The following is a 71408-nucleotide window of genomic DNA, read 5'->3' on the forward strand; positions in this document are numbered from 1 at the left end:
CTGCCACGTGTTCCAATACCATATTGCCACTTGACGAATTATATTTTGCCATGTATACAAGAACAATAAGGTAACTACCACAAAATCATATGGTAATCGAAGTATAAGAAACAACAGAAATCAAGGTAAAGTAAGCATAAAAATTTAAGCTCCAACCGACTTTTTATTCTCTCATCTCCGGTCCCTCTGAGGCACACCTTCTGGACAATGTTTCTAACTGCATTGTCTGCATTCTGAACCTTCTTTTGGAATATTCTTTTGTTTCTCTCCATCCACTCCTGATATAAATTGCAGGTTAATAACATTCTGAGGACTTCTGTTCTTGCAGTCCTTCCTCTCATATTGACACTAGCTCATTGCAGCTTTTGCTTCCATTCCAGATTGCTCCTCTGAATCCCTTGCCATGATAAAATCTTTATCCACACCACACTAGACCAGTCACACTTGAAGGAGAGGTTATTGACATCCTTATTCTCCCTGCTAAACAAAGGACAAGTTTGGTTATCAATGAGCCCTCAACTAACTAACTTATCCATAGTATGCAGCCTCTGATGTGCAGCTAAAGTGAAAATGAAAGTTCATTTTGGGCATCCTCTATTAATGCAACTCAATTGTCTCCATTCCACCTTGGGTAAATCACATCTTAGCTTATAGTACACTGCCTTTATAGAATACACATTTAGGTTCAAAGAACTCATCTATAGTCATACTTGCTTCATTTGCACATTGTCTAGCTTTCAAGATCTTCTTTATCATCCATGAATCTTGTTTTGGCTCAGCTTCCCACATATTCCTGCCCTTTCCATAGTATTCATGAACCCAAAGAACCCACAACTTGTCCTTCTTTTCACAGAGGTTCTAGAAGAGTTTAGTTATGGCTGCCCTATTCCTGGAAAACAACTCAATAACATTGAATCCTCTTGTTGTGCTTGAGTAGCAAACTCTTTCCCAAGCCAGAAGTGCCCTATGCTTTCCCCTTTAGTCCAAAGGAATGATCTACAAATTGCTTCAATCTTGCCAACGAGTTCCTTTGACATTAGAAAGATTTGTGACCAAAGAATTTAAATGCCAAAGAGCACACTTTTTATCACTTGAAGCCTTCTACATAGGAGAGCATCTTAGTTGTTCAAGAAGTGACCCTCCTAACCATTTTGTCCGGTAAGCAATGGCTCTGGAGTCTTTTATTTTGTTATATACTTATATATATGAAAAATGTAAAGAGTTTTTAATGTTAGAAAATTAGAGCTAATTTTATTACGATACTCCCTTTGAGTCAATGTATATAGCGAAGTTTGACTAGATCTAGTTTAAAGAATAAAATAAAAATAAAAATTTGTGGTTTTAAACATGTCATAAATTTGTTGTAAGACTTTGAAACTTGTGATTTGACATTTGCATGATTATAAAAGCTAGTTATTAAGGATAAAATAAGAAATTTAAATTAATTTTTTTTTAAATTTTAAAATAGATTAACATAAGAATATAAATGCACATAAAAAATTTAAAACGGAGGATGTATTAAATTGAAACGGATTTAAATGGAGTGCCGTGTGCAATAAATATTTACTATATAACATATCACAATTTGCTTGAATTAAGGCTTTGTAGTTATTGTTGCTGTCGTACTTTTGTTGCAATCATACTTTTGTAAGTATTGAAGAATTTAATTCCTATTTTCAACCCTCTAACATGCAATTATATCTTTCATTTGAACTGATTAAGACAACTAACCACCATAACCTCTTTTTCCCTCACAACAAGGCAAAAGTGAAATTTCATAAATATTTTTGGTTAAATAAATCAAAAATATTTTCTAAAGTGAGGCTATTTTTGTAATTATGCATAAGTGGAAGAGCATCCATCGGAATTCTGATAACGTACCCTTCAAGTGAAGAAAACATCAGCGAGTTGTGTTGGTTGCATTAAACATGCCCCACACTCATGACTTTAGTATTTTTGGTCCCTCAACTATTAGTAAATTATAATTTTGATCCTCATGATATTTGCAAGCAAATTTAATTTTCAATAAATTGAAATGTGCATATTTAATCCTTTTCCTTGTGAATATTCACAACAACAACATACCCCGAATAATCCCATCAAGTGATCTGGGGAGGATTAGAATGTATGCAGACCTTATCCCTATCTTGTGAATATTCACAAACTTATCATAATTATTAGTCGTTCCACCTTTTAATTGTCAGGTGGTGATGATTAACGGTGATATAGTTCTAAAAGTAGTTCAAGTACAACATGCATCTTGCATAGAAGGACTAAAAACACATATTTTGACTAATTAAAGGTTAAATATGTCTATCAGATATCACAAGGACCGAAATTAAAATATATCTATAATTTCAAGATAAAATAATGCTATTATCCCTTTTCTTATTTAACTTTTCACTCGTTCGGTGTCTTTATTAATTTTGGTTAATTTAAATTCATGTTGCATAAGATATATTTTTTTAAAATACTCATTAAAACAAACTTTTTTCATATAGCCTTTTTATTGGCGCCCCATCGGCCATCCCGGGTGACTTGCCCTCTCAATTACCCAATTCTTAAAAAATAAAATGAACAACCTAACCCCAAAAGTCATTGTAATATTCCATTTCATCCCCCATTCTTCCCATAAGTAACATTTTTAGCTTCCCAATTTCCTCTCTCTGTTGATCTTCACATCACATCCCTTTAATTCCTCTCTCTAATTTTTTCTCTCCAATTTTGTAAACCTCTCTGAATAACCCACAACAAATTTTGTTTGAAATTTACTGAAAAAAACTGGGGTTTTATTGAGTGAATTTTGGTGATTTTCCACTTGATGGAATAAGGTTTACTGAAAAACCCAAATGTCTTTCTAATATGCACTTTCATCCCCCATTCTTACCATAAGTAACATATTTAGCTTCCCAATTTCTTCTTTCTGGTGATCTTCATATCATACCACTTTAATTTCTCTCTCTAATTTTTAGCTCCATTTTTCTCTACATCTGTATAAGCCACAACAAATTTTGTGAATATTTCAAGTGATTTTTTATATCTGGGTTCTAGCACTATTTTGCTCCTTGTAGTTCTTGAAGTTGAGTTATGATGAAATAAGGGGTTTAGATTTGCAATGAATAGAAGTTTTAGGGGAGAAGAAAAGGCGTTAAGGAAATTACAACAACAAATGGGGAGTTTTAGGAATTCAGTAATGAAGGAGAAGGAAGAAGAGTTAGCTTTATTTTTCGAAATGCGAAGAAAAGAAAAGGAAAGAGATGATCTTCTTCTTTTTCAAAATAACGATGAATTTGATGGTGAGAAATTCTGTTTTTGCCTTTTAAATTGATGTTTTTATGTTTCATATTTGTGTTTATTATTGGTTTTTGGTTTAGATTATGGTGTGATTTTGCGTTTTGTATCGAGTTAATGGTGAAAAACACACCTGAATTGTGACTTTGTTTGCGAGTTTCACACTGCAACTACTCCCTCTGATTCAATTTATGTGACTATTTCCTTATTAGTCCGTGCCAAAAAGAATTCACCAATTTATCTTTATGCAATAATTTGTAACTACGCAAAATACATGTGACTCATTCTAACACCATAACTTTAAAAGTCTTCTCTTCTTTTTTAAATTCCGTGTCCAGTCAAATAGGTTCACATAAATTGAAATGGAGGGAGTATTAGTTATTCCCTTTTCCTACCTGAACTATCACATTAAAATACATCTAGGTGATATTTAGGAAAATGGAACAACTGATAGTTCAATTGATGTTTTACTGTTTACATATATTGTCTTTATCATTGGTTTTTCGTTGAGATTATGGTGTGATTTTGCCTTTTCAATAGAGTTAATGGTTACTTGTTCGCCAGTTTTACACCCCAACTCTGAGTCGTTTCCTTTTGCTACCTGAACCTATCACCTAGGTATATTTTGATATAATAATTAGTGATAGTCGTATAGAAGGGGAACCTTGGCTGGTAAAGTTGCTACCATATGACCAGGAGGTCACAGGTTAGCCGTCTTAGCCGTGGAAACAACCTCTTGCATAAATGCAGGGTAAGGCTGCGTACACTAGACCCTTGTGGTCCGGCCCTTTTCCCGACCCCACGCATAGCGGGAGCTTAGTGCACCGGGCTGTCCTTTTTTAAAAAAAAAAAAATGGTGATAGTTCAGGTAGGAAAAGAGAACAACTGATAGTTTGGATGTGAAACTCGCGAAAAAGTGATAGTTCAGTGTGTTTTTGACCATTATCTCTTTTTTATGCTATAATAAGATGATTTGTGGTCATTAAAAGATGTTTATATATTTGGGTACTGTAGAGCCACAATAGTACTACAGTATGTTCAACTTGTGCTGAATTTGGCTTTCGGTGAACTCTACTTCATAACCTAAGCTAATTAAGTGTTACTTCGCAGGATCAAAAGCAGGCGACTCACTATTCAATATTGGATCAGCCACTACTACTGTAAGGAAAAATGGGGCTGATGATTTCCTCAATGCTGACAATGATAAAAATGATTATGAATGGTAATTTCTTAATTTTTCCTTTCTTCTTGAGCATGTGGTGATAGTGACCCTTCTTCTTGGTCAGTTAATTATGTTTTTACCTGGTTAGGTTTAATTGTCATATATTGCTCAATCAAGTGAAATGTCTGTGTCATGTCACCTGCATTATGTCTTCATGTTCACTCTTTCTCTTTTTAGGTAATGCAATGATAGCTTTTGCAATACTATCATACATGTTTGCTAAAATTATCTTCCACAGACATGGTTACTATTTTTTGAACGGGACACAACGTCTCAATATCAGGCGCGCCCTAAGTAGTAGAGTAGTAACACAAAATCTTGAAACTGAAGGGGCAAAAAAGATAAGTGGATAAGCAATTATAGTTTTATTTGTATTGATAAGTGAGGGTGCTAGTGTCAGAGCCATTCCATCTCAAAACATTAAGTTGGTGATCCGCGTCCCTAAGGGGAGGAAGAAGTGGAAAAATCATTGTTTCCCTCAGGGAGAGGTGGAGACGTTTTTTTTTTTTTTTTTTGTGGGGTGGGGGGGGGGGGGGGATTAATTCATTATTTTGTATGTAGAATTTCTTTATATTAGCCTTAATCTGCAAAGAAAGCTAAAATTAATAACTTACTCATCAAATATATGGAGCATACTTCCTTAATGTGACAGCAATAGATTCCAGTCATTAAATATTCATGATCAAGATTAAAAAACAACTACAATTGTTCGTGAGGCTAAGAAATGTAAAGCACCGTGCTAAATGTTTAAATCCTTTACGGTGTTTCCCCCTCTTTGTCTCTGAGTTAGGACATTCTCAAAGGAAAGTGGTTTGAACTTTATCTTCTCGCAGGTCTCTTTCGCAGAAGAACCAAATTATTTATTTTACTCATTGTTCTTTACGTTGAAAGAAAAGCAGAAAATTGGGTAAATGTTGTATTGGTGTCCCAACAAATTGACACTCGAGTCCAAACTTGAAGTTATTAGAAATAGAACTGTGTTGGAGAATGTGTCTTTCAAAACTTGACTACAGTTCGTAAATTTGGTCTCCATGCTTCCAGGAAATACTCATGATATAGAGGTAAACTTAAGATGAACTCTCAAAGTAAGAAGTGGAGGATAAACAAAACTTTTGGTGATGGACATTTAAATTAAATTTGGTGTCAATAACTAGTAGTCCCTCCGTGCCAAAAAAAAATTGGCTTGGTTCGGAGTATGAACATGAGTCTCGTATAATTTTGTGTGAATTCAGACATCGAATTTTTAATTGTTTAGAGATTAAAATTACATATTTGGAAACTACATTAAGGTACTACAAATCACAAGTTTTTGGAGTTAAAAGTAATTAGAACTTATTTTCTTGAGATGGAATAATTATAACTTATTTAATGAATCATAGTCAAAGGAAAAGCAGTTTGACTCCCAAAATGGTAATGACAAATTCCAGAAATTGGTGACAATTACTGAGACTCTGTTGGAGCACAGCTAAGCTGGAGTAAGGAAAACCCAGCGAGTGGGAGAAAAATGTAACTGCTTCAGATCAGCAATCTTACTGCTTTTACAAAGTGTACTAATAACAAACATCTGCAAATTAAAACCTAAATAACAAGCTAACTGACAATTAAACAAACTTGTTATCTTACTTCAACCAAAAAAAAAAAAAAAAACTTGTTATCTTAACTCTTCAGCACCTAGGCGCACTATTTACATCACAGCCTCTCGTCATGCTAAGTCACAGCTCTGCAGTTTATTCCTCTGTACTTGCAGTCTTCAAATGTAAAAGTGCCAAACTATTTGGGACAGAAGGAGCGTTTAATAATCAATGTTCATTCACATCATGAATAGCAAGAGAACATGTTCAGTATATACAGCTCGTTGTTACTTATATTTTGAAGTTCAACTGAATAACTAGTGAATTCCATATATCAAAATGTTGATACAAACAAGTAAAGGAGTAAGTGTTGTAACCCCATGCCAAAAGGCCCAAAATACAAGAGAAAAGACTTCTCTAGAACTCTGATATCGGGATAATCTTAGTGCCACACTTATACGCTCATTCAGTATCAAAAAAATATTTGCTTAGTCTTTTATCTAATGCTTAGGTCTCTATTCTGAGAGGATTTTTTTTGTGTTTCAGGCTTCTAACACCTCCCAGTACTCCTCTGTTTCCGTCACTTGAAATGGAGTCACAAAAAACAATGATGAGTCAGATGGGAACAGCTAAAGCTCGTCCAACTGCATTGAAATCTAGAGTAAGAACATGCCACTTAAACTTTCCTTACTCCAATAATGCATTTTCTGTAATTGAGATGAGTAATATATATGATGATACACTTAATACATGAAATGTTATTTTAACGATTTCAAGTTATTTCGCTTCACCTCCAGCCAGTAGAAGGGATGTAGAGATGTGCAAGAAGCATAATAAAAGGAAGATTTCGATAATCAGGTGGAAAGGACCTTGCAGGTCTTTTAGTTCAAAACACACATGCCCAGTTGCACACGTGGTGGCTCCATTGTTTAGTCAAATGCTATCAGCAATGGAGTCATCTTTGTTGATATATCATACTTATGTTAATGAGTTTCTGAAAGCGAATACTATGATGTACTAATTTGCATTTCCTTTTTGAAGTTTCTCATGAGCATTTGGAATTACCATTGCTCAATCTCTCAAAGATTTTACCACCTTTTGCAGACATAATAAATTTCTAGTAGTGCATAGTTGTTGGGTAGTAAGGCTTGTTCGCCCTTTTATCACAAATTACGCATTCTCCTAAGACGTGAACAGATACAGAATTTTGCGTACCACCTACCCCAGATAAAATTTAGGAATTTCAAATGGAATATTGGAGCCTCCCCTAGGTAGTCTTAACTTGAATTTGTTGGGAACCATGGACTGATTTTACCGTGAAACTTGTTATTGTGGATGCAGTTAGCACATCCCCAGCCTGAGCCCTCTGGTAGAAGCAATTTAGCATCTAGACAACCTGCTTCCACTGCTGGATTAAATACTTCAAGTTCAGGTCTTCGAAGACCATCTTCATCAGGTGGATCAAGACCTTCAACACCAACTGGACGGCCCACATTAAGTGCAACATCCTCCTTGACATCAGCATCTAGACGCACATCTACTGCAACATCCAAAGCAATGACATCCACTGCAACTTCTAAAACAATGTCGACCACAACCACGTCTCGGCCATCAAGGTCTTCAACACCAACTTCTCGTGCCACCTTGCCTTCTGCTAAAACCACGGTTCCTCAAAGACCTTCAACACCTACATCCAGGTCTAGTGCGAGGTCCTCAACACCAACCAGAACCTCCTCGACACCCGCAACCAGGGCATCTATTCCTGGATCAAAATCCACATCAAGGGCAGCAACTCCAACTCGCCGGCCTACTTCAGTGTCCAGTACAGCTAATGCTACTGCTCCTTCCGATAAATCTCCGTCTTCAGTTACCACAGCAACCACTACGGCAAGAAATCCTGGAGCCTCACGTGCTAGTTCTCCAGCTGTAAAACCCAGACCATGGAAGCCTTCAGATATCCCAGGTGTCTCCTATGATGCTCCGCCCAATTTACGGACATCACTCTCTGACAGGCCAACTTCAGCTACAAGGGGTAGACCTGGAGCACCAAGTATTAGATCTTCATCCATTGAACCAGTTACAAATGGAAGGATTAGACGACAATCTTGCTCTCCAGCGAGAGGTCGTCCTCCTAATGGTGTTGCGCGTAGCAGTGGGAGCTCTGTTCCGATTCCAGCTATGAGTCGATTACATGCTAAAGCTAATGATAATGTAAGCCCTGGTATGGTTGGAACTAAGATGGTTGAAAGGGTAGTAAATATGCGGAAGCTGGCTCCTCCTGCAAAGCAGGACAACAAACATTCTCCCCGTAATAACTTATATGCACACTCTTCATCACTGGACAGCTCGGGCTTTGGAAGGACAATGTCAAAGAAATCCTTGGATATGGCAATGAGGCATATGGTATGTATATTGTTTTCCTCTCATGCTGATATTTACGCAAAGATAATACTCTAAATTCACTCGGGTAGGCTTTTGAGAATATGGTCATGAATGTTGTCCATGCAACATCTCCAGAAATTGTCATTTTTGTGTTAATGCAGCATTGTGCTCTTCAGATTGAAGACTTGCTTTTGGGATAAGTTTCTGTAGTCTGAAGGCAGATATAGTCTTTTTAAAACTTTCAAAAGTATCAAATATGTTCTCTTGGTTTTTCCAGAGGTCTAGGAAGCTCCCAGTCTTGTCAGCCTTCTTGTTCTTTTTATACTTCAATGTTTTGCTTAATTGGCAACATTCCTCTCTAACAGGATATACGGCGAAGCATCCCAGGTAATTTGCGTCCATCGATGACAAATATTCCAGCATCCTCCATGTACAGTGTGAGATCAGGACCTAACAGAAGCAGAACAGTGAGTGTATCCGACTCCCCACTTGCTACGAGCAGCAATGGTAGTTCAGAAGTGAGTGTCAATAACAATGCAGTGTGTGTTGATGGGAGTGAAGTTGATGACGCTATTAGCGGTGATAAAGGTGCTAGATCTCCTGCCAGTAGGCAGGGAAGGTAATGATTGCCCTTCGCCGATGCAAGATTAAGAATTATAGTTTTGATTCAGTGCCGGAATGAGAGTCTTTGGCGTTTGAATTATCATTGTTTCCTGGGAAGAACCGAGCCGTTATGGTTATCTCATTATGTAAAGATTGATGCACAGTTAGCTATATTATTTGAAGCCAGCCTTATCTCATTATTGTGTCGTGTGCTTAAACAAATTTTCTGCAAGCAGTAATGCTAGTTCTGAAGTGAGTAACGTGCCTCGTTCTAGTTCCTACTTGCAGAATAATCACAAGTCTAGAAGGTACTAAATGAGGATATAAATTTTGCAGAGAGAGGGTATTAGTAAAAAAGAACTTTCCACATTGGAGGAAATGATTGGGGTCCAGTATCTCGTTATGCTATACTGAGTTGTACTTGCTGCTTTTGGTTTTGTAAATGCAACTGCAAGTTCATTTTTTTGGTCTGCAATAACTTAATATTATAGCATTTTAACGGGTACAAGATTCGAGCATTTGCAAAACAAGAAGTAATAGTACTAGTAGCATTAGAAAACGTAAAATTTCTATCTTGGATTATTACAAGAAGATGTTATCTGCTGCCTTGTAACCTTGCGCATGGATGGTGTTCTATGCCCATTACCCTTGTTGGTGGTTGATAAGAACCGTGCAAATGTGTATCTACAAGTTTCTGTTGACTTTAATCCATACTGTGCTAAATTATCAGCCAAAAAGTACTGCTGACTTGTTGGGTCATTCAGCTTGTTGATTAAGTAGTTCATCAAGTGAAAAGAGTCCTATGAAACATGTCGAAATGGAAAAGGCCCTGAGCTCTCGACAGCTTGTCTAATACGAGGAAACCGATCAGCCCACGATGAATATGCTGAGGCAATTATCTGAAAAAGATCTACTTCAGCTTTGGCATCATCTGACATCAAGTCCTGACCACACATCGCAAAGCTTCGTCCAATGAGATTTGACAGAGTAACAATAGTGCCACTACTGAAGTCTGGATGAGTTAGAAGAGCTTCCTCTGATGTCAAATTAAGTATAAGTGAATAGATGCTTGATGCCATCATGATAATAGATGCATCATCTGTACCCTCTGCCCAATGTGACAATGCTACTAGAAGTCTGATAAAACTGGGATCATCTGAGGGAAATTTAATTTGCTCCCGCTTTAGAAGAAGATTCAAAATTGTATCGCAAGCCAAGAATATAGAACCATAATTTTTTTGGTCAATCAAAGCAATGAGGCAACCAACAACTTCTCTATATGCACCTGAGGAAGCTAAAATTGTACATCCTCCGGTCTTGAGAGTTATTTGACACAGCACGGGAAGCAAAAAACAGATGGAATAAAAAGGACTCAATTCATCTTCCCCTTCAATTGAAAGCATATAACCTAGGAGTTGTGTGACCTTATCTTTACATGCATCTGGTGCTTGAGCAAGATAGCTTCCGATTACTCGTACTGCCCCTAGAAGATCATCCCCTTTCATCTGTCTATGCTCCTTAGTATCTTGTAGATAGTCCAAAACAACACCAATTGTCTCATTGAACCCAGAAATAACTTTTGCGAAGGTGCTCCCACTGATAACATCATTGGCAGTTGAGTACTCTTCTTCACCAAAGCTAGAGATAAGTTTAATTATCTTTTCAACCAAAGAGAAGGCTACAGCAAGATTCCTCTGCTTCACAAGAATGTTTTCTCTGTTTGAGGACGACGTGTCGGAGGCTTCATATTTTAAGTATGCCAGGTCATTTAGAAGAACAGCAATTTCGACCCTTGATGACTCCAAAACAAGCAGTAAACACAAGGAATCCTGAGAATCAGTTATGTTCATCTCCCCAATAAGCCACCTTTCACCGACGATTCCCATGACACAGTCAGCCAGAACAAGAGCTTGAAGCTTATGTGAAGGCGCAACTCAATTTTGCAATATAGCCATAATACCAATCATTATGTTCGTTGACCAAACGCCGTTTCCCATTAAGCGAAGAGCATCATATACACGTGCACAATTATATCCGTTGGACAGGATAGCGAATAGGAGAGAAAGCGCTTCAAACTTGAGTGCATTATGCAGCAAAGCAAACTGTTTTGCCAATGCAGCCACCACCATTGCCAGTTCAGTTGAATGCTCGGAATAAACTTCTAGCTTAGTAACAATTATCTGCACTAGTCTCATAGCATGTTCAATCATAGAACCATTCATTATTTGGGAAGCTAGTACGTTCGAGCCGCCAGATTTATACAAGGTTTTAACCCTTCTTGATTGGCAGTTGAGACAAAAAACAAGAATTCATAGCATTCTTGAATGATAGGTGATCCTGATGCTTCTCTTGACATTGTCTCAACAATGAGAGGAATCTTACTTACCATATCTTTAGAACTTGCAATCTCGGGAACTCTACATAATGCTGCTAGAACTGTGATTGACAACTGCAAATAGGCGTCACGACTATCATCACTTTCTTTTCTGGTTCCAGTTTGAAGAAGCCGGTGGATGAATTGAGGTCCAATGGCGTTGTACACCTTGCGAATGGCGGTGTGATCATCTTTATTGCAAAACTTTGTTACTAGAAGTAGTCCTGCTAATCGTTGTTCGTCTCTTTCTCCTCTGAGTAGCTTCAAACAATCATCTAATGAAGCATGTTCTTCTTCAGGCAATGGAGAGAAGCCAAAGTTGCTGCTCATGATGGAAATTGGAGAGAACTTACAAAAACAGAATAAGATTTTAAGACAAGGGATTGGGAATTGACGGGCTCTGGCTTTTATAATTTTTACCGGAAGTCCAAACGTACAAGGAAACAAATTTCATCATCCAACAGAAAAAATTAAATATTTTCCTGTTCAAGACCGGCTTAACATATTTAACATTATCCCATTAGAATTGGGTTTTATTAGTTTATTAAATCTATTTAATGTAATTTTTGTTATAATATTTTCTTATTAAAAGTGTAACAATTGTTTTAATATTTTGCTGTATATGATATCCTTGCCATTTAGACAATGTTTGAACTGAAAGTTGAAAAAAGTTATTGTTAGTAAAAGAAAGTTTATTGTCGAAATTAATTTTTTTCTTGAAATACACCTTTTAACTACTCCATTTTTCTCAATTTACATGGCACCAATTAACATAACATGACATTTAAGATGAAAAAAATAAACACTTTTGAAATTTATAATCTAAAACAAATTTTGATTTGTATTGTTATAGTTTATTGCATCACCTCATTAAGGTAAAATAAAAATTTTAAAGCTAAATTTTAGATATACAAAGGTAACAGTCTTTTTGAGCAAAATTAAAAGGAAAAAGTCTCGTAAATTAAAACCGAAAGAGTATTATTTAGTACTTACTTAATTGAACATATCGTAATTCAATATTTTTAAAGCCTTTTTTTTTTTTTGTAAAAAGGGAACCTTCAACTCGAAATCGCTAACTAGTTTCATTGCCACATGTCTTTAGTACTCCCTGCATTTCAAAATAAGTACTACAGTCAAAGCTCTCTATAATTGTCATTCGTTAGAACGACATTTTTATATCGGCTGAGCTAATATTTTAGATATGTATTTTACAATAACAAAGTTCATTATAGCTTGTAAAATTACCTCTCTATAACGGTTGATATTGTGTAAAATTATTCAAAAAAAGAGTGTCCAGCAACCTTTATTTTTGGAAAAAGTTTCCACTTACCTAATCAAGAAAGAATCAACATTATATTTTTAGATTTGCCCTTATTAGTTATTAAGTGATCAAAGTATTGATTCGCCACTTAGGGTCGTAGTAGTCTTATCTTATAATCCCGGACTAATTTATCCATTATTGATTATTTTATACATCTAAAAGATGGTATAAAATAATCCCAGTATAAGGATAAGAAGGGACTCTTATAAAAAAACGGAAAAAACCGTTGACAAAACCGACGTCTAGCGTCGGTTTTTTTTAACTTGACGGGAAACTCGACATTTAAACGTCCGTCGGTTTTAATAGCCTCGCTTTCAGAAAAAGCGACGGACAACGTCGGTTTTTACCGACGGACAGCATCGGTTACGTTGTCCGTCGGGTTTTATTCAAATATTTTAAAAATTAAAAAAAATTAAAAAAAAAATGACAGGGTCGGTTTTATTAAATTCGATTTTTTTATCTTATATATAAATAATATATATTTTATGAAAAAAAAGCACCTGCGTCGGTTTTTTTATATAATTTTTTTATTTTTAATTATATAAAACACACAGAGTCGGTTTTTTTTGTAAAATATAAGCATTAATTCCAGAAAACCGGATGTCTAAAAATTAATTTCGAAAAACCGGACATGTCGGTTTTCCGGTGGAAAATTTTCAGAAATCATGATTTTCTAAACACGCACAAAAACCAAGTGCAAAATACGCTTTTTAAACCAATAACAAAAGTGCTCAAAACTAGCATTAAAATGCTCCAAATCAATTCTAAAAGAGCTACAACACATAAAATCATCCTAAGTAATAATAAAACACATCAAATACGATCTAAATAAACCTTCAAAGTTCCGAAATATTTAAATGACCAACCAAAAGTACCATTAACTAGTTTTAACATAAGTCCATTATTAAATTCAAACTACTACAAGCTGATCATCCCGGGCTACGAAATCACCGTCATCATCATCTTCTCGGAGGGAGGGGAGAAGGGGCACGCGAAAACGTCCACATGCGACGTGGCTTTTAACTTGTGCCATTAGCAATTCAATATTCGCTTTCATGGTGTTACTTTCACTCTTCTTGCCTCGGTTCCATAATTTCCTATTAAGTTCAGCAATTTGCTGCGCCATAGCTGCGACCTGAACATCATCAACTCCCTCGGCTTGTCGAGAAGACCCTTCACCTCGCAATGAGAACAAGGACACCTAATTACCCCTTCATTTTGAAAAGGGTAAAGTGTCATTGCATGTTTGATAAACCCATCAACACCTTGACAAATTCATCATGTACACCCACACGATTACTATTATTCATATTATACATCCACATACGATCCATCTACAAAAATATACCCACAAAATTATTGAGGTTATAGAAATATATTATAACTTAAGAATTCGACTTAAAATATAACTTAAGAAAACAATCCCAACCATTTCTAACTTTGGATTCTCAATAACAATTCTAACTTTAATAATTTATAAATTTTAACTTTAATAATTTATAAATTCTAACTTTAATATAATTTTGAAAAGCACAATCCCAACTAATTCTAACTTTGAATTCTCAATAACAATTCTAACTTTAATAACTTATGGATTCTAACTTTAATTCTAAAAATTGAAAAGTAAATCTAGTCAAATAAAATCTACATTTTAGTTTTGAGGTTATAGAAATATTATAACTTAATAATTCTAACATAACTTAATAATTCTAACTTAATTTGAAAAGCACAATTCCAACCAATTCTAAAAATTGAAAAGTAAATCTAGAGAAATAAAATCTACATTTTTAGTATTGAGGTTATAGAAATATAACTTAACAATTCTAACTTTGAAAAGCACAATCTCAATCCATTCTAATTTAGAATGATCAATAACAATTCTAATAACTTATGGGTTTCTAACAAAAGCACAATCCAACAACAACAAAAAAACTAGTCAAATAATTAAAGTATATATTTTGCACATATTCAACATCAACAATATTACAAAGAATGATAACTAAGCTAACACAAATACATTGACAAAGAATATGAAATATAGCACAATCTCAACCCAAAAAAAAAAAATGACAAGTAAATTAAACTAGGCAAATAAAGTTTACTTTTTTTTTTTCACAAATTCAACATTAATAACATTGCAAATGATGTTGAACAAAGCTAAATAGACGAGCATTAGGCCTAAAATCTACAAATAAAACTAAGATTAAAAGAATTTTAATCTTACCTAATTTAAGAGAAACTAACCTTCAAATGGGTTTGGGGTAGGGGGGAAGGAGGCTCGCGGCAGCGTTGAGGCGAGTAAATGGGAGGCGGCGTCGGGCGGAGGGAGGGGGGCGGCTAGGGTTTGGGGAGGGTGGGTTTAATTTTTGAAGAGGATAGGCGAAATGAAAGAATCCGATTCTTGCCAATATATAGGAAAAATCGACGGACAAACCGGCCGTCCGTCGGTTTTTTCCGCACATTTGACCGGATTTTGACCCCAAAATTTAAAAAAAAAGAAACCGACAACGTCGAAAAAAAAATGTTTATTATTTTTTAAAAAACAAAATGAATTGTATATTATTTATAATATTTTTTAAAAATAAAACCGACGTACGACGTCGGTTTTATATTAATTTTTTTTTTTTAATTAAACCAGAACGTGGGACGTCGGTTTTATTTTAGTGAATTATATTTTCAAAATTAAAAAAAACCGATGTTATCCGTCGGTTTTACTGATTAAAATAATTTAAAATAATTAAAAATACAAAAAACCGACTCGTGAGTCGGTTTTTCCGTCGGTTTTTTTAACGACCCAAAAGGGTCGGTTTTTTGATCCGTCGATTTTTAGCGCTTTTTTAGTAGTGGGATATCCGCCTCTTGAATGGGATCTTTTATACCTTGCTTAAATTTGATAAAATTTATCCCATAATAAATTTATACCTTCTAAATATGGTATAAAAAATTAGTCTTTAAATATAAAACCAAACGACCCCCTTAATACCAAATAAGGGTTTAAAACCATTTTTGTCATTTTCTCAAGAAAATAAAAAATAAAACCAAGCAATCTATTAGTCTTCGCACCTCTCTCTCTCTCTCTCTCGTTTTTTCATCCCATCACAATGGCCGTTAGTCTATGGCGAGCAGTGATGGGCAACAACACCACTCAATCGAACAATAACGACTACGACTCCATCGAGTTCTGGTCTAACCCTGAACGAACCGGTTGGCTAACAAAACAAGGCGAGTACATAAAAACCTGGCGTCGTAGGTGGTTCGTATTAAAACAAGGAAAACTATTCTGGTTCAAAGAATCAAACATCACTAGCGAATCGAAACCACGTGGCGTGATCCCAGTGGCTAGTTGTGTTACTGTTAAAGGTGCTGAAGATGTGCTAAACAAGCAATTCGCTTTCGAGATTTCGACACGTGAAGATACTATGTATTTTATTGCTGATTCGGAGAAGGAGAAGGAGGATTGGATTAATTCGATCGGACGGTCTATAGTGCAGCATTCTAAGTCTGTTACCAATGATGAAATTGTGGACTATTGATAGCTGGGAATAAATATTTTGCATAACCTAATTTATGGTTTTTTTTTTTTTTTTTTTTTTGGGAAATAAAGTTTGTCTTGTCTGTGTGTGGTGTGAATATATGTAATTTGTGGTATTTGAAGATGTAAGTACTCTGTTTGAGTCATTGGTGAATAATGAATGTTGTAAATTTGATGTCGTTTGTTGAGTTGAAGTTTTCCCTTTGCAATTTTGTGTTGTTAGGGCTTTTATCTTACTATTTACCGATTTGTGATGACAATTTAGATGTACAAGTACCAATTCAAATATCATGAACGTTTTGCTTTTTACTTGTTATATATGGTGATTAGTTGACGATAGACTATTGTTGACTATTACGATAGAAGAAATGCAATTAAAAGGAAAGAAACAACTTAGATTCTCTAATTGATTTCTTCGAATAGGAAATTTGGGACTTGCGACTGTCCCATGAAGTTTCTGTTTTACTCTCCACTTAAATACACTCAAAGTTGCATTATATTGCTGAAATGATTTTTAGGTAGGTCTCCCTCAAGTAGTATCATTAATTGCTCTGACACTTTGTATAAAAGAAAAAAGGAAAATCCTTGGTTTCATTGACGATCCTACAAAATGTCGCATGACATAGCCTTTTGAATATGTAGAGATTTAGGTTGTTGGCTAAATTTCTCTGGCTCACATCTGAGTACTTGCCAAGTAAGGTATTTCAGGATATTTAGTAGTTTTAGGTGTTGCCTTTTAAAACTGAAACTGATTGAAGGAAATTAGAGTGAATCCAGTACTGCTATACTGATAAGCTAACAGGGTTTCTCCATGTTAATGCTCATTCGAGCTTGGAAGAAATTTGTTCTCTCCTTCAGAAAAATAGAATGCTCTTGCACTAACTTTCTGCTTTCAATTTCGACATTTTGATTGAGTTTCATTAGGAGTCTTTGCAATTATGGTTTCAAGAAGTTGGTTTTTATTTAGCCTCCAGGGCTTAGTTCAGGTTGAGGGTCATGTGACTTAGGTCGGAGGTTCGAGCTTTGCACCATGTGATCTTTTTTTTAAGATAAGGTAATGAATTTCATAGAAGCATCAAGCAAGTGGAAAATTTACAAGGCAAAGAAATCGCAAAAAGACAATGTTAGCTCTATTACAAAAGGGCTATTCTAAAGTTAAGGAGCTTACAAAGTCTAAAAAGACTTCAGCAGAGGTAACAGGGGAAAGGTTGACCAGTTATAAAGACTTGTTAAGCATCTACCCTTAAGAGTGTAGTTTGGAGCATCTACCCTTAAAAGTGTAGTTTGGACTTTGGAGTAGATTTGCCATCAAAACATCTAGTATTCCTTTCTGTCCAAATACTCCAAAAAATACAAGCAGGAATCATCTTCCAAAGTGTCCTTATGGACTTTCCAACCTTCCATGTGTTCCAACTAACCGTAGCATCTTTTACACTCTCAAGCATTACCCAATTAGACCAAAAGCTGAGATAAACATGTTCCATATCTGCAGCTGCTCTACAGTGTAGTAGAAGGTGTCTATTACTTTCAATAGCCTGATCACACATATTGCACCTATTAACAATGTGTGATTTCCTCTTACGAAGGTTATTCTGAGTAAGGCATGCTCCATAAAGGCCTATCCAACTAAAGCACATCATCTTTGGAGGCAACTTAGTCTTCCAAATTATCTTCCATTGCCAGTTAACTACCATTTCATTTTGAGCAGATATGGTAGAATATGCTGCCTTCACTGAGTATTTGCCATCATCTATGTCACCCCGAGTCTGGTAACTATCTGATCATTGATTTGGAATGTCTCTAACCTCTCCAGTAGGTTGAGAAGGTCTTGTAGCTCCCAGCCTTGTATATTTCTTCTGAATTGAGGGTTCCAGGCATTGTCAGCTCTATTTTGTGAAATGGTTGACTGCTTACTTGTGGAAATTGAGTAGAAATTAGGAAATCTGCTTGCAAAGTGGAGTCCCCTAGCCATCTGTCTTCCCGGAACTTTATGTTTGTTCCACTGGCTACCTTGAATTTTGCATTTGTTCCACGCCAACCTTGAATCTGCGCTGTGTGAACTTAGCCTGGTATTTAAGGAGGACAGTGGGTGGGCCCATCATTCCGAAGTTTCGTAGGCTACGGTTGGTCCTAACGGTTGGACCTGGACGGCTTCCTTAGGTCATTAAAAAAAAGTTGGTTTCTAATTTCTCCTGTAGCTTAATCTGCACATCAAACTCATCATTTTCTTCAATCAATATCCATTTTACCTAATACTATATCCAACATTGGCTTACTTCTGCTGCCACAGATGCACTCTCAAGCTTAGTATCAACATACTCATCGTCTGCACCTTTACCATTTTAACACATCTAATGTGTAAACATACAGGAAAATGAGCTTGCTTAGGCAATAAAGACAGGGCGAGGAGAAGTCGATTTGTTGTAGCTTAGATTTTACTGCTCGTTTTCTCTGTCTGTAAGTAGCAGATTTGCCTTTCGAATATTCTACCTTTATTTGACCTTAATTTTGTAGGTAAACAAGTCTAGATTGGCTTTGAATACCTTTTCTCTTCTTTCTTGGTTAAACGTCTAGTTCGACCGTTATACATTTAAGAGACATGACGAAAAAAATGAATTTTTATGCAACCAAGAAATGCTTGAGGGCCATGTTTGGTTTGGGAAGTTCTTCAGAAATCTTTCAAATACCAAATCCTAAGTCTGAAATTTTGTTATGGCAAAACCAAAACAAGATTTTCCCTGTGGAAAGCCAAAATCTATAAGCCAGCTTTTTACCTAATAGTGAGCTCTAATCCAGAACCGAATAAAATTGGATGGTTAAATATTTCCATGATTGGATGATCTGATTGAGCTATATCCAGAAGTGTTTGGACGATGGAACATTTCTATTGTGCCTTTAAATGCTTTTTGATGTCAGTTGCTGTATTGACGCTGTGCTCTTGGGCAATGAGTGCTGGATTCGGTTTTTAAATTTTTATAGGGGGAATTTTCATTACTATGCAAGTTTTGTTTATCCAACTTGTGTCCTGTTGAATATGCATCCAAACTTTGGAGTAGTTTAAGATTATCTTTTCAACTCGAACGAGAAATGTAGTAGTTAAGATAATCTTAATTAAGATTATCTTTTCAACTCGAACGAGAAAAGCTCTTCTACCCGTTTCATTATAATTTTGCTCCTCTCATACTTGTTGCCTCTATGTAGGTGTTTCAGTTTTCATTTATTTCCAATTAGGTTATATATAAATTCATCAGGAAAAAGAGTAATGAAGTGAAGTTTGCGGGTTCTTTAAGCTTTCCATTTTAAACTTATCAAAAAAAAAAGACTTTCCACTTTTTTTGATGGCTGAAATCTTGGGCCTTAGAAAGGTGGCCTGCTCCGTTCGCCCTATTTGTTTAGTCCATCTACATCGCCCCATATTCTAAAATTATTTGTTTAGTCCATCTACATTGCCCCGAACTCTAAAATTCAGCCTCTTCACCGGTCGGATATAGGTCCACAATCGTGGATGGCCCAGAATGGTCGTCGCTATAACGTTTTCTTGGCACGATAACAAGGTCCAACGATGAGTCTAACGTGGAAGACGATATTGTGTCTTAGACGACGCAATATAGGCTTTTAAGAAGGTTTTCGTGAAGAATGGTGGGATAGCCTTCTACTCGGTCTTGAGATCCTTTCCCTGGCTGACTGGCAGGCTGTGTCTTACTATGATTTTCGTCCCCTCAACGATGGCTATTACCACTTGTATAATGAACCACTGAACGTTACTAAGCATACTTTAATAGGACAAAGAACAATTTAATGAAGACCCTTCAAGCAAACTAGAAAGCTCAGTCCAACAAGCAACTAATCGACATTTAAATTTGGGTAACTCAAGGAAATTAACAAGTTGTAGAAAGAGCTACATGAAAATAGAAATTGTAGATGAACTTGACCCTCCCAGAAAACTAGTTTTCATGAATCTCAATTTTAACGACCTGGCCATCATCAAATGGATCCCTCTTTGGAGCTGCTGGAGGTGCTGCAACCCTAGGCGGTCCTCTTCCCTTCTTCTTGTTCCTTGGCCTTGCCTAAAACCCAATTCTCAGATAAAATATCAGTTGAAAATAACAATCAAAATTATTGAAACGACTACTGTTTCCATCAAATCTAACAAACATAAGTTGTTAATATTTGATGGAGACAAAAATGCTAACTTTGGCAAACTTAAGGACTAAAACTGGTCAGTGTATAATTAAGGGACTATTTTGAACCTACCCTCAAACATAAGGAATTATTTTTGTTATATTCTCATATTACAATGAAATTCAATCGATCAATTGAGCCTCAATCTCGAACTAGTTTAGGTTATCTCTATAATTTTTTTCTTTGTTGGTAAATCATCTATAACAATCTTTGATTGTATCTATTATGATCTATTAAGGTCCATTTCATTTTATTATAAAAATAATAGTGGATGGCCTTTTAACCAAATTAGAGGTTTTCAGCATTCTTTAAACGCTCAAGTTTTAAACTAAACTAAGAAAAAATGTTGTAAGAAACAAAACAAAATCTTCAAAACTAAGGTATCGTCTCGTTTGAAATTTATAAATAATTTTATCTAAGTATAAAATTATACAAAGTTAATATTGCATTAGTTGTGCGAAACTTTCTCCCTCCATTTCAATTTAAGGGGTCGTTTGGTCATCTTGATGAGATAAACAAGGATATTTCATGGGATTAGCTATCGCACCTTCAATAGGGAATAGCTAATTCCACCATTTTAGCGTAAATGTTCCTGTCACTAATTAAGAAGTACTACTTATAACCAAACGCAAGATCTCTGAATCTTATCCGGGATTGCTATCTCTTATCTCACCAACCAAACAATTCCTAAGTGTCTCACATTTCTTTTTAGTCTGCTTTAAAAAGAATGTCTTTTCAAGTAACTCTCTAATTCCAACACTCTACATTACTTGTTTAAGATCACGAAATTCAAAAAATACTTTGATACGTTATGCACATCTTTAGGGGGTGTTTGGATTGGCTTATATTAAGTACTTATTGGTTTTTAAGCTCTTTTCCAAAATTTGAAGTGCTTAACAAAGATAAAAACTGCTTAAAAGCACTTACTTTTAGCCAAGAAAAGTACAAAAATAAGCTATAAGCTTTTAGCTACTCTAAATAAGCCAACCCAAACACCCTCTTAGTTTAAAATCACAAAATTTAAAAGTCTCTTTTATTTTCTTAAATTATACGTCTAGTCAAACTAAGATATATAAACTGAAACTGAGGGAGAACCATAAACCAAATGGTTTGTTAGTAGTAGCACTTATATGGAAATTTATTTATTATTTTATATGAAACAGAGATATGAAATTAGAATAAATGTTATCAGCAAAACGTGGATTAGAAGAGAATTTTTTTTCTTAAATTAGGTAATTTCTACGTAGCAGGAATGAAAGCGGAATTAACTCACATTGCCGAAGGAGTGATTGAAGCGCTTGCCCTTCGCAGTCTTCTTATCGCCTCTGCCGCAGTAAACTGAAATCAAATTAAAAAAAAAAATGTCACTTTCCCTAACTAAATTGTATTATCACAAACATAATGTTGGTAAAAAAAAAAACAATTATTATACCACATTTGGTAGCTGGTCATGTATAAAATTATTACATGTTTGGTTCGCATTAGAAACTCGCAGGTGGAATAAATAATAAGTAGTACATAAATAACTAAACCGTTCATAAAATAATACATATATTCCCTCCTAACTAATACACTTATGGGTCGTTTGGTAGAAGGCATAAGCTGGGGTATCCCAGCATTGATTTTTGTATCACGTTTGATAGAATAAATTTATCGGCTATATGAAACAAAGTATAAAATATGCATCGTGATATAAGCCAGGATATCCCTTCTTATACCACTTATCCTGCGACTATTTTATACATCTCTTAGATGGTATAAAATAGTCCCAATATGGGATAAATTAGTCTCCGGGATTATAATCCCGGGATAAATTAGTCTCGGGATTGGCCATGCATCAAACGACCTGCCTGCATAAGTCTAATCAACTACCAAACGACCCCTTACGGCTGAAAATTAAAATGAACAACAAAATAATTCTAATCTTATTTAGGGTTCAATATATTTCAAGGTTAAAAAGATGTGATTCATACTCAATGGCAGGTTTGAAGAGGTGAGAGTCAAAGACGAAATTGATGCTGAAGGGGTTGCTGCCGCAATTGACACGCCAGCTACTGAGTGAGAACGAGAGAAGGATAAATTAGGAGAAAGAGCCGCCATGGATTGAACAGCCATAGGTACTGCCCCTAGTAACGAAGCCATTGCAGGTGAAGTGATGGTGAGATAAAATTGAACTTTGTGGCCGTTCAAACCTCTTTTTATTGTTTCCAGATAATGACTACAGATGTCCTTTTTCTTCAGAAGGTCATTTGCACTTAAGCCCCTATTTTGTGCTGGTCTTTAATTTTTACTTTTCCAAATGATTTTACAGCGCGCACTTATGATTTATTTTAGATCACAATTTTAAAAGTTTTTCTTTATTTTTTAAACTCATACCCAGTTAGAAACTCGTACCCAGTTAGACACCCTCATATAAAATGGGACGGAAGGAGTAACTTTTTCATGGGTGTAAGTTTAAATTTTCGTATCATAAAATCCCACAAGTTATGCCTCGTGCTCTTAAAGAACATTTTTTTGTGAGAATGTCCTTCAAAGACACTGGTCTTTAATTTTTGTCTTTAAAACTCGTGAGTTAAGTTTTGAACCTAACGTCAGTCAAATATTTAAAAAAAAAAAAAATCACAAAATGCAAAGTTTGTAGCAAAATTAGGCTTTATTCGGGCAAGTTAAGCCTATTGACGAAGATGATTCTGCAGAATAGGCCTAACTTTGTCCAAAATTAGGGGCAAAAGTTATTTGGTCATAAAATTCAGGCTAACTTAAAATAGGCTAACTTTTATAAAATTAAAGCTATGGAAAAAAATGCACGTTTATAAAATTCCAACTAACTAAAAAAAAATGTAAAGGCAAACATCTGCCTTGCGAATTGGCTAATTCAAACTCAACCTTGCGATATTTTTAAATTTTTAACTGAACGGGGGTTCGAACCCAAAACCAAGAAATTTTTAGTGAAGGACAAAAATTAAAGACCATCAATTTGAGGGGCAAAAATTAACCAGTGCCTTTGAAGGGCAATCGTGCAAATGACCCCTTAAAGAACCTATGCTCCGGTAGGCATAAGTTGGATTGTCAGGGATAAAAATTAAAGGCAAGCCCATTTTGTGCGATTTTATGCCCTTAACAACTTTTGGGCGCTTTAAATTTTATTCACCATGTTGTGTGTCTTTAAATTTTGCCCACTAATATTTATAGTCTTTAAGTTTTGCCCTTAAGCTTGAAAAGGTAGGTAAATACACGAGGTTCTAGGTTTGAACTCACGCTCGGTATAAAATAAAAAAATAATTTTGCAAGAACGAAATTTAGGGTCGTGTATGCCGGATCCGGCATACCTAAAATCTCCCACGTAAGGCGGAAAAACATAGTTTAGTTATGCCTTATGGATCGACTTTAGTTAAAAATTATCCCATAAGGCGGAAAGCTTTCGCTAAGGCATAAACTTTGCCTTATAAGACAAACTTATTTATTGTATGCGCAAGGAAAAGTTTCGCCTTATGAGGCATAGTTTTAGTTAGATCTTATAGGGCGGCACTTTTAGTTCAGGCATAATAAAGTATCTTTCTCAATGTGCTTTTAAAAGCATACTAAGTTTGTCTTGAAAAGTAAAAAAATAAAATATATGCCTTAAGGCAAAAGTTTGCCGGAGGGCGAGCGAAATTTTGAGCTTCAAACTACTATTTTTTAAAATTTTTAAATTTGGCGGGAGTGTTCGAGACCCAAGCATAAATTTTAGGCGAAGGCCAAAACTTAAAGACCGGCAATTGAGGGACAAAACTTAAAGACCACCCCAAAAGAAGGGCAATTCACAAGATCAGCCCATTTGAAGGGAAAAACCTGCAATTTCTTCTTCTTCAAAAGATAATATAATTAAGATTAGTAGTCAAACTCGTTTGGTTTAACAGGATATAACAGATTATTTATTCCATTCCCGAAACTGATTTTATAAATAAATGTTTATGTGTTTGAAAAGAACTTAGAAGTGAAGAAACTGATAAAAAGCAGTAACACACACACATCACGCGTTGGGGTTGATGCTGATAAGCATTTTTCTTGTTAAAATGACTCAAAATGTCCTTAAAGTTATTCACAAAAAAAAAATGTAAACTTAAGGATAATTTTTATGAGAAAAAGGGACGGACGAAGAAAGTCGAATGGAAAGATAATTAAAAGTTATGTTATAGGAAGAGCATATTTGAGATTACAAAAGATATTAGGGATAAAATTATATCTCCAAATGAAGAGAGAACAATAATCAGCATTCAGCAGTAATGAGATAAAATGTATTCAATGATTAATCATACAATACTCCTGGCTAAGCCTGAAAAGACTGACATTCCAAACTGAAAAAACAAAATTACCAAACTGACTCATAAATACACAAATATACTAGCAGCAAGTTTGTAAAAAGATGAAAATACACTACTGCTATTGTATACTTCACAAAATTGGTCAGAGTTACAAAATTTTGAAAACACATTACTCTTGTTATAGACTTCACAACATTGATACAAAAACCATGATCTTTCCCTCTAACTTGGAACTTTTGCTTTCTGCCATTTCCCTGAATTGGTGAATAGCTCCAGGCGAATTACTCATGCTGAATATAGACACAGAAAATTAAGAACAAATAGTACAGCCATTTCCCTAGAAAAAGCGTGTTAATAATAGACCGATCATTCACATTAGCATTTATTAGTATGCAATTTACCGGAACAAAATTCATCTATGTTGGTGTCTTGAGAAACTTCTTCTCCACTTTGTAGTTACTTAATATTTACCATAATCACTAACAAAAGCATATGGGAATCTCGTTAGTTGATGCATTTCTTGAACAATCTGTGTCATTTATGACTAAACTTCTTCACCTTTTCTGTTGTTGAAGGAAGTAGTACTACTTGGAAGGAAACAAGTTTCCTCGCCGCCAGTGTTCCACAAGAAATTGGCATATGTAGATGCATAATAAGGGTTCCTAGACTCAGCTGCCAATGCCTGTTGATATCTTTCTTCTGCTCCCCATAAGTCCTTCCTAGCCTTCCACAAGAAGTTTGCATACTGACATAGGACCTCTGCATCCGGTGGTTCTACTTGGACTGCCCGCTTGAAACATTCCTCTGCCCTGTTATAACAAACGACTCATCGTCTGAAGTTATAGCAAACAAACTACTCTTCGATCCCAAACTAATTGGGCTTGACTATAAGAACTCTATGTAGTTATTACACTCTATTCATATCCATTTCATTTGGTTGTCCGAAACTACAAACAAAAGGTGCTCTATTTTTTTTGTTACTCCATAAAACAAATAAAAGTGACTTTCTGAGATAATTACCATTAATTGAGTGACTTTTCGATAACAAAACAAAGAAAAGTGACTTTCTAAGATAATTACTACTAGTTGAGTGATCATCTGAGAAGTCAACTCCATCGATAAACTATAATCCAAATTTCAAGAATAGGGTTCAAATAATTTACATGAGTAGCAGTGTCAAAGCACAATCCCTCTTACTTTACATGATCCCATTTCCACATGAAAGAAGATAAGAAGTCTTATTGTGATGATATAAGCTTAAAGGAACAGTTTCGTCTGACAGGCTAGAAAAGGCAAACTCAAGAACCTAGTTTTGGCATACTCTTGTTGAGAGATTCAAAGATCAAACAGCAAACTTTTGACAATTTATAGAGAAGCAGAACTACAATCTAAGGTCACAGAGGAACTAATTCACCATTCAAATTTCTTTAACACAATATAGTTGTTTGGCTTTTCTATGTGACCAAATTTTCAAAATGTTGGCAATGGACAAAATCTGATTTTGCACATACCAAAGAGGACATAACACACAAATCATCTGGATGAATGCTCGTCCATTTAAGAGACTAGTTCAGTTAAACCTCTCAATAACTACATTGTTTGTTTGGATATTTCTTGATTGCTCGGGAGAAATGCCGTTATAGAGAACATAAATTATAACATAACATTGAAATCGGTTCCAAAGGAACTTAGATGTTATAGTGAAACGTTGCTGTAGAATAGAGCTGTTATAGAGACTAGAGGTCTGACTGTATATCCTTCTATCCAATTGATTAACTTACTGGTAACATAATCTCAAATGAAATAGTACAACAAAATCTGCAAGGCATGATGCATTATATAAGGCAAGGGAGGTTTTAGAACTTACCTATTATAATCTCGAGCGATAACTTGCAGAAACTGTGCATAATTGCATAGTAGAAGAGTGTTATAAGGCTCATGAGACAGAGCAATCTGATAAAGAAGATCAGTCTTAAAATAGTCAACATTGTTATCTGGTTCAATCTCCACTGACAATGGTGAGACAAACTTTAGCATGGCTTCATGATCAAGCCCAATAATATCCCTTATACCCCTCATATTTAAGGCTTCATCTTCTATCGAATCCCACAATTCTATCTCTTTATCACTTCTCAGTACTTGATCAGCAAACTCTGATAGCTCTTCAGGAATGATACGAGGATAAGTAATCTGCACGTGTTGTTGATTATGATCACAGGCTAATTGTGGTAAAGGTTTAGCAATAGCAAAATTTTGAGAGGCAGAGTATACACTATAATTAGCCAAAAGGATCATCACATAGATCATTAATGTTGGTGTTCGAGAAAATACTTGTCGAAAAAGCCAAACGAACGATGAATACATTTCTCCTTGTACTTTAGCGATAATTGTATCCAAATCTTCATTGCATATTGATTCCCTCATGTGCAATGCATAAGTTTGCAACTCCAGAACAATGATTACCAAAGTGTTAAAGGCCTTTGAGGTGCAAGAATTGGTCTCTTTAAAGTCTCTAAAATTACCAGACTGCAATTGATGTTTCTTTTTTATCATTCTAAGTGACAAAGGAAGTCCAAAACTTTTGGCTTTTTGTTCAATATTTGTCCATAAAATTGCCTCTCTTTCTGGCCAATATGGAGGTTCTGGTTTAATACCAAGCATTCTTGGTTCAAGGGACTCAAATTTTGATGGCAAAAATGAGTCTTTTCTTGCATATTTACTCTCAAAAATTGCACAACATCCTTCATTTTTCCTAAATCTTTCTTCAATACCTTCTCCATCATATTGTTCTTCTCCAAAATTTGCATATAAACTTGAACTACAACATGGTTGTCTGCTACTATGACCTTTAGAGACATTTTTGCCAGACCTAAGTGACTTTCTATATTTTATAGGACAAAGAAGAAGAACTTTAGAAACCAAGTTTGCATTTTTATCACCCCATCTTGTTGATTTAGAAGGTGAATAGAGAAGAGAAGTGGCTGAAGGAGCTAAGGCTTGAAGCACAAAATTTTGGAGGTTCATAATTAGTACAGTACCTATTTCTGATCATAACTATAGAGTAAATAAGGCAAGATGTAAGGAGAGGAAGTAGTAGTGGGAATGAGAAGAAAATAATAGGCAGAAGAAGTGGTCAAAGGAGAAAAGTGGAGAAAAAATCCAACAGAAAACCCGTGGGAAAGGGACCTTTTTCACAGATCTCTAAAAAGAAAATAGTGGAGCTATTATTTGAATCTCAAGGAGATCTTGAATGCTGTTGATTTGGGGTGCTGGTTCGGTCCGGTTTTGTGTATTATCAAGTCACTTAATTAGTTTTTTCGGTTTGTAAATATGTTAAACTGATAACGAAACCAATAAGATATTTGTTATCTGTTTTTGATCCTTAATGTTTCGGTTTTCGGTTTAACTGATAAGAAAATATTACTCCAATTTTTATTTTTGCTTTCTATTATTTTCATTTGTTCATGTATGCACTGCTTTCATGCATAAGAATCTACACAAATTACAAGCGGAAGCAAATTCAAATATGTTATTGCTAAACCAAACTTGTTTTCTTTCGGATTAAATAGCAAACTTGGATGCAAGGAAAAAAAAATAAAAAAAAATCAAGGCCAGTTCAAAATGATGGGTAGAACCCACCATGCCAACGACTTCAGATAAAAAACAGCAGCACCATGAGAACAGCTATAAAATGCAAAAAGCCACTATTATATAATTAGGGATAAAAAGTAATTTTAATATAATTTTACTGGTTTATCGATTTAATTTTAATATAATTTTACTGGTTTATCGATTTAATCATTAACTAAAACCTTAAAATCGGAAACCAAACCGATAACTCAATAAAAAAATTACAAAACCGTTTACAAAACGTAAACCCAATAACCCGATACCGATAAATAATAGTAACATTTTTATCGTTTCTGTTTATCGGTTAAACCGATTTTTGCACCCCTTACTGTGATTGTGTTAGATTTATCGCATCCAAGTTTTCAGAATATGTTTATTTTAAAAATATTTTTTAAAAAAAAAAAAAACAGTACTTTTAGAATAATTTTTTTTTATTAATTGATTTGAAAAATGCTTTTATAGTAATTTAATTTGGTCAAAGTTGCAAAAAAGCTTTTGGACAAAAGTTAATTTTTTTAATTTATGAAGAATAACTTTAGTACTGAAAAATACTTTTTTTTCTTTTTCTTAAAAGTTCAACTAAACAACTCAACTCCCATAATAACATTTTTCCTAAATTAATATTTTGTCTTGTGAAAAATTTGACGAAATAGTCTATTTAATTAACATGTAGGTCCAGGGTTCGAGTCTATGAAAATACTATAGATCCTTCAAAATGGAGGGTAAAAAAAAAAAATATATATATATATATATATATATATATATATATATATATATATATATATATATCTTAACCCGTGAAATACAAAGTTAAAAAACAAAGAGGATCCACTTTAATGAAGACACCAACGTGTACTGATCCAATTCACATACACGTAGAGAAAGCCATAGGAGAAACATAAACTGTCCAGCCTTATTACTTAAGTGTCTATTTTGATGGTTTAATGCACGCCAATAACTATAAATAACATCACCAACAAACATGAAAAAGAGTCAACATTTATCAAAGAGAAAGTATTCAAGTCTGCCAAAATTTCTACGAAATTAAAAAATACAAAAAAATAAATACACAGAGAATTCAACATATAGACGATAGTGTTATATATATACATAAAAAAATTGACTCATCTACTAGGAAAATCATATAACACACAGCAAGAAGAAACTTCAAAAGAACTTTTTTATAATCATTTGATATTTGATTAACTAATTTAGATTCACATTATATATGATCAAAGATAAAAAGATCTATTTATATATCTCACTACTTCTCTTGGTAATAATGGCTCAGCCGGAGAAACTTAAAGGCCTCTTAAACTCTCCTTGAAGTTGGCGGAAGTGTAAATATATTACTACTACAAATAAATTTAAAAAGGTAAGAGTAGTTGATTTACTTATTTAAATACTCCATGTATGATCTAATTTACACCAAGATTTTTCCCTTCTGGATATAGCAAAGTGGGTCCCTTGACTACTGATAATAACAACATACATACCTAATAAAATCCTACAATGTGGGTCTGATCTCAGGGGAAGGTGAAGAGTGTGCAGACCTTACCCCTATCTCCGAAAATAAAAAGATTGTTTTCCACCAAGAGAAAACATGATGAAAAAATATCAGATAAGCACAAATAATTCAAAGTAATATGAAAATGCAACTAATGAAAGAGAAAAAGCCCTAGTAAAATAATCTGAGAAGAAAAAAGTAATACCTATCCTAAATAAATAGGATAGTTGAAGTATAAAATTCAAATTAATTTCTTGTTTTAGACTGGTATTAGGCTGCTCCAACATCTGTAATGTGCATGTCGGGTTGATGTTGATAGTGTGAATGTAATGTCTAAGGACTACTAGAAGTTGTACAAATTTCATATGGCCATTTGCAGTTGGAAGATAAGGATGGTGGTGTATCCAAATGTCAATGGGTAGTGACGCGTCAAAATATCAACGGCCATGTGTTCCATTGTTACTCGTGATCCAAAAGACTGCAACTTTTTTTCCAAGTACCAAGAATTCATACAAGAAAGAGGAGAACTCAGTTATGGGTGCAAAGGGACTGTCATGTGTGACCTCTTTCCTCTGTTAATGCAACTACTGTGTTTTCAAATAAATTTAGGTTGAATACATGTGCAGGCCCTTAAGTTTGTCTCATTTGACAGATCACATTGAGTGTAATTCACCACTCCTTTTTTAGCGTGTGGTGTTTTAAATTATCTTTTTCTCTTTCTCCTTAGAAATAATAACAACAACGTATCTAGTGAAATCTCATAATGTGAGATCTGAAAAGGATAAAGTGTACGTAGATCTTATCTCTATCTCGGAAGATAGGGAGGCTATTTCCGAATGACCTCGGCTCAACAAAAATAGAAATAATAAGTGAATAAAAAATAAGCATGGAAATTTCATTCGTGAATAAGTTTGAACTAGGAAGCCACATGGGTCCAATTTCAACAAAATTGAAACTTGAACACAATTGAGGTTAAATACACTAAAACCATTAACTTTATATGAAGATCAACAACTCAATTGAAGAATTGAAAACAAGAACTTATTTTGATAATTGGGATCTCATAATGAACTCTGCTTCAAGGTTAATCTATCCTCTTGTAATTTGATAATTGGGTCTTCTAAAATTGCCCCCAACTTTTGTACATATAAAAGATGCGTTTGAAGGGTCATTGGTCTTAGTTCCATGTCATCCGCGTGTATTCTTCACGCATTCAGATTTTAGGTTATGCTATGTTTGAGAGGTTTAATTGATACGTTTTGTTATAAGTTTAAGTGTTCAATATGAATAAAGTTAAGTTCAGATGTCTAAATGAAAAATTGGGGCAAGTTTGTGGGGCTGCACATGTATTCAGCCATAAATTCATTTACGCATAGTTTTAAGATCATGACGATCTCGTATTATTTGTGACTAATCTTACAAGATAACTAGATTAAATATAAAATAAAGTCATTTTTGCTTGGTATGATTCGCATGCTATTTTTTTGTTTTTTTTTTTGTAGCCTTGGAATTATGAGGATCCAATATAATTTTATAAGTAATCTGACAGTCCAATTAGATTGAATATAATATGAAGTTATATTGATTTTTCATGATATGCTACAATTCCAAAATGTAGTTCTTTTTTTCTTTTCTTTTTTTGTATCTTTGAGATCTTGATAATCTAGTATGATTTGTGATTAATCTCAAGAGAACAATCAGATTGAATATAACAAGTAATTATACCGATTGTCACTACTTAATATGTCAATGTTGTAGGAGTTGCTTTACCATATACATTCCACTCATTAAGGATACTAGTTTCATGAGGCCCGTGCTACTCAATATATAAAAGTAGATATTTTAATTAAAGAAATATAATTTATGTTACTAATAATTAAATTTTAAATAAGTATATTTTCTATATATAAAAGCAAAATGTTCATTTCACTCCTTCAATATTTTAACTTTCATTTTGAAGAAATTATTTACTTCAAATCAGATGAGACCAGAATTTGAAGTTTATGAGTTCTAAATCCTAATTTTTTAAAGTTATTTTCTAAATTAATAATCTATACATATTTAATGAACTTTTAAGACAAATACAGAATTTGAATGAGAACACTATCGTATCCGACCAAATCTGTAGCTGACACTCTAACTCAATCCTGCTCCAAACTTATTTTGTATTTAAAATATTAATTTTAGTTAACCAAACGAGATTTAAAAGATAATCCGATCTTGATTGATAACATTGTCTTCAATTTCAATAGTATATGACATCATTTAATAATTTTTAGAACTACCTAAAACTCATTTTAGTAAAAATCTTTTTAAACACATATGAGCTCATTAAAGTATATAAATATAAAGGAAAAGAAATGCCTACATACATAAAAGAATTTTTAGAAATTCTCAACCCATGTCGGCCGCACTTTCAGCTCTGCCCAACTTACGGTCTCCCGAACTTGAGCCTTAGCGTGTTGTGCGAAAGCTAAAGCCAGTCATACCTGTTTGTACGACAAAATAACATCGTATTATTAAAGTGTGAAATTACATTAAAAGAAAATGGCAAAATTGTGACGGACAATACATATCTTTTACTTATTGGACTTACATGAAAAGAAAAAAGAAAAAAACTTGGAATAATTGCTCAGAGATTTTAAACATGGAGCAAGAGCGACTCAATAAAATTAGTGGCCTAAAGCCAAGTCTTAACATGACGTCTCAAGTGTATTCTATAAAATTAGCTCACACACGTGCATCCAATGAATAAATTTAGTTGGAATATGGCCAGTACGATTTCTCGTGCATTAAATGTACATATTGTTGTAGTAGTCCATTCTTAAATCATACTCCCTCCATCCCAATTTAAGTGTCTTACTTTGACGTACAAACAAGTATTCTTGATTTTGGCTTTCCCACATCCAGCTAACGCTCAAGTTTGGGCTACGACAAGTCGGATGCCGCCAAAAGAGCCAACATGGCACATCTAATTTGCAATCTTCGGTTTAATACTATTATTTATTGTATCTGTCTATATGTATTGTTTTGGTCAGCTTCGCCCACCGGAGATGCCAGATGTTCCTGCAGAAATAAAAATGCGGAGGCATCCAGTTGACCCGGAACTGTTTTCTGAGGATGGAGGTCGAGAGAGATGTAGTGTAAGTCTCGAAGACTTTGTCATAGGAATATCCGTACGGGTTCTCCCTTGTGAGCACATGCATCACCATCATTGCATCAGTAGATACATGTCGACTGGTGATACTCGGTGCCCACTTTGTCGCCGAGACGTTATGATTTAGGTCCTTAGGATAGATATTAGGATAAATTTTACCTTTTATGTAATTAGTTTAATTTTCATGTATCTAGTGAGTTGTTCTATCATTATTAGGACATTGAGAATTTTGAATTATCTTGTAATAAAACTATGTATATTTTCTCCGGTTAACTCTCTCTGTCACAATTTTCGAATTTATTCCATTCAACTTCTGTCACTATGTGAGATTTTTTTGTTGTGTTTGAATATTAAGTTGTTACTTTCTTATTTTGACCAACCGTACATGAGAAAATTGGAAAACATTTTTCCAAAATGTTTTCCTCCATTCCAAACACATCCCTAGTCATCCAAGTGTGGTCTCTATTGAATATTGATGAGCTATTCAATTTAATAAAAAGAGAGGTCTAGAGATGATATCTCCTCAAAAGAAGTTGGTCCAAAAGAGTCTCCCTCTTCTCACTACGGGTCCATCTGACGAAGGGATTTATCCTTTCACTCCAGCATATTTAACATTTCAATGCTAGACATTTTGAGAAAAATTCCTTGGCCGATGCTTTCCAAATTGGTACGTACTATTTCTGACTCAAAATTTACAATATTACATCTAAAACTATGGATGTATACAGGTCAAAATGAGTTTAATTAGTCCACTGGCTCTCCTAGTTTATCTAAAAGTATAAATATTTTTTCATGATCACTGTTGGTAGATAGAAGTTAAACTCGTTAATTCTACTGATTTAGAACTACCTGAAAATCATTTTAGTAAAAATCTTTTTAACCACATATGAGCTCATTAAAGTATAAATATAAAGTAAAAAAAATGCCTACATGTAAGTAAAAGAATTTTTCGAAATTCTCAAATTTTATAATACAAATATAAAGTTAAAGAAATGCCTACAAGAGGCGAAAACGAGAAAACGAGAGAGCAACAAGAGGCAAGAATCTAGCGAAGAAATGACTATTTTTTAGGTTAATAGATAAGATCAATAGAAGAAAGTAACAGGGAAAATAAAGTGCAGCGGATGGGGCTACTCTTCCATTAACTAGGGGTCCCGGGTTCGAGCCTGAGTATGAAAAAATCCTTGTTAGGGAGCGCTTACCCTGGATGTGCCATACGCAACGCGAGTCCGGATTAATCAGGCTTCAATGCGGATACCAGGCACCGGATAGAAACAATAAAAAAAAAAGGAAAAATAAGGTAAGAGGTTCGATAGCTTTTGAAAAGAGATCATAAGAGCAAAAAGTGAATTTAACTTTAAAAAATAAGGTCAAGACCTAGAAGTAATTAATTGCAAAGTTTGACATTTTATTGAAAACTTTTATGAAAACTACAAAAGTCCCTTGGTTGTCCCTTAATACTAGTAGTAATTTTGATCTAAGTTTTTATTAAATTTAAAACATCATTTTCGCACAAATATAAGAACTAAAGACGATATTTAAATAGCAAGACAAAAGTATTCTTTTGTACAAGCCACTTGATTAGTGTGATTAGGGGTTTCAAATGAGCTGGCTTGACTGAATTTGGGTGGATCAAAATGTGATGAGTTAATAAATGAATAAATTAATGACTCATGAAAAATTTAATTGAGCTAAAAATCAAATCATAACTCAACACGTCAATTTTAACTAAGTTTTAATTTCTTCGTTTGCTTTACAATTTGTTTAAATACCTAATAACATTCTGTTTTTCTTTATTATAGCAGTATATAACATATCAAAAAAAATATCTTTAATTTTTTTTTTACAACATGTTTTATGAGTCAATTTGAGTAACATATCAAATTATAAATTAATTGATTTAAACATGTTAAATTAACCCGAATTAATAAATAGACTCACCCACACAACCAAACTTAAAAAAATTAGGCAGCTCCTATTTTTATAGGCTAATTTTGTTACGCTTGAAGGCCAATCCGTGCAAGAGAATGTATGATTTAGTTCTAATTTTTTTTTTTGTTGCGCGGATCGTCCTTCATTTGGGGTGGTCTTTAATTTTTGGCCTTCAAATTGGCGGTCTTTAATTTATGGCCTCTACTTTTGCAAATTTTGCCTTAAGACAGAATTTTCAAAACTCAAATTCTAAGGCCCAGACAGAATTTGTATGAGCAGAATTCTGGCTTGTGAAATTCTATCTTAAGGTAGAATTTACAAAGATAGAGGACAAAAATTACAAACCACTAATTTGAGGGATAAAAATTAAATAACACCCCCAGCAAAGGCCAATCCTGCAAATTGCCCGATTTAGTTCAGAGAAAAAAAATTCCCGGCCCAAAACAAAGCTTCACCCAGTTGGCCAGTCTTTTCGAATCTGCAATCCGCAAAACCCTACCAACTTCACTGTAACACAGTTGTTCGGATTTTTGCTGTTTGACGTAGGAAGAATAAGGTGATAAAAATGGCATCCAGTGATCAAACAGTGTTGCAATATTCACCATCATCAAAAACTTTATCAGCTAAAGTTCACCCTTTAGTCATTTTCAACATTTGTGATTGTTATGTGAGACGACCTGACCAAGCTGAACGTATAATTGGCACACTTTTAGGGTCTGTATTGCCTGATGGTACTGTTGATATTAGGAATTCTTATGCTGTTCCACACAGCGAATCGCAAGATCAGGTTTGCCTGTGGATTCCTTAAAATGTAGCCTTTTCTTGCTTCTCATTACTGTTGATTCTTTAAAATTTAGCCTTTTTTGCCTATCATTACTGGGGATTCTTTAAAATTTAGCCTTTTTTGCCTCTCATTGCTGAGGATTCTTTAAAATTTAGCCTTTTTTGCTTCTCATTACTGTGGATTCCTTTAAGTTTAGACTATCTTTTTGCTTCTCATTACTGTGTATTCTTTTAAATTTAGTCTTTTTTGCTTCTCATTACTGTGGATTCTTTAAAATTTAGCCTTTTTTGCTTCTCATTACTGTGGATTCCTTTAAGTTTAGCCTATCTTTTTGCTTCTCATTATTGTGTATTCTTTTAAATTTAGCCTTTTTTGCTTCTCATTACTGTGGATTCCTTTAAGTTTTGGCTTTTTTTTTTTTTTTTTTTGGCTTCTCATTACTGTGGATTCTTTTAAATTTAGCCTTTTTTTGCTTCTCATTGCTGTAATTTAGCCTTTTTTTGCTTCTCATTACTTTGGATTCCTTTAAGTTTAGCCTATTTTCTTGCTTCCCATTACTGTGTATTCTTTTAATTTAGCCTTTTTTGCTTCTCATTACTGTTGATTCTTTTAAATTTAGCCTTTTTTGCGTCTCATTACTGTGGATTCGTTAAATATTTTTTTTTAGTTTTTTTAAAAAAAATTGGTTATGCTGAAAGGAATTCGAAAAAGCTGCATTTCGATTATAACTCTCTCTGTTGAATGATCTTTGTGCAATTTGTAGTAAATTTTTGTAACGAATATATGTTAATTATATCACTATCCTGTTTAAATACTGATGATCGTTGATTAGTTTGCACATCGTGGTAGTACACAGTAATAAAATGTGTTTGAACCAATCAAATGCACGGAAAATACTAAGAGAAAGGAATCCATTTTGTATAAATTCTACTCTCCAATCCGCAAAACCCTAGCAACTTCAGTTCTTTGTTTTTAGCTCGTCACATACGAAGAGCAACGGGATAATAAAAATGGCATTCAGCGATCAAACAGTGTTGCAATTTTCACCATCATCAGCAACCTTATCAGCTAAAGTTCACCCTTTGGTTATTTTCAACATATTTGATTGCTATGTAAGACGACCTGACCAAGTTGAGCGAATAATAGGCACTCTTTTAGGGTCTGTATTGCCTGATGGCACTGTTGATATTCACAATTCTTATGCCGTTCCACATAGCGAGTCTCAAGATCAGGTTTTTTTTCTTCTCATTATTGTGGATTCTTTTAAATTTAGTCCTTTTTTCCTTGTTTTTGAGCAGGTTTAGTCCTTTTTAGATTGATTTTGCTGAAAGGAACCCGAAAAGAGCTGTATTTAGATTAGTCCCTTTTTTTTTTTTTTTTTTTTTTTTTTCAGCTTCAAAAAAACTCTCTTTTCTCTCTCTGTTGGATGATCTTTGTGCAATTTTTACACATTGTATGGTTGTTACCTATTGTTTCACAATGTTTCGTATTATATTGTATTGTACTGTATTTTTTTAATGAATACAATGTTTGGATAGATTGTATTGTTTTCCATCCTTACATAATGCCAGACATCAACAGTTTGAAGGATAAACCTACAATAAAAGTAGGGTACAAGGTTAGAACTATTATAAAAAGATAAGGTAAAGGATAAAATAGAATTATTAGATAATTAGCAAAAATAAAAATGAGGAAAAAACAAGGTAACGACGTGATCACATCAAATCGGTCGTTAGAATATTCTAACAATATTACTTTATTGTTAGAATATCACTGATTAGGGTGCACATTGTGTTTGTACATACTAAAATGTGTCTTGACCATGCAAATGCACGGAAAGTACTTAAAAATCAATCTGGTAACTTTAGATACATTCTAGTAACCCTGTGTAATATTTACTAGTTTATAGATCTTGTTAACTCAGTGTGTGTGACTTTGAATTTTGTTTCTCTGCTTCAGAACTTCCTAGTTTAGGTGTGTTGAGTCCATCAGTTTCACAAGAAACTTAAGGTGTATTAATTTAAATGGAGAAGAATAGACAGGGTGACCATTTTGCACTGTGTTTTTTTGAGGTGCAGAAAAAGAAGAAAACTTAAGGTGCATTAGCTAGAAACATAGATACAATAAAAGTAAAGAGGAAGGACATTTTTGGTACACGGCTATTTATTCTTCCTTTTTGTCCCATTTGGAGGGGGGATTCACTGGAGGCTCAAAAGAAGATGAAGGGTGCTACTGGCAGCAGTGTGTATTCTGTATACTGAATCTCCTCTATTGCCAGTTTGTGGCTTGAGCTAACCAGTAAATATCACTAGTGTTAAAAATTTCGTACAAGATAAAAGATATCGATGGTCCTTGATCCATCTCAACCACATCTAAGAAGTGGTCACATAATGGATCCATTGAGGCAGTGCCTTCACTGGAGAGACAACATAAACTCATGGAGTGGTGGTCCAACTATTAAAGAACTTAATGTTTACCCAATTCTAATATATTATCAGTTTCAGTTTTCTTGTTTGCTTTTAGTTATAGTTGTTACTTCAATTGATTGCAACTAATCTCCTTCTTCCTCATTACTTTTCTGAAAGAGCAATTTCAAATAGAAAGTTTAGAGATGATAATACAAAGAAAAAGACATTGACAAAAAGTTGAAGTTAATGTAAGCGCTATCAAACTAATACACTACCGTCATTAAGGTTTCGGAATAGGACTTTGGACCAGGCTTTTATCTGCCTGATTAGTTTTCTTCCCTTGTGATGCTCTTTTAATAATTGGATACTAGAATCTTTTGAAAGACATATCTGACATGGACAAACCAAATCTTAAATTGTTCTTGCATATTACTCTAAGAGCTGATACATCTTACAAAAATGTCTTCGATACACTTTGTTTTACCAAATTGCTTCTTCTTTTCTTGTGATGGTATTCTTAAGTCTATGTTTATAAAAAGATATCCCCATTTGTGAAATAGACCTTGTTGTAGAAGTGGGTTTATTTTATTACTTTCGCTGAACTTTTGTGCACATCTTTGTTAAAGGTTGCACTGGATATTGATTACCATCATAACATGTTGTCGTCTCATCAGAAGGTGAATCCAAAGGAAGTGATTGTTGGATGGTAATTCTCCATATGTTTATGCTCTTTTATTTTATGCATTTATGTTTATGCCCCAACTTGGTTGGGATTGAGGGACTGTTGTTCTTCTTTTTGTATCTTTCATTTGTTATGTTTATGATACTTGAATATTTGGTGATTAATCAGGAATAAAGGAAATAGTATTTGTTTGGATAAGTGAGAGTAATGGTTAAGATACTCGTTTATTAGTATGTTGTTTGAGATTCTCTCTTGGAATCATACTGCAGAAATACTTTTCGCTCTCCCTCCCTCTCTTTTCACTCTTGTCAAAAGCATTGCCTCTATGAATGCACGATTCTTACCTAGGTGACATTGGGCTGCATTTTATTAATTTTTGAGGAAGACATTATATTGGATTATAAAGAACCTCTAGTATTAAAAAATTTCCCAAATAGTTGAATATTGAATGAAATGGGTCCAAATGGTGCAAAATGGATAGAGAGAAGTCATGCAGCTAGGTTGGGATTGAGGAGTAGTTTTATATCGTCTTGCTTCCGTTTACATTAAATTGACGGCACCAGTTTTCTTGGCACATCATGTGACCTAGAAACAGCTAATGATTTGCAAACCCTGTTGTGGATGATGTTTCATTTGCTAGTAAAGAATATTTTGGATTGTATAAGTTTCTTTTTGGGGTAGGGGTTGGTGGGAAACATGCTTGTGTTGTGTGTGAACCATAATTCAAAGCACCACTATGCACGAAGTTGCATTCAATGCTTGGTTTGATACTGTATCTGTATAGAGGGCTCAAGATTCTGGTAACAAATTGGACTTGGCTGCTCTTATTGATTAAAATTGTCTACATCGGTCATGGTATCTTAATGCATTGTAGAGGTACTTGCTTTCACTGTATAGAGGGCCTCAGAGATGTTGTAAAGGGATGAAATTCTAAGACGATGCTAAGAATGATTAGAGAGATCATTTGATTTAAGTGACAGCATTCTTTGTATAATTTTTTCATTAATAGTATAAACTGATTTGGGCCCTAATAGCTTAGTGGTACTAGCTGCTATAGTTTGCATGTATAAAACATTAATTAATGACTACATTTGTCAAGATGCAATACTTTCCGCCTTTTATATATTATAAAACACTGGGCATTTTTCCAGGTTCCTTTTCCTTGAACATTACATCCGCCCTAAGTTTTGGTTGGTTTACTTATGCACCTCCTATGCTGTGTAGTGGTAACATATCAAATACTTGGAATACTAGAGCTGATGAAATTGTGGATATCTCATGCTTGAACTTTCCAGGTTTTCTACTGGTTTTGGAGTCTCTGGTGGTAGTGCTTTGATCCAGGAGTTTTATTCTAGAGAAACCTCAAATCCTATACATTTGACTGTTGATACTGGATTTCAAAACGGGGAAGCTTCTATAAAAGGCTTTGTCTCTGTGCATTTGTCTCTTGGAGATCAGCCACTTGCTGCCCAATTCCAGGAAATTCCATTGGACCTACGCATGGTTGAAGCTGAAAGGGTTGGATGTATGTCTATACTTATCATCCATTCCTAATAGGATAGGCCCTATTTTCTGCATATTGACTTAGCTATGTCCATGTGTGGGTGATATGTAATTGAGAACTGTTGGTGGTATTTTCTTATAACAATGAGAGTTGATCAGAGTATTTTTCGTAAAATAAATAGCTATTCATCTTAAGGATATGGTGCAAAAAGTTTAAGTCGAAAAGTAGGGTATGGTATATATTCTTTTTGCTTGGAGCAGTGGTTTTTATTTCCTGTTTGCAATGGAAATACTTACTAGGACTTTCTTGTGCTCCTTGATGTAGTTGATATGCTCAAGACAACAACCGTGGACAAACTTCCCAATGATCTTGAAGGAATGGAAGCATCAATGGGGCGATTACTTGCTCTGATTGATGATGTCCACAAATATGTTGATGATGTTGTGGTAAAAGGAACTTTTCCATACTTGAATTTTGCAAGTTTCTGTAGTTTTTATCTGTAATTCTTCATCTTGGTTTTCCTTTGTAGGAAGGACGTCTACCCCAGGATAACAAAACAGGAAGATTCATAGCTGATACTGTGGCTACAATTCCTAAACTCTCACCTCAAGCCTTTGATAAGCTTGTGAATGATGGTCTTCAGGTAGTTTTTTCCCTTTGCTATGTTTATGCTGTTTCTTCCCTCCCCTTTTCCCGAACCAGAAAGTAGGTAGGAGACTGTACAATCAGGATCCTGTTTGGTGGTGATTTCCGGTTTATTGTTTTATATAAAGCTGTTGGGTGGCTCCCTTCATCATCTCTTTCTTGTGATTTTTTTTTGGGTGTTTTCCATAGAATGACCATATTTTAATAACTTTTTTAGCCCAGGTCCTAAAAGATGCCCGTGGCCTGGTTTATCACGATATTAATGAAATCTTGATATTCGACTTGTCTTTATTTGTAGGACCAATTGCTTTTGCTGTATTTGGCAAGCCTCACGAGGACTCAACTCAGCTTTGCAGAAAAGTTGAATACTGCTGCTCAGATCCTGTGATTGATGATCATTTCGTCCTCTTGTAATGCAAGGCCAAATTTTTGCCCGGGTGACTGATGTGTAGTCTTACTTTTCACGACACAGCCAATCCTCTTGATAGATGGGGCCTAGGGGTCATGGGTTTCAAGAATTATACATTATTATTGGCAATGTAGTTTACATGTCCTTTATTTGGTGGGGCGTTGGACTTGGACTAGACTGACAATTTGTAGTGCTAGAGAGGCTCAGAGTACTTAATAGTTTAGAGGTCATAGGCGTAAGGATACAGCATGCATCCATCTTTTTGTAGTTGGCTTTCATCGCATTAAGCTCAGTAATAGTAGTTAAATGACTTCTAGTGATGGCTATATTTATCCTTGGAATCTACTTATTAACGGAAATTTCCAGTACCTTTGATAGCTCCAAGGTCAATTTTTTTTTTTTTTGAAACAGAAATTTTTAATCATTAAAAATTAATTTTAACAAAAACGCTCAAATAGATTTTGACAGAAAATTTTCTTAGAGTTTTTGAATTTGGAGAGGATGGGTTGGGTTTTTCTCAGTTTGCAACTTGCACGCCTAAGCTATGTGATGGTTCTATTACTCTTTGAACTTCAATTTTCTGTCTATGATTATCACCCTTATTATGTCAGACGGTTCTATTACTCATTGAACTAAAAATGCACACATCCAGAGACAGGCACAGGCTCACTGCCCAAGCTCATTAATCCATTTGTTACTGAAAAGGTTTTGCTCATATTGAATGAAGTGCAAAGTCAGGTATTTAAACACCGTGAAGTCGGTACTGGCAAAATGGATAAAAAATTTAATGTATTTTTTCACACCACATTCAAATTTAGCTAATATAATTACTATTGTATAATCAATGTACAATGATGATTATACACTTTTTACACATCGGGGACAGCTACAATGACAGAATGTTTAGATCACCATCATAATGACTACGAGTTTAAACTAGGATCCCACAAAACAAAAGAATAATGCCTAATTACCTAATAAGTACTCCCTCTGATTAAAAAATAATGTCCACTTAGCCTTTATTTGGTTCAAAAATAGTGTCGACTTACCAACTCAAGAAAAAATTAACTTTCTTCTTTTAGATTTTTCATTATTAAGTGATCAAATTCCAGTACCTATTTAAGTAGGGGTAGTTTAGTCCAATGATTTATTTTTTGCCTAGGAGTTAGTATTTTTTTAATGGATGTGAAAAAATGGCTAAGTAGACACTCTTTTTAAACCGGAGGGAGTACCACCAACTTCCTTGACCTTTCAGTACTGGGCAGGCGTCAGCCCCTTACATGGTACTATGACTTTGCGGAGACGTGTTTTTGGTATTATCACCGTAACATATAGAACTTCGATGTATTAAACCTAAACAATTTGTTTTTACGGAGATCCTTTTTTGTTTTCCGAGAAGGATCAAAAGCTGTCCTCATACATGATCAACGAATTTCACATAGATCAAATGCTCACAGTTTTCAGCTGATTCAGTTTACATTAAAGACTATACATTTTTGACATCCTAATTGTAATACTATGTTACTCCACATTAGTAGCATCGTTCGATTAATTGAAGAGTCCTAACAAAAGAGTGACTATTATAATATGAAAAATTCTTCACAATTGCTCGTGAACTGTTGTTCACGTGGAAGCTGGAACTTTGCTACCTTAATTTGTACTATTGATTAGTAATGAAAAAGACAGCATATATCAAGTGGAACTACGTACAGAGTCGAACCATTAAATAATAAATAGTGCATATAATATTAGTATACTGTTTTTGGTTATATCCAAATGTTCCTAGTTGGATTAAAGTAATAGCTTACACCGACCAATCGAAAAAGACGGTTTTGAGGATCATTCAGTGCATTAAAAAACCAACCTCTTAACTGGGATAATCTAGAACTCAAGCTAAGGTCAATTAATTAAAGTATTTTAAATTAGTCGTGGAATTAATTAATTAGCAGAAGTATTTTGATTAATAGTGAGGAGAATGACAGGTAGGATACACAACGTTAAAAGACGGCGATCATGGATTATTATTAGGATCAAGATTTGTCTCATTGTCTCTTTCCATATCTCTCACCGTGCATAATTAAGTATATCTACTAAATAATCTCGATATTATATAATTACGGTATTGTAATCCTCACACAGGCAGGGGAGGATTTAAGTGGAGGTGAGGGTGTTCTTATTTAGAACACCCACGATAAAAAATTACAGTGTGTATATAGCGTAGATTTTCTATGTTTATGTAGATATATTAACTTTTGAACACCCTAGACATATGCAAAAGGTTAACTCAAGCGGTTCAGGGTGTTCAAATTGTCTCTAGCATCCTAAGTTCGTTTCCCATCAACAACATTATTTTTTATATTTAGCTTTTGTGATTTTTTTATTATAACCCTCCGACAAAATTTGAATCCACTACACACATTTTTTATTATAACTTGCCCATAAACCAAATGACCCCCGAGGGTTTACTCAATGCAAATGGAGGGTTGTTTTTATTTAGAGTTGAAGTTCAATCTACCAACATGAAAAAATCTTTTCATAATCAAGTCATATATAAAGTAATAACAAATGAATATATATGATAACATTAATTATTAACTTGGTAAAAATGATAACTAACTTGTTATGACGGGTTAAAATTTATTGATACTCTAAGAAAATCTATTACACTATATTATAACTTAAATTCTTTTATTTATGTATACAATACCTACTCCTTTCCATTTTTGTATTATATAGTTTGCCTTTTGAATTCCATGTTGCCAATTTTTGAACTCAAATTGATGTCAATTGATTCAACTCATTAAACTTTATCGCACGAGTAAATTGTGGATTTCTTTTCTATTTTAATTAAGTCCACCTAGCGCGAATGAATTTTATACCAAGAAAAAAAAAAAAAAAAACGAAGACGTAGCGCGATTTTATTTATGTGAAATTTGTCCCTTGCTGATCAACAGGTACATTTGCCATGTCGAAAAACTTCTCTTTGCATGATTTTTTTTTTTCTCAACCAAATATTTCATCTGTTAAAAAAGGGAATAATTTTATTACTAATTTCAGTTAGACATTTTCTGAAAGGGAATCATTGTAGCATATATATAATTCAATCACTAATATGAGTAAATTACTAAATATTGTAGTTGAATGATAAGTATCTTTCCATCCTTAACAAAAGATTTTAAATGGAAGCAATAGAGAGTCGGTTTTAGTAGAGAAAGCCTTAGTTTAAACTTTAAAGTAAAACTTAGAGATGCAAATTTAAATTAATCGGATAAAATACCGAATATTTGGTGAGAGGTCGGTGCCGTAATTTGTTTATAGCCACGTGCCAGCCAGCCAGGCAATCATTTATTTGAAGTAGCAATCCACCAAATCAATATTAGTAAGACAAAAAAATCGAACACTGGGTCAACTCCCCCCATGTTTCAAACTTGACAACAAACAGAAAAGACAGCAAGTGCCACTTCATCAAATGCTTGAATCAAAGTTCCTTAAATCTCCTATAAATAGCCCCTCTTCTTACACACTTCAATATCCTCAGCTTTCACTCATTCCAAGTACTAACACTACAGCTGCAACTGCTAATTTAGTTAATTTAATTAACTAACAATGCCTTCTGCAGCTGTAACTATGGTCTCCGAATGCACAATTTTTCCATCCCAAAAATCATCTCTTCCTGATCTTAAACTCTCTGTTTCCGATCTACCAATGCTGTCTGTTCACTACATTCAGAAAGGTGCTCTCTTTACTCGTCCCCCTTTTCCTATCACCCAACTCATTTCCCTTCTCAAACTCACTCTTTCTCAAACCCTCACTCACTTCCCTCCCTTAGCCGGTCGATTCGTGACAGACTCAGATGGTTACGTCTACATTTCTTGCAACGACGCTGGCGTTGATTTTGTACATGCTACAGCCACTCACATTTACATTCGAGACGTCATAGGCTCCATTGATGTTCCTCATCATGTCAAAGAGTTCTTTCCGTTTAATCAAAAAGTGAGCTATCAAGGCCATTTTAGCCCTCTTCTTGCCGTCCAAGTGACGGAATTAGCTGACGGCGTCTTCATTGGCTGCGCCGTCAACCATTCCGTCACTGACGGGACTTCTTTTTGGAACTTCTTCAATACATTTGCTGAAGTGAGTAGAGGTGTGAAAAGGATTTTAAGGCAGCCTGATTTTACCCGTAATTCAATATTGATCTCAAACGCTGTGCTAAAACTCCCTGCTGATGGCCCGAAAGTTACTTTCAACAGCGACGCCCCATTGAGGGAGAGGATATTTAGTTTAAAAAAGGAATCAATTCTAAGACTCAAAGCAAAGACGAACAACCAGAAATTGAATTTCGACGGAGAAATTAGCATTGTTGAATTGATGGCAAAACAGAGGAACGATCCCCTGAAATTTGATATGAAAGCAAAAACAGAGACGATAGATCCAGCGGCTGAGATTTCATCATTTCAATCGCTTTGCGCTTTGCTCTGGCGTGCGGTGACACGTGCAAGGAAATTCCCATCTTCCAAAATGACGACATTTCGAATGGCTGTAAATTGCCGTCACCGTCTCCAACCGAAGCTAAATCCCTTATACTTCGGCAACGCAATTCAGAGCATTCCAACTTATGCATCAGCAGGGGACGTTTTATCTAACGATCTGCATTGGTGTGCGGAGCAATTGAACGAGAATGTGAAGGCGCACGATGATGTTATGGTGAGGAAGTTTGTAGAGGATTGGGAGAAGGACCCACGGTGTTTTCCGTTGGGGAATTTTGACCGAGCGATGCTAACAATGGGGAGCTCGCCGAGGTTTCCAATGTACGATAATGATTTTGGGTGGGGCAGACCCGTTGCTGTTAGGAGTGGAAGGGCGAATAAGTTTGACGGGAAGATATCAGCGTTTCCAGGGAGAGAAGGAGGAGGAAGCGTAGATTTGGAGGTGGTTTTGTCACCTGAAACAATGGAAGGTTTAGAGTCTGATCCTGAATTCATGCAGTATGTTACTGGGTATTAAATGTGGGGGTGAAAAAAGGATGAGTACGTATAATGTACTTCTGTATTAGCTGTTGTGGTTCGTGTTTTTCTTCTCTGCTTTGACTGTTCTGATTCATTTTATTTCATTTAGTATGTTCCACAGTAGTATGAAATTGTCAAATTCTCTAGCTGATTGAACGAATTGAATTACAAATTCTGTGCTTATAAAAATAATTCAAATGGACAAAACAAGAACTGGAACGTTAAAACCTGTCATACGAGTAATATTCTTCAGTCTTCAGCTGGAAAAACATTAGTGTCCAAGTTCTTAATTAGTCTCATTAATTGATAAAAAGACTGAGAAATCACATGACCTGCAGAGTCAAACCATAAATAAATATTACTAATGACTTGGCTACAATAGCACTCAACAATATAGCAGAGTAGATATTTCAATGAATGTGTGCTGTATATCTAGAGTGTTTGGTTTATATCCAAATGTTTGCTTGGATTAAAATAATAGCATACGCCGGCAAATCGAAAAAGACGGCTTAGAATCACCATATGGATTAATAAACCAGCCCATTTTAATTAGTGGATAATCTAGAGCACAAGCTACAAAGTCTTTTTAAAATAATTTATTTAATAGTGGTATTAATTAAAGTAGTCCTGCGACAGTTTGAATATGCTGGCACTAAGTATTATATTTCGTTTAATGTTTATTTTATTGTAAGAAGGATAGATTCCAACCCAACTTTTTGTAGAATAACAGCCACCACACAGATTCTGTGGGATCAGGTATTTGTCTCATTTGTCTTCTACTATATATAGTCTCACATGCATGCACAGTTTAAGCTGTTAAGACCGTTTATTCCATGCAAATGCAGTGTTTTTATACCCCCAAGTATTTTCAGTAAGAAAAATGTTCAATTTATTCCTAATATATATTAATTAACTATGTCATCATCCGGTAGAAATTGTCAACAAAAGAACTCTTATAGTCTTTTACCATTACTCAAACTTTTCATATTTGCCCTTATTTTCCAAAGCAGCTCAACTGACTTCTTTTATCCTTATTGCCCAAGCTCATTAATCCATTTATTATTGAAGAGGATTTTTTCATATTGATTGCAGTGGCTACCTCAACTTAGTGGCGAAATCAGGATTTTGTTAAAAAATTTAAAGTTTAATGTACATATGTATAAAAAGTAATTTTTTTTTCATATTCATTGCAATAGCTACATGACTGAAAAGGTTTAGATCGCGGTCATCAATGGTCCGTGACTTTTGTAGGACAAAAAAAAAAAAAAGTTGAACCAAACTAATACAAAAAAAAAAAAAAAAAACATAAGTAGTTTTCATGCACTAATTTAGTGCGTGAAAGGACAATACCGTTAACATTTGGCCTTTCACGCACAAAAAAGAAAAAGCAATGTTCCATAATTGCAAACAATTTTGCACTAGTTATTTTTCTTCCTATTCCAAAAGTCATAAGAGAATTAGTTGTCCATATATTTATGGAAAATAATTTATAAACACTGTATTATACTAATCAATTAATTATATATTCATGTGTACTTACATCTACTTAACACGAGTCGGAACCAAAATGACTCAATAAAAAATCAAGTGAACCAAAATACCTAACAAAAAAAAAAGTTACAAAACTATCTTTAGCGCGGTACTTATTTTTTGCACTAAAGATTTTTTTTTTTTTGCATAAACGATATTTCTTTACTGCCAAAAATAAAAAAAAAATTGGTAAACTTTTTTTTTTTTTTTTTTTTTTTTTTAGCAACACTTAGTAATCGAACCTACTTATTGTTTTTCCATACTTTGACTAATGATTAGTCGTGTGTCAAGACTAAACTTCAATATTTTATATAGAACACGATATTTTTTACTGCGTACAATAATGCGGGCTCAATACATCAAGGATACGTAGACGTTCGGATCGTCATTTTAGGGGTTCAAAAGGTGCCCGAAGTAAGTTTTGTTTGAAAAAAAAACTTAGTGTTTTTGCATACTTTGACCAACGATTAGTCGTGTGTCAAGACTCGAAACGTCAATATTTTATATAGAACCTAATATATTTTCGTACAATAATGCAGGCTCAATACATCAAGGATATGTAGACGTTCGGATCGTCATTTTAGGGGTTCAAAAGGTGCCCGAAGTAAGTTTTGTTTGAAAAAACTTAGTGTTTTTTGCATACTTTGACCAACGATTAGTCGTGTGTCAAGACTCCGAAACGTCAATATTTTATATAGAACCTAATATTTTTTTTCGTACAATAATGTAGGCTCAATACATCAAGGATACGTAGACGTTCGGATCGTCATTTTAGGGGTTCAAAAGGTGCCAGTAAGTTTTGTTTGAAAAAACTTAGTGTTTTTTTGCATACTTTGACCAACGATTAGTTGTGTGTCAAGACTCAGAAACGTCAATATTTTATATAGAACCTAATATTTTTTCTGCGTACAATAATGTAGGCTCAATACATTAAGGATACGTAAACGTTCGGATGGTCATTTTAGGGGTTGAAAAGTGCCGAAGTAAGTTTGTTTGAAAAAACTTAGTGTTTTTTCCATACTTTGACCAACGATTAGTGGTATGTCAAGACTCAGAAACGTCAATATTTTATATAGAACCTAATATTTTTTTCTACGTACAATAATGTAGGCTCAATACATCAAGAATACGTAAACGTTCGGATCGTCATTTTAGGGGTTCAAAAGGTGCCCGAAGTAAGTTTTGTTTGAAAAAACTTAGTGTTTTTTCCATACTTTGACCAACGATTAGTCGTGTGTCTACTTAACACGAGTCCCGGAACCTGATATTTCGGAGTCTTGACACACGACTAATCGTTGGTCAAAGTATGGAAAAAACACTAAGTTTTTTCAAACAAAACTACTTGGAAACACTAAAATGACGATCCGGCGTCTCGTATCCTTGATGTATTGAGCCTACATTATTGTAAAAAAAACGGGGTTCTATATAAAATATTGACGTTTTGAGTCTTGACACGATTTTTGGTCAAAAAAAAACACTAAGTAGGCTCCGATTACTAAGTGTTGCAAAAAAAAAAAGTTTACCAATTTTTTTTTATTTTAGTGCTAGCTATAGCGCAGTAAAATACTGCGCTATGCAAAAAAAAAAAAAATTCTTTAGTGCAGTAAAATACTGTGCTAAATATAGTTTTTTTTTTTTTTTTTTGTTGGGGTATTTTGGTTCACTTGGTTTTTTATTGAGTCATTTTGGTTCCGGACTCGTGTTAAGTAGATGTAAGTACACATGAATATATAATTAATTGGATTAGTATAATACAGTGTTTATAAATTATTTTCCATAAATATATGGACAACTAATTCTCTTATGACTTTTGGAATAGGAAGAAAAATAACTAGTACAAAATTGTTTATGGAACATTGCTCTTTCACGCACAAATTTTGTGCGTGAAAGGCCAAACTATTGTTTTTGCAGTTTGGTCCTTTCACGCACTAAATTAGTGCGTGAAAACTACTTTTTTTTTTGTATTAGTTTGGTTCAACTTTTTTTTTTTTGTCCTACAAAAGTCGCGGATTCTTAATGGCTATGAGTTGAAATTCGGATCCCAAAAAATGAAAGAATAGAATAATGCCTATTTGCCTAATAATAAGGATCATTATTTACCATAACATATATAACTTCGATATATCGAAACCTAAATAATTTGTTTCTACCGAAATTCTTTTTATTTTTCGAGATGGATCAAAAGCTGCCTCATACATGATCAAGGAAATTCACAAAGATGAATTGCACAGTTCAGCTGATTCAGCGTATATTAAAGAGTATACATTTTTCACATCCTAATCCGTAATATGTATTTGGCTCCACATTAGTATTATAGTTCGATTAATTGAATAGTCCCAACGAAAGTGTGACTACTATATGAAAAAATTTCTTCACAATTGCTCGTAAACTGTCGTTCACGTGGAAGCTGGAACTTTGCTACCTTAGTTTTTTTACTACTATTAATTATGAAATGACAGCATATATCAAGTGGAACTACGTGCCGAGTCAAACCATTAAATAATACGTAATTAGTATACTCTTTTTGGTTTATATCCAAATGTTCCTAGTTGGATTAAAGTAAAGCTTACACCGACCAATCGAAAAAGACGGTTTTGAGGATCATCCAGTGCATTAAAAAAAACAATCTCTTAACTGGAATCATCTAGAACACAAGCTAAGGTCTATTATTAGAAGTATTTTAAATTAGTAGTGGAATTAATTAATTAGCAGAAGTATTTTGATTAATAGTGAGGAGAATGACAGGTCAGATACAGAGCGTTAAAAGACAGCGCTCATGGATTATTATTATTTATTAGGATCAAGATTTGTCTCCTTCTATACATCTCACAAGAATGCAGATAACTAAATATCTACTAAATAATCTTGATATTATGTAATTACGGTATTTTAATCCTCACAATGAATTCATTATAACTTGTTCATAAACCAAATGACCCCTGAGGGTTTACTCAATGTAAATCCAGGGTTGTTTTTATTTAGAGTTGACGTTCAATCTACGAACATGAAAAAATATTTTCATAATCAAGTCATATATAAAGTTATAGCGTATGAATATATACGATAACATTAATTATTAACTTGGTAAAAATGATAACTAACTTGTTATCTCGTGTTAAAATTAATCGGTACTCTCAAGAAAGTCTTTACACTATTATTATAACTTAAATTCTTTTATTTATGTATATAATACCGACTCCTTTCCGTTTTTGTATTATATATAGTTTGACTTTTGAATTCCATGTTGCCCATTTTTGAACTCAAATTGATGTCAATCGATTCAACTCATTAAACTTTCATTTTTTTGAGCGGATTGCCCTTCTTTTGGGGTGGTCTTTAAATTTTGCCCCTCATATTTGTGGTCTTTAAGTTGTGCCCTTCGCTTGGAAAGGTGGGCGAATACATGAAGTTACGAACCCCCGCTAAAAATAAAATAAAAAATAATTTAAAGGCAGAGAATGCTGGATCCGGCACACAATCTTTAAGGAAAAGCTAAAGTTATCTTGGATATATAATAAAACGAAATTTTCCTAAGACATAGTTTAGTTATGCCTTATGGAGCGTTTTAGTTAAGGCATAACAAAATTATGCCCCATAAAGTGATATAGTAGACTTTGCCTTATAAGGCAAAGTTTAAGTTATGCATAAAGGAAAGTTCCTTATGGGCATACTTTTAGTTAAGCGTAACTAAAGTTTACCTTGAAAAGTAAAAAAAAAAAAAAAAATGTATATATATATATATATATATATATATATATATATATATATATATAAAGGCAAAGTCTGCTCATACATCGTAAACTTTTGGATTAACTTTTCTCAACATTATTAAACATTACTAAAAGTCTGCACTCTCCGACAGACTTTTAGTTAAACATAACTAGCGCGAATGAATTTTTGTACCAAAAAAAAAAAAAGGAAAACAAAAAGAAGAAGAGGTAGCGCCACTTTTATTTATGTGAAATTTGTCCCTTGCTGATCAACAGCTACATTTTTCCCATGTGGAATAACTTCTCTTTGTATGAATTTTTTTTCTCAAGCAATATTTCATCTGCCAAAAAAAGAGAATAATTTAATTAATAATTTCAGTTAGAAAGAGATTTATTGAGAGAAAATTATTGTAGCATATATATAATTCAGTCACTAATATCAACAATTAACAGTGGGACGATAAGTACGATTACATTCTTAACTAAAATTGCGGATGAAACTATCAAGAATAAAAGTCTGATTAAATAGAAAATGCTTTAATTCAAGTGCAAAGGTGCAAATATACACATCAACTTTGTGATTTAGAGCAGATTTATACCGTCATTAAAAAGTGGTGCACATGTACCTCTGCCGTTACACAAATAATGCAAATATATGCTTGCCGTTACATAAATGGTGCAAATATACTCCTTTTGTTACACAAATGGAGCAAATATACCCCTGTTGTTACACAAATGGTGCAAATATTGTTGGGATATATATACTATTAACCATGTGTTTGGATATAGTATTTATTCTAGAACAATTATTTATTCATTGTTTAATAAAGAATTAAATAGATCATGTACTAGTATGTGTGTCCTTTACTTATATAGTAGATGATTTAGTGTATAGAGTTTAGCTTATACACGGAAGATTAAATCGTACGATGCTTATAAGTATAAAATTTATGTTCACAATCTAAGATGGAATTGGACAAAGCATCGGTATGATTGTAATAAAGATTAATATAATGTATCTTCATTATGAGAACAATATAGTTCCGTCTTCTTGTGCAGACATTTTGTATGTATTGAACGGACCAGTAGAGATAAGTGTTTTTTGTGCGAATATATAAAACAAATTCTCTAGTTCATTAAATGTATTTATACTCTTAATCTTGATATAATTATTATGATCAATGTGATTTGTTCATTATTTTGATTTATTAAAAGGTACGACTCAATTGCGGGTCTATGTATTCTTGGTAAATTGGATAATGGAAAAAATACATTTTGTGAAATAATAATTAGTTGATAGAATCCATGTCTCGACTTTGAGATTGATGATACCCCTTTGTGAATGCTTATAAGTCTCATGTGAAAACCACACGGTGGATTTTGTATCCGTCACATGATATAAGCTAAGCGGTTTTAAATATAAAGGATTCAATTAGTCAATGAATTAAATTGTCAGTAATTTAATTTAATTGATTGGTATTTGTAATCTTAACATGGGGAGTTAAATAAGATTTAGTGAAAGATTTCGAAACTGAATTGAGGAGTGCAGTTACGATTTTTTAGTGGAATAATTAAATAATTTATTATGGTAGGATTAATTCGAGATATTTCGAATTAACTCCATAATAGGAAGCCTCGTTAATTAAATTCGTGATCCTATTTGTGCCCGAATAATAAAGAATTAAATGGAATATTATTTCTTGGTGGAAAATAAAGACCCAGCAGGTTTTGGAAAAGGGTGAAAACCCTAAAACCTGTAGTTATAAAATAGGGGTCTTATTCCATAAGGAGGGTAAGGGTTTTAAAAGTTTCTTCAACTTTTCCATAGAAATTCGCCCACACGAATTTCACAAATTCTGGTATTATTCGGTTACACGCTTGTTGTGGGGGATGACGATCTCGTGGATGGTGTGTGTTCGTGGTTGAAGATTCTATTCTTGGTGCGGTCACGCTTCAAGAGAGATAAGTATCAATTTTATGTTTGATTAATATCTTGATTATGTGTTTATACATATTACATGCGAGTTAGATCCAAATTTTTTGCTTATTTGGCGTATGCATGTATTCCATCAATTGGTATCAAGAGCCTACTTGCATCTAAATAGATAACTTCGATGATGTGTGTATGTCTGATTATATGTATCTTTCCTGCTTTATAATCTTATTAGAAAATTACATGCTAAGTTTGAAAGCTTGCCGAGGGTAACAGCGTAGAAATTGAGAGGGCTCAATTCATCAGGCGTGCCGCCAGTTTGCGTCGTCTAATTACCGTTTTGCAAGTGGTTTCAGTGATGCATTAATTTAATAAAATTATTATTATAACAATTATTAAAACAAAAGAAAAGAACAAGGCTAGGTTAAGCTTGTCCTAATGGGCGGATGGCAGAAGTGGTTTTATTCCACTGGTTTGGACTTGCTTGGGATCTTTTCTTTTCCATGTTTTGAACTAGGATCCGAGATAATATGTAAATCCAGGAATATATGGATTTTTAGTTATTATCCCAGGTAGTTGTTATCCCAGAAACTTCTCATTTTTTTTAATTAGGGTTTATACCTCTTATCGTATAATTATTCTGGGCATTATTTTATTTTGATAATATTGTGCTTCCTGACATGTGTTTTAGTAATACATATATTGAGAACCTATGATTAATTAATTGTTATCATCAAAGTGGCCTATTAATTTTGGATGATTGAAACAGTTCTTAATATTTTAAACACGTGAGGTTATATCACACATTGATTTCATGAGTATAATTATATCCTTATATGTGTATAATCTTGTATAATTAAGAATTTATAATTAATAAATAGTGTTGTTAAAGTGATTTATTTATTTGAAATTATTGAAAATTCTTGATAGCTTTATACATGTGAGATTATATTATATATGGATTGAGAGTTATGAATTATGATTAATAAATAGGATCGATCCACTAAAGTGGTCTATTTATTTGAGTCATTGTGTATTCTCAATGTACCATGAGCAAATTGTCCTGCATAAGTGTTAGTGGTGGATTTTTATCCACTGATAGAAGATGTACCTGTGGATACTAATTCGAGTACTTAATTAATTCATGAGAAAAGATATTGAGGTTTTCATCTGAAAGGGAGAAGCTAATAACTTGGATTCTCAGGTGTATTAATCGAGAGGACAATTTGTTGAAAGTAGGTGTTGTGTGTCTTACCTAGAAGAAGGGACACAATGTATGCCTTGTGCTCATGGATAATTATAAAAGGAGAATAGAAACCTAAATCATATTATTTAATCCGTAGTTATGCCTAAAACGGTTTTTTTGACGGATTTGGTTAGTTGTGGAGATCAAGAATTTCATGAACTCTTATTGACCCAAAATTTGGTGTGTTCATTGGAAACGCCCGATAAGAAATAATCTTTGAAATTTGTTTAGATGGGTTTTATGTTGTTCTTTCCGATTAAAACTAGTATGAAAAACTACTCTTTATGTCAGTTTTATTTATGTTAAACCTAGAACATGAATACACATGATGATTTAATATGAATTGATATATGATAAGAATGTAGGTCCTATTGTTTAATTCTTAAAGATGCTTAAATTGTTTTGAATATGATTTTGGTTATAGTTTTGGAGATGAATTATTTTGCGAGACTCAATTAACACGAAATTTAATAGATTCATTGGAAATGACCCATTAAACAATATTCAACAAGTTATGATTTGGGATTGTTTAGATGGAGTTTTAGGCATTTTTTCTATTTCTTGAAAATATTTTTAAGGAAAAATAACTTCGGTTATGATCTAATGGTGATAGAGATTCTTCCTTATGTTTTTCATGTCTAAATACTAGTGAAATAATAAATTTATGTGTTGACATTAGGTCTTCCTCCCCATCGGATGGATTTATTATGGGTTGTCACCAGGTATAATCACTAGTTATTGATAACTTGTATTAACTCTTCATCGAGTTACATGTTGGGTCAATGGAACTAGAGATAATGATAATGATATTCACTTGGCTTAAATTAGCCCGACATACTCTTCGTTTGAGTTAGCTACGGTTTTAAATTTATGAAGTGAATATCTTGCATCACATGTATATGTTGCATGAATTGTTCTCTACATTGAAATTTGCTATTCAAGATGCATGGATATCTATGTGGTGTGTTTTGAATTTTATATTCAATGATTACGTAAACATGCTAATTTGAGAAAGCAACACGAAGATTATGTAAACATATTTTAAAATTTGTTCATTGTTCTTGATTCATGTGTATTAGTATGCTGATGATGATATGTGGTAAGAACTACTGAACAAATGTATATGTTCTTAAATTCTATTTTGGCGGAAAAAGAAAAAAAAATATCCGAATTGGTCATGGTTTCGGAATTCTGATTTTTGACGAACTTCGATTGACTCGAAATTTGGTAGGTTCATCGGAAATGACCCACTGAGAAATACTCACAGCTATGCTGTGACCTAGGGGATTTTTTGGCCATTTAGGGTCATTTAGATGGGTTTTTGGGTGTTTTTCTATTTTCCTAAAAATATTGTTAACTATTTTTTATTTTAACAAATAATGGTGTTAGGCTTCATTCTCTATGGTCTTCATCGTATATAGCGGTGATATAATGAGTTTATGTGTTGACATAGGTCTTCCTCCCATCGGATAGATTCATTATGGTTGATTGCGTATTCTAGTCTCTAGTTAATTGATAGCTTGTCTTGACTCTCCAACAAGTTACACGTTGGTTCAATGGAACTAGGGATAATTAAATGGGATACTTACCTAATATAAATTAGAGTTTACTCTTCATTTGAGTTGGTTCTGTTTCTTTATGGGGTGATATATACGGCATGACTCATATATTTTGCATGAACTGTTAAGTTTCCCTATCGAATCTAGCTGCATTCGGTAAGCATGGTTATATGTGTGATGTGTGGTTTGAATTTTATTATTCATTCAGATAACTAATGATCTATTTAATGATTATATCTCAAATTCTCAATAGATTTTATCCAGCCCACTTACTACTAGTCAGGAATTTCTTCTGATAGAAATAAGACATTAATTTAAAGGATGCATTATATTGAACTTCAGTTTCTAAAGAATTTATTTTCAGTTTCTAACTAAACAAGAGATGGATAATTAGTTTATTTTTCTTGTAACTCTTGTGTTATTGAGTTTGATAAACATTTTATCTCGTGTGGTACATTGATGCTTAACCCTTTAAATTAATAACTCTTCTGAACTGAATAATGTTAATCTGTCTCCTCAGAGAATATTTTTTTTTTCGTGAATTGAATGAACTTATCTGTGACGCTTGTGTCTAGGTCATTTTAATCTAAATAGAATTTCGAAGTTGGTCAAATGATGAACTTTTTAGGTTCATTGAAAGTGAAGGCACTACCAACTTGTGAGTCCTATATAGAAAAAAATGACTAAGAGACCTTTTCTCTTAAAGAAATAAAGTTAATGATAAATTAAGCCAATTCATTCAACTTTTGTGGTATAATGAACTTCAAGGCAAGAGGTGATTTTGAGTGATGTTTGTGACATTCAAAGAAAATTTTCATGATATGAATATATCTATTTGATGCTACTGAAATAAGTAATGCTTTAAAATTTCCAAGGTATTTAAGGCGAAAATGAAAAGCGCCAAAAATATATTAAGTCACTTATAATTTGATCGTACTAGCCAAGCACCTCTTTGTAGAGTTCATTAGTTACTTATTAGATAAAGGGATTCGAATTTTCAATTGTCTACATCAAGTATTCTACAATAGATTGGTGTGGAAGAAAAAGAAATATGACTCATTATGAAGGTGGTAAGATTAATGATTGACTTATTTATTTTTTTCTTTTTCATTTTTGGGATATGTTTTTAGAATAGAAGATTACATTCTTAATTTAATTCCCTCTAAGTTGTACCTTTGATACCCATAGAACGGTGGATTGGATGTAAAGCAAATCTTATCATGTTCGGATATGAGGTTGTCTAGCATGTGTTCAAGGGGAAAACAGATAAGTGAAAATCAGAACGGATGTATTCATGTTTATTAGATATCCAAAGGGAACGAAAGGAGGTTTATTTCTTGTCCTAAAAGAAAATAAGGTAATTGTTAATACAAATGCCATTTTTAGAAAAGACTTTTTAATAAGAGAAGTTCCTAGAAGTAAACTAGTTTTATAGGAACGGAGCAAAGAAATAGCAAATGAGTCATCCAAAATATTCAAAAGTTCAAGAACATCTAGCAATTACAATCGGGTTGACGTTCCATTGCATTTAAGTAGTGGGAGTAACGTTAATAGGCGTAAGGAAATTCACTACACATAAGTAGTGGGAGTGATGTTGAGCAAATAACACTATATGAAGTCGTTAATATTTCAATACCGAAAGGCAATGAAAATAATATTAAGACTCAAGAATATGTTAGTATGACTATAATAGTAGTAGTACTTAGTCGTAGTGGGAGAATAATAACCAAGATCGGTTCGGTGTATACTGGGAGAATTTCATGATAGGATTCCTAAAGAAATACATTTTTTTTGGAGAGTTTCATGATAGGATCCAAAAGATCGTAGTACGTAACCGGTCGATTACGACGAAGCACTACTAGACGAAGTTGCATTAGAAAACAACTTAGTAAGTTAATTTTGCAAAGAACTTAGTCTCTAAGACTTTTGGTAGTCGGCAAAAGGAATACATGTGAAAGTTGTAAATGCATGATTAAAAGTCTAAGTGGGAGATTGTTGGGGTATATACCATTAACCATGCGTTTAGACATGGTATATTCTAACAATTGTCATAGTGTTAAAAGTCTAAGTGGGAGATTGTTGGGATATATATACTATTAACCATGTGTTTGGATATAGTATTTATTCTAGAACAATTATTTATTCATTGTTTAATAAAGAATTAAATAGATCATGTACTAGTATGTGTGTCCTTTACTTATATAGTAGATGATTTAGTGTATAGAGTTTAGCTTATACACGGAAGATTAAATCGTCGGTTCTTATAAGTATAAAATTTATGTTCACAATCTAAGATGGAATTGGACAAAGCCATCGGTATGATTGTAATAAGCATTAATATAATGTATCTTCATTATGAGAACAATATAGTTCCGTCTTCTTGTGCTAGTACGTTTTGTATGTATTGAACGGACCAAGTAGAGATAAGTGTTTTTTGTACTGAATATATAAAACAAATTCTCTAGTTCATTAAATGTATTTATACTCTTAATCTTGATATAATTATTATGATCAATGTGATTTGTTCATTATTTTGATTTATTAAAAGGTACGACTCAATTAGGTCTATGTATTCATGGTAAATTGGATAATGGAAAAAATACATTTGTGAAATAATAATTAGTTGATAGAATCCATGTCTCGACTTTGAGATTGATGATACCCCTTTGTGAATGCTTATAAGTCTCATGTGAAAACCCTGCAGGTGGATTTTGTATCCGTCACATGATATAAGCTAAGCGGAAATATAAAGGATTCAATTAGTCAATGAATTAAATTGTCAGTAATTTAATTTAATTGATTGGTATTTGTAATCTTAACATGGGGAGTTAAATAAGATTTAGTGAAAGATTTCGAAACTGAATTGAGGAGTGCAGTTACGATTTTTTAGTGGAATAATTCGTAATTTATTATGGTAGGATTAATTCAGATATTTCGAATTAACTCCATAATAGGAAGCCTCGTTAATTAAATTCTGTGGTCCCTGCTGTGCCCGAATAATAAAGAATTAAATGGAATATTATTTCTTGGTGGAAAATAAAGACCCAGCAGGTTTTGGAAAAGGGTGAAAACCCTAAAACCTGTAGTTATAAAATAGGGGTCTTATTCCATAAGGAGGCTAAGGGTTTTAGAAGTTTCTTCAACTTTTCCATAGAAATTCGCCCACACGAATTTCACAAATTCTGGTATTATTCGGGTTACACAGCAGAAGACTGTGGAACTGAAGGATGACGATCTCGTGGATGGTGTGTGTTCGTGGTTGAAGATTCGATTCTTGGTCGCGGTCACGCTTCAAGAGATAAGTATCAATTTTATGTTTGATTAATATCTTGATTATGTGTTGTCTATATTACATGCAAGTTCGATCACGCTATTTGCTTCCGCTGCGTATGCATGTATTCCATCAAATATATCCTCGTTACGCAAATGGTGCAAATATACCCTTTTCGTTGATGAATTTTTTTTTTTAAAAAAAATTTAACTTATTTTTTAAATAAAAAATGTCACGTGGCTTTAAGAAAATAAGTCCACACTTTTTTTAGTGGACTTATTTATTTTTATAACACATAATAATTTTCTTTTTCTAGTGGGTCGGGTCTTGTTCATTTAAAAAAATAAGTCTACCTATTTTTTTAAATGAATCAGACCCAACCCACCAAGAAAAAAAAAATTACTGTGTGGCTTTAAAAAAAGAGAAAACTACAGAGCGTAGCTAACATACATACATATTTATTTCCCATAACTATAGTTTTACAAAACTAAAGAGCATAGCTAACATATATATATAAATTACATAGCATAGTTATTCCTATGTATACATATTAACGCATCAACTATAGACTCGACATCGCCTCAACACCGACGAAGCTCCGGCGAACCAAATAATTTTTTTTTATAGCCGGGTTCGCCGGTCGATGAAGTCCCTCCAATCTCCGTCGTCGCCACTACGAAGAATTCAAAATGCCGACGAGGGCGCGCCGGAAAAGAAAAAAAAACTCAGATCTACATCGGAAAAAAATGTCGTCGTTGTATTCGCCGGAATTTTTTTCCGGTCAGATCTGGAAAAAGTCCAGATTTTCACTGTATTTGTTGTATATTTACCGTGTATATAATGTTTTCCGCTTGTATTTGTTGTATACATACCGGAAAATATGGCGTATTTGTTAAGTTTTTGGTGTATCTATTTTGTATACAGTATTTTTTGCCTGTATTTGTTGTATACATACCTGAAAATATGACACATTTGTTAATTTTTTGGTGTATGAATATTTTATCGTATCTTTCGCCTGTATCCGTTGTATACATACCGAAAAATATGATGTTTGTGTAATTATTGGTGTATATGTATTCAGTTTTTACTCGTTGTATTCATAAATACAATAAGCCAATTTATGAATACAGATAGTCATTTCATGAATACAGTGAAATTTTTTTTATTGTATTCATGAATACAACTAAAAAAAAAATTGAATACAGATGTGCGAGCTGGACTGATTTGCTACAGAATGTAAATATTGAAACATTAGCTATGCAGCTTGATTAAATACCAAATGTTTGCTATTTATGTAAAATGCCCTTAAAAAAATATGTCTACGAAAAAAATGGATAGATTTTTTTTTTCTTAAAGAATGTGATATTTTCTTAATCTATATCTATCTATCTATATTATTTTAAAAGCATGAATATAAATATTGGTTGACCAAAATATTCTTCAAATATTCAACGATTTTTATACCCTTCAAGATGAATTATTTTTTCAAAATATATGTACTGGATAAAATTGCAGTTTAAATTTCCCCTACTATTAACTTCTATGGAATTCTAATCGCAATCACGTTTCAACTTCTTACGTACCTATTATTTAGTGTTTCGGACTCCAAAGTAAAATTCTGAAAGGATATGAATTGGAGTACAAAAAGGTAATGCCATAAAAATCATATCAAATACAAGCAACTTTTTAGTTATCTTTGTTTGGTCCATTATTAATGAATTCTTGAGAATATGACTTTCATATGCCAAAATCACTGAGGCTTAACTACAGTGAATCATTTCATCACGAAAAAAATGTTAAATATTGTTGCATTAGTCAAGTGATTTTACATCTTTTATTGCATCACTTTGTGATTTCGGAATGTTATGTTCAATTTAATTTATCCTTTGATTGTGTCAAACTTTTTCAATAAAGTTGGTTTTGGCTATATGTTTTATTCTTTTATTATCTATATTATAAAAGTACGAATAACAATGTTTAACGATAAAATATCCCTAAGATACTGATCGACTTACATACCTGTTTAGTCTAATTCTATCATATTTCTATCGATCATTTTCGTAAATATAAAAGAATATCACAGTTAAAAATAGAATTTAAAATAAATACTATTAACTTCCTGAATTTCGGCTTCCAATCTGATTAATCAAAGAGTCTGAATCTCAATATTAAAAGGATTTTAGTTGTGTTAATTTCTTAACTAAGTTGTATAATTTTAGGTTTAGTACTATTAGACCTCGTGCAATTCATCTTTATCACATGTGTTTTCAATTTAAATTGAGTATGGAAAGACTTCTTTCGCCAAAAATATAAATTTGAAAGCCTTAGATTTGTAAAAACCACTTGATATTTTTTTAATTAAAAAATAAGTTAAATGATTTTTTAAAAATTAAATAAATAAAAGTATATTTGCGCCATTTGTGTAACGACAGGGGTGTATATACATCATTTTTTTTAACGAGGGGTATATCTGCTCTAAATCGCAAAGTTGAGTGGCATATTTACACATTTGCCCTTTTTTATTTTACTATAATACATTTAACTTCTTCGGCAAACAAATGTTTGGTATTCTAATTTTGCATAATATAATAAGTTTCAATATAATGAAAATAAATAAAATATATGGTCACTAGCTCAATTCCTAATTTTGGGTTATTTTAGTCATAATTTCTTTTCCACGCAGGTAAAAACATAAAGGATAATGGGAAGTATTAAGTGGATAAGATCAAAACATACTTTTGTACCTTATTAAATAATTAATATTTAATTCCAAATAATATCATCTAACATTTGAGAGATTGACAGGGAATAACGTGCGAGGCACGTTCGTGGAGAATAGTATTATTTTAAAAGCGTGAATATAAATGTTAGTTGACCAAAATAACCTTAAAATATTGAACGACTTTTATACCCTACTATTACTACTAACAATACTAATTACTACTAAAATCCTATTTCTATTGAACTACCTGTGAGCCGACTTTTGTACCCTTACTTTACTATTACTACCAATGTTAGAGTCCATGACATTTTGCACCCTTAATGTGTGCTCTTTTTTTCAACTTGCACCCTATCCTATTTTTTTTAATAATTTAAACCCCAATCTCTTTATTTCCTTGCAAAACAATAAAACACCCTTTTTATAAATTTACCATGGGGGCAAAATAGGAATATAAATAATATATCTTTTTTTTACTTAAATTTATTTATTTATTTTATTAGGAGATTAGATGAACTAAAACTCTTCTCGCCAGTTATCCTAGCATCGTTGAAATTAGATTAAGTTCTCCAAGCTTTCATCAAAGAAAGCAAGCAAAATATTTTACTAAAAACAAATTTCAACACCCGGTACATCGTTGATGGAGAAAAACAAAGGTCGATTGAAGAAGAAGAAATTGAAAGCTAAGAACTTCGGATAAAATATATTCCATTTGCTTCAAGAACGAAATTTGGTAGGCGACGATCGGTGGAGATCCACTCCAAGTTGATGAATCGGTGGAGAGAAAGAAGATGGAGCGACGATCGTACATCTAGCTGATTTTCTTGTTGATTTTGTTGACAATTTTTTTTTTTTTTTTGGGAAAGAACAGCAATTGAACTTCACATTAAAAACCCCTCCGAAAAGCAGGATTATAGAGAGTCCATCAATAATATCGCTTGACAGGCCATAGCCGAAAATGATCACAACAATCTAATGAAAAAATGTTGCTTGCTACTATAGGTACTTTAAAAACTCAAGGGTAAAATGCAATACAAACCGAACCAAGACTTCGCCTTCATAAAATATTTGAAGATCAAACCATCAAAAGTTTAACTCATGAAGCACTTGCGGACTCAAAAGTCTCTTTGTTGATAATTTGGGGTTTTGCTTATGTGTGGTGTTAGCTTGAAGAACTCATTTTAGAAAGTAATGATATAAAGGAAAGCACCTTTAAATGTTGTGCTTTGAATGGAGTGAGAGAAAAATGTAATTGATTGAGATCTTTTTACTTTCATATATTATTTATTTTTAAAGATATATTATTTATATTTCTACTTTGCCCTCATGGTAAATTTATAAAAAAGGTGTTTTATTTTTTTGCAAGGAAATAAAGAGATTGGGGTTTAAATTATTAAAAAAAATAGAATAGGGTGCAAGTTGAAAAAAGAAGCACACATTAAGGGTGCAAAATGCCACGGACTCACCAATGTTACTAATTATTAATCTTCTTTTTTTTTGGCTTTCCTGAAAACTAATTAGGTAATCCTCTTTCAATTGAACTACTCATTGGCTGACTTTTAGAACGTCTACTACTGTCGAGTTTTGTACCCTTACTAAACTATTATTACTACTAACTAATGTTTTTTTTTTTTTTTTTTGCTGAAAATTAGTTACTAATCCTATTTCAATTGAATTACCTAATACCCACTTTTAGAACGTCTATTACTACTAATATCCTAATCCTATTTCCCTTGATTTCCTTTACTTTTTCAAAATTTGAATTGTACTCCCAATTAAATTTGATATGAGAGATAAATACTTCTATTAGAAAAATTATTGTTCAACTTTGTCTATCGTAAGCTTTGGATGTCTTGTCACTTTAGAAAGAAGATAAAAAAATTAGGCAAAAGTACAAGTTGCCTTTCCTCATTAAAAAATTATTAGATAACGTATTAGATAATAAAAAATAATATGTATTTAGAGTAGATATTGTTTTGTAACTTTTTCTTAGTTATTACGGGTGTTCTGAAAATAGCAACGGAATTAGATTTGGCGAAAGAATATGTGCCTATAAATAATTTTAGAAAGTCACAAGCTCAATGGGTAATAACGGTATTGTTCATTGGAAGAGGACCGATAATAGAATATAAAAACACAAAAACCGATGGAAACGTGCTCATCTATTAGAACAACAACATACCCACAACGTGCTCATCTATTAAACGTCCAAAATAGCCTTAAAGTATTGTACGACTTTTTTGTCCTTCGATGAAATTGTTTCTTCAAAGATAATGTTATATTGGATAAAGTTGTAATATACTGTTACACCTCGGAAAATTTCTCGTTGATGTACAGTGAATAGACTAACGAAGGGCACGAAGTATAAGATGTTTCAATAAGTAAGAAACAGTATTTAATGATCCTAATTGAGATTTCAAAGACATTCGAGGTAAGAGAAGAAAGTTCCCAAGAAAGGCGAGGTATACGTTATGTATCGGAAAAGATTTACAGTACCAAGTTAATGATGACTTAATGATGTCTTGGAGAAGAGTTATAACGTCCCTTAGATTGCTAATGAGGTGTTAAACAAGTGTTAAGAAGGTTCTGTAAGGATTGGAGACCAAACGAGTCGACGAGAGCGAGTTTCGAAAAGCTGGGCATTATACGGTCCAACATACTGGCCGTATGTTAGGCCGTATATTCTGCCCAGAATGGTAGCCCTCACTGGACCAAATCTACGGCCACACATACGGTCCATATAAATTATACGGACCGTATGTTGGTCCGTAGAACTGAGTCGGGACAGTTTTAAAATTAATATAAGGGACCCAACCTCATTCAATTCATTTCATTTCTCATTCTACACCTCAAGAACTCTCTAGAAAGCTCTCCACACTTCTTCCACAAGAACTCAAGAGAAATTCATGATCAACTTCATCAAACCAAGAGAATCAAGTGTAAGAAACTCATTAGGGTTCATCCAAGGCAAGAAATCCCATTGGAAGTGAACTAGGATTTTTGCTCAAGTGAAGTATTTCCACTCAAAGCTCATTCCCACACTATCTAAGGTAAGTTTTATGATCATTCCATATTTTTTAGGGTATTGAGGGGTTGAAAGACTTGGATTATGAAAGGAGATAGAAAATGGGTTACAAAGAAGAGAATAATGAGATTTTAAGTAGTAGCTTGGAATGAGTCATGATTCTTGATGTGTTGTGATTATAAATATGTTATAAATGATATTAAGAATATGGGATAAACATTATATGAGAGTAAACGTAATAGTGTACTATGACCATGATTATGGATGAATTGAAGTGAAATTGGGAAATGTGGATAATGTAGGTGACTGAAGATTGTTGGTTATAATATTGTGAATGTTATTATAGACGTTTGGGAGTTGATGTATGATATGGGGAAAGTTGTATAAACAAAGGAAATGCTGCCCAATTTTCTCTAGCTTTAGTTGAGCATGTTCATGTGATCGATTAGCTAATGTTAATACGAACTCTCTTGAAGGTAGAAACGTGAGCATTGGAGGAGAACGATCAAGCGATAGAATAGCTAAACGAAAAGGTATGTAAGGATAGTCCCTTCTTTCTAAGGCATGGGTATCCTCCTATTTTTCCATGACTTTCCTACATATCGGAAGTTATGAGTCTATGATTATAAAGAGCTTCTCATAAGATAAAGGAGAGAGATATGATAAGAATACGATATGATGTTCCATGAAGTTAACGATCCTAAGTATGGTTCCATTGATGTTGTTCCTTGTGTACACTCACCTTAAAATGTTAGTCCCTTTAAGGTGAGATATGATGATTATGATCACTCCATAATGTAATCGGGGGTTCACGACCTCATGTCACCCCGACATAGCTATAGTTTACCTTCAAGCTCTAATGTATGTTTTATGACAAATGTATGATGATGATAAGTTTATGATGAGCATATGATGATATGGTTCCACCGTGCCTAGATGGCCGAACATGTCACCGCTAAGGCGGGGGTACGCTTATGGTTCCACCGTGCCTAAATGGCGGACATGTCACCGGCCCGAAGCGGGCGCGATGATTCCATCGCGCACGAAGGCGGACATGACCACCGCTGGTGGGCGACGTATGATGGTTACCCGGACGCGGGTTAACGACGAGGGTATATGTGATATGATAAATGTGATATGATAATATATGTGATATGATTAAAATGCACACAGTATTAAGAGTTAAGCAGGTTATATCTTCATCTCATGTCTTATGATTTCTTTATTATGTTCATTTTATTCATGCCTTACATACTCAGTACAACGCTTGTACGCGTCCTTTTTTTGGACGCTGTGTTTATGCCCACAGGTAGACAGGGAGGTGATCCATATTCGTAGGAGCTATTAGCAGGCTTTGAGAGCACTCAATTGTTCCGGAGGTGCCATTGATTATTGTTTTGTGTATATATATGTTTTGGGCATGACAGGGTCCTGTCCCGACCATATGTCTAGTACTCTAGTAGAGGCTCGTAGATACGTATGTGTGGGTAGTATGGTCTCACGATTTCCCCATTGTATATGTATTATTTTGATAGCCGAAGGGCTTATGTATATAAAGGTAAATACGTTTCAAAGTGAAAATGGTTTTCCTATGGTTATAAGCATAAGAATAGCGAATGAACGCAGTGTTATACCCTATTTTAACCGGGGTCAAAATAGTTTACAACATCCGGGTGATTCCGGGGTTATTTAAAGTACAGGAGTCGCCACCTAATTATTTATGGTGAATTAGGACACCTAAAGTTAATTAAAGTAATTATCTAAAGTTGATTTTAAGAGTCTGCGAAACTTGAGATTCTAGATAAGGGTTCAACTAACCTGGAGGGAAGGTATTAGGCATCCTCTAAGTTCCATTAATAATGGTTAATCCGACCGAACTTATAGTTAATTAGGCTAAGTGTAAATATAATACTCTAAGTGGTCGTTTGGTTCATGGTATAAGAGAAGTTATCCCGGAATTTTTATACCACGTTTGGTATAAGGTATAAAATAATCCGGAATAAATTTATACCTTGCACCAAACGTATATAAAAATTAGCGGGCGGAATAGCCCACCTTATACCTTCTTAACCCACTTATCTTTGGGATTATTTTATACCATCTTTTAGATGGTATAAAATAATCCTTTTACATGGGATAAATTAGTCCCGGGATTATAATCCCGGGACTATTTCGACCAGCAACCAAACGACCACTAAGTGTTTGGAAAATAACTTATAAATATTGCTAAGTTTTAAAGTAAAATATAATGATGTAATAATGTTATAAAAAGTAAGACTTGCACAATATAATAATTTGTATGAAAAAGACTTCAAGTATTATTGAAGGTGAATTTGGGAGATGTAATAGTTTCATGTAGGCAATAAGTTTAGCGAATTTGAAACTTAGATAAAATTGTATTACTATGACAATGCCAACTAAAATCCGGTTTTATTATAAATATGATACAAAGGACATGAATTTCTTTTTTTATTGACTTTATTTGATTATATTAGACTAAAAGTATGCATAGTTGAATAAATCTTAAATAATGTTTATAAAGTATGCTTGGATTAGTATTTATATGTTACTGACGCCTTGAAAGTCTTTAAGATAGTATCACAAAGCATGGTTCTTTGGTTCAAAATACGTAATCATACTACTTTGAAAATCCATTTGTTCTAAAATAGATAAATATTGTGAGTATTGTAAATAACTTAATATAAAGAGAAGAAAGATGAAATTTAAGGAATTAATTGTTAGTTCTTCCTACCCATTTACTAAAGCTAAACCCATTAATTTACTAGAAATTCACCTAAAATAAAAATAAGATAAGATGTTAGTCATACAAGCAAATAAAATACACAACAAGTGAAATAAGGAAGGGAGGAAAAGGTTAAATGGATCTGGCCCATTTATTAAGGCCCATCCGCTGCGAACTGTTCATGTCATTGGGCTTAGGCCCAGTAAATTCTTTTCTATTGCTGCTGCGGCTGTTATTGCTTATTGGGCTTTGGCCCAGATTTTGTTTTCTATATATGCTGCGGACGGAGTTGAAAGAAGATGACCCGTGGATATTATGTTGGGCTTTTAGCCCAACGTCGAATGCGGGAGATGAGCGAGTCCCTCGGACTCGTATGCGGTAGTCATGCATAAAAAGAAAAGGAAAAGGATTAGACATCTATTGATACGATTAAATAATATCAAATGGGTAAAATAATTCAGTAACACAGGCCAACAAACACTTAAACTTGTAACTAAGCTCTAGATGGCCTGATGCGTTACTAGGGGATTCTGGGTTAGTTACCGTTTTAAGAGGCTATATCTAAGGAGTAAGGAATGATTCAAAACGTTGCTAGCATTCAAACATAATATCAAACTAATCGTCGAATACGGTAAGCAGATGGACATATTATCTACACAGCCCATGACAACCTTTAAGATGACCAAACTATACACAGAATCACACATAACTGATGACAAACGTCCTTGGCATTCCCATGAATTGTAACTAAGTAATAGCTAATCAAGAATTTATGGTGAAACTACCTTAGCCAAGCACCATGCGACTCAAACCTATCTGAAAATCAGAAGGCTAATAGGGAGAGGACGAACATGAAAAGTGGAAGAAATGCCAAATAAATTCATGTTTCAAAAAAACATTGAATTGTTATGATAGATCAAGTCAATTAGTCTATTCAAAAAGCACATCAGTATTGCAAGTATTCCAAATAGAACAGACCTTGAACCATCTAAACCCATATTTGAACAACTAATGCATTTGTTTAAAGGAGTTGCTCATCATTTTGGTTGGAAAGTGTAACAGATAAAGTATGCATTCTCTTCTTAGTCTAACCCAAACCTTCCGAATCAAACTAATGTTAACATGTTTGGAATTAGTTGTGATGCTTGAATCTCAGACCCAGAATAGTCCCAGATTTATTATCAGTAACTAACATATGTTGTGAGCTAAAATTGGCACAGGAGTCATGAGTCATGGATCAGATTTTGTTCACATAGTAAGAAGGTAAATGACATCAGTTCACAGACTAATCATATATTACTCCAGCTATCTAACCAACAGGCCAGCATTTTTTAGGTCAACAGCCAACATATGCATGACTTGAGTAACAATTGCATTAAAGCAAGTATGGCATAATTGATATTCTAACAGGTGACAGTTGGACCAAATAGAACATAAAGAAAGCATTTTTTGAACTCACTAATGGCTTGGGACCATCCTAACAAATATGTGGTGAACAGTAGCTAAACACAAACTAGACATGCTTATAATCATCTTGGCAAGCGCATCATTAACCATAAACTAAACTATATCGAAGCTTTATAACAGACTAATGATATGGATCAGTCACCCATTGGACAGAGACCAAGTAGAGTTACAGATTTATTGGCATTCAATCCATTCTTGCATATATTCAACTAAACATGAATTAACTAAACCCAAACTGCACTAAAGGATTATTAATCTGCCACATGCTTAATCACCTATCAAGCCACTCAAAAAATAATCTTAAACCAACAAAAACCTGACTAGCCCTTAAGAGAAATCACACAGCAGTTAAACTAAACCGAAGCATACTGATAATTATTAGATGGAAGCACATGGTTAATATCAGGGTTCAATAGCATCAGCATACAGCAGCATCCATATGCTTCAATCACGCATATAAACCAACTAAACTAGCAAACAATCCAAGCATAGGTATTTAGGTGGCAGTCTTGACTAAATAGTATGCTAGAATTGATGTGGAATCTATCAAACCAACGGCTCATGTGTTTAAACAAAGAATCTCACATTGACAGTACTACATAAAGAACAGGGATAACTTGCTTTCATACCAAAAGTATCGTATAACTGAACAAAGCAGATACTAATCATAAGCATACCAGCTGATTGAAACCAAACGTCATTAACACGATCATCCACACACGAACTTATATGAACTTGCTAATATTACGAAACTGAAACAAAGTTAGACTAAATTAAGACGCGAATCATATAAACACTGCTAAGACGCGAATTAAATCAAACGGAGATGCAAACATACGGGCACTGTTAACTTGAAGTTAAACTTAACTAAAACATAAACCCACGCAGATATTACTGAGCTGAAGCTAAATCACCTAAAACTACAAAACATACAAGAACACATAAACACTAATAAACTACGAACACTGAAATTGAATTAATTAAGAAGAGGATTGTTTACCTCTTTCGAGCGCAGTGAACAGGGCTTTAAGTCCGATCTACCCTCGATTTTACAGTAACAGCAGAAGGGATAATCGACTTGATCTTTCAAACTGAATAAAATGTAAATACTCCAGGAAGAATGTTCAGGCGGCTAAAGAGAAAAAAAAGGAAAAAAAGGAGACCCTTTTCATGGTGTTCTTGTCCGTATTTATAGAGTGAGGCTAGGGTTTTTATTTTCGAATTTCAAACTCCAAGGTGTAAAAGGGTGTCACGGGTGGGGATTTGAAACTGAAAATTTGAAATCGAGTCAAAGCTCCTCCTAACCTGAACGTTGGAGTCCGTTTCACGTGATTAGCTTCAACCTTTTGCCCAAAACAGACCGATTTTCTTCTGGTCTTGAAGATCGCCCGCATCTTGAAGCCAAAAAATGAGAAGGCTTTTCCCTTTCAACGCTAGACGCATGCAGGTAAACAGAAAGAAAGACCAATTTTGGTATGAAAATGTAGTCGACAAATCTGTTCATGGCTAAAAGGGACTGATCTTTTTGCTTGAAATGGGAATGGAGCGCGAAGAGATGACAAGGAAATGGGGAAGGTGAGAGTGCGGAGTATTGCACGAAAAAGAATAGGCAAAGATCTGCCATTGCTAAAGGAGGTTTGAGTTTTTGCTAAAAATGGAGAGGGAGAAAGAGTAGGGTAGAGAGAGAGACGAAAAGAGAAGAGTGCGGCTGCATTAGGTTTAGAAAAGTAACGTTAATGTGTGGGCCGGGTCGGGTAGA

At 33.8% G+C, this 71408-nt stretch overlaps 6 protein-coding genes, 2 long non-coding RNA genes and 1 pseudogene across 10 annotated transcripts; 4 read left to right on the forward strand and 5 right to left on the reverse strand.

Moving 5' to 3' along the window:
- Positions 1 to 3066: 3066 nt before the first annotated feature.
- LOC132068353 (uncharacterized serine-rich protein C215.13-like) lies at positions 3067 to 9325 on the forward strand. Its single transcript, XM_059461928.1, has 5 exons — positions 3067 to 3296; positions 4402 to 4513; positions 6631 to 6745; positions 7426 to 8487; positions 8832 to 9325. The coding sequence occupies exons 1-5, from the start codon at positions 3116 to 3118 to the stop codon at positions 9087 to 9089; spliced, it is 1728 nt and encodes a 575-aa protein (XP_059317911.1). The 5' UTR covers positions 3067 to 3115; the 3' UTR covers positions 9090 to 9325.
- A 21-nt stretch (positions 9326 to 9346) lies between these two features.
- On the reverse strand, positions 9347 to 11950 carry LOC132068352 (uncharacterized; annotated as a pseudogene).
- A 3845-nt stretch (positions 11951 to 15795) lies between these two features.
- Positions 15796 to 16490, forward strand: LOC132066904 (pleckstrin homology domain-containing protein 1-like). Its single transcript, XM_059460096.1, has one exon. The coding sequence runs from the start codon at positions 15866 to 15868 to the stop codon at positions 16295 to 16297; it is 432 nt and encodes a 143-aa protein (XP_059316079.1). The 5' UTR covers positions 15796 to 15865; the 3' UTR covers positions 16298 to 16490.
- A 3600-nt stretch (positions 16491 to 20090) lies between these two features.
- On the reverse strand, positions 20091 to 22696 carry LOC132068354 (small ribosomal subunit protein bTHXc). Its single transcript, XM_059461929.1, has 3 exons — positions 22452 to 22696; positions 21752 to 21816; positions 20091 to 20363 (listed from the first exon to the last, which is right to left on the reverse strand). The coding sequence occupies exons 1-3, from the start codon at positions 22618 to 22620 to the stop codon at positions 20241 to 20243; spliced, it is 357 nt and encodes a 118-aa protein (XP_059317912.1). The 5' UTR covers positions 22621 to 22696; the 3' UTR covers positions 20091 to 20240.
- Positions 21836 to 22438, reverse strand: LOC132068356 (uncharacterized). Its single transcript, XR_009417381.1, has 2 exons — positions 22325 to 22438; positions 21836 to 22051 (listed from the first exon to the last, which is right to left on the reverse strand). It is a non-coding gene; the product is annotated as an uncharacterized LOC132068356 (long non-coding RNA).
- Positions 22697 to 24733: 2037 nt separating the features above from the next.
- Positions 24734 to 27979, reverse strand: LOC132068357 (uncharacterized). 2 transcript variants are annotated; one of them, XR_009417382.1, is made up of 4 exons: positions 26650 to 27979; positions 25341 to 25591; positions 25184 to 25261; positions 24734 to 25072 (listed from the first exon to the last, which is right to left on the reverse strand). XR_009417382.1 is itself a non-coding variant. In XM_059461930.1 (3 exons), exons 1-3 carry the CDS (start codon positions 27804 to 27806, stop codon positions 25239 to 25241), a joined length of 1431 nt encoding a protein of 476 aa, XP_059317913.1. In that variant the 5' UTR covers positions 27807 to 27979; the 3' UTR covers positions 24734 to 25238. The 2 variants fall into 2 exon arrangements, 1 of the variants encoding a protein (XP_059317913.1); XM_059461930.1 differs by having other exon boundaries at positions 24734 to 25261.
- Positions 27980 to 35472: 7493 nt separating this feature from the next.
- Positions 35473 to 41824, forward strand: LOC132068358 (eukaryotic translation initiation factor 3 subunit F-like). Of its 2 annotated transcripts, none has more exons than XM_059461931.1 (6): positions 35473 to 35795; positions 38827 to 38906; positions 40178 to 40407; positions 40711 to 40832; positions 40916 to 41029; positions 41330 to 41824. In XM_059461931.1, exons 1-6 carry the CDS (start codon positions 35574 to 35576, stop codon positions 41417 to 41419), a joined length of 858 nt encoding a protein of 285 aa, XP_059317914.1. In that variant the 5' UTR covers positions 35473 to 35573; the 3' UTR covers positions 41420 to 41824. The 2 variants fall into 2 exon arrangements, with proteins under 2 accessions (XP_059317914.1, XP_059317916.1); XM_059461933.1 differs by lacking the exon at positions 35473 to 35795 and adding an exon at positions 36403 to 37024.
- On the reverse strand, positions 37014 to 40820 carry LOC132068359 (uncharacterized). Its single transcript, XR_009417383.1, has 3 exons — positions 40683 to 40820; positions 37198 to 37387; positions 37014 to 37155 (listed from the first exon to the last, which is right to left on the reverse strand). It is a non-coding gene; the product is annotated as an uncharacterized LOC132068359 (long non-coding RNA).
- Positions 41825 to 44842: 3018 nt separating the features above from the next.
- Positions 44843 to 46678, forward strand: LOC132068360 (uncharacterized acetyltransferase At3g50280-like). The gene has a single exon (XM_059461934.1). It carries the CDS (start codon positions 45047 to 45049, stop codon positions 46442 to 46444), a length of 1398 nt encoding a protein of 465 aa, XP_059317917.1. The 5' UTR covers positions 44843 to 45046; the 3' UTR covers positions 46445 to 46678.
- The last annotated feature ends 24730 nt before the right edge of the window (positions 46679 to 71408 follow it).

This window comes from Lycium ferocissimum, chromosome 8 (assembly GCF_029784015.1).
Source record: "Lycium ferocissimum isolate CSIRO_LF1 chromosome 8, AGI_CSIRO_Lferr_CH_V1, whole genome shotgun sequence".
Lineage (NCBI taxonomy): Eukaryota > Viridiplantae > Streptophyta > Magnoliopsida > Solanales > Solanaceae > Lycium > Lycium ferocissimum.

What these genes read in the sequence shown, in the direction of transcription:
- LOC132068353 (XM_059461928.1), top strand. Translation starts at nt 3,116, where the DNA reads ATGAATAGAAGTTTTAGGGGAGAAGAAAAGGCGTTAAGGAAATTACAA. An exon ending in AAATAACGATGAATTTGATG is followed by an intron (nt 3,297 to 4,401) that starts GTGAGAAATTCT and finishes GTTACTTCGCAG; the next exon opens with GATCAAAAGCAGGCGACTCA. An exon ending in ATATGGCAATGAGGCATATG is followed by an intron (nt 8,488 to 8,831) that starts GTATGTATATTG and finishes CCTCTCTAACAG; the next exon opens with GATATACGGCGAAGCATCCC.
- LOC132066904 (XM_059460096.1), top strand. Translation starts at nt 15,866, where the DNA reads ATGGCCGTTAGTCTATGGCGAGCAGTGATGGGCAACAACACCACTCAA.
- LOC132068354 (XM_059461929.1), bottom strand. Translation starts at nt 22,620, where the DNA reads ATGGCTTCGTTACTAGGGGCAGTACCTATGGCTGTTCAATCCATGGCG. An exon ending in CTCTTCAAACCTGCCATTGA is followed by an intron (nt 21,817 to 22,451) that starts GTATGAATCACA and finishes ATTTGATTTCAG; the next exon opens with TTTACTGCGGCAGAGGCGAT. An exon ending in TCAATCACTCCTTCGGCAAT is followed by an intron (nt 20,364 to 21,751) that starts GTGAGTTAATTC and finishes ATTGGGTTTTAG; the next exon opens with GCAAGGCCAAGGAACAAGAA.
- LOC132068357 (XM_059461930.1), bottom strand. Translation starts at nt 27,806, where the DNA reads ATGAACCTCCAAAATTTTGTGCTTCAAGCCTTAGCTCCTTCAGCCACT. An exon ending in ATCGCTCGAGATTATAATAG is followed by an intron (nt 25,592 to 26,649) that starts GTAAGTTCTAAA and finishes TTGTTATAACAG; the next exon opens with GGCAGAGGAATGTTTCAAGC. An exon ending in TTCCTTCAACAACAGAAAAG is followed by an intron (nt 25,262 to 25,340) that starts GTGAAGAAGTTT and finishes TGCTTTTGTTAG; the next exon opens with TGATTATGGTAAATATTAAG.
- LOC132068358 (XM_059461931.1), top strand. Translation starts at nt 35,574, where the DNA reads ATGGCATCCAGTGATCAAACAGTGTTGCAATATTCACCATCATCAAAA. An exon ending in TGAAGCTGAAAGGGTTGGAT is followed by an intron (nt 40,408 to 40,710) that starts GTATGTCTATAC and finishes TCCTTGATGTAG; the next exon opens with TTGATATGCTCAAGACAACA. An exon ending in AATATGTTGATGATGTTGTG is followed by an intron (nt 40,833 to 40,915) that starts GTAAAAGGAACT and finishes TTTCCTTTGTAG; the next exon opens with GAAGGACGTCTACCCCAGGA.
- LOC132068360 (XM_059461934.1), top strand. Translation starts at nt 45,047, where the DNA reads ATGCCTTCTGCAGCTGTAACTATGGTCTCCGAATGCACAATTTTTCCA.